We start from the raw sequence: 69,857 nt of genomic DNA, 5'->3' as shown, positions 1-69,857 counted from the left end.
CTGAAGCTGAAGCTAAACGTAAACGGGATCTTGAGAGGGAGAAGGCTCGTCAGGCCCTGCAGGAGGCAAGTGAAAATTGCATTTACTAGCAGTAGCGATTTCCCATTTTGTCATGCTGCTAAAAAATAAAACCTATATGCAGATGGAGAGAACCGTAGAAATCAATGATAACCTCCATCTCAAGGATTTGGAAATGCTTGGAACAGCCACAGCAGAACATATTGTGAGCTCTGTTGATGAGACTAGTCCAGAGCGCTCCCAGGATGGTATGCCGAGTTTTCTTCCTGGATTTGTCAATCCTTTGGAACAACTTGGACTATTCATGAAAACAGACGATGAAGAAGATGAAGAACCGAGCAGTGTTCCCAGCGATAAAGATGCAGAGGAAGGAGAGATCAACTAGTGGTGTGGTGTTGGTTGCCGTACCCTAAGGGTTTGAGGCTGGTGCCAACCTACTGATCCAACAGATCAATCGCCTCTTGCAACCAGTGTTTGTGGGGCGATAGCAGGACAGTTGCACGTGGTAGACACTCATTTATTGCCAAACTGATGCATGAAAAGCCTTCAATTTTGATGCTGCTGGAGGTGTTAAATTATGCGCCTGGAGGATGGAGATTACCTTGAACAGCTGCGAAATGAGTGGTCATGTGCTTGGAGAAGGCTCAGGGGAGGTTAAGGTCACCATCGACAGCTTCAAATGAACATATTTATGTGCTTGGAGGATGGTGTTTACCATGCAAAATCAGGTTTATTTCCTTCATTATCCTGGACGACATCAAGCTTGGCCGGTCCTTCAATTTTATCTTGGAAGTGGCCGCGTCAAGAACTGGTGACACAAGGGTAAAATGCTGCGAGAAATGGTGATGGTAAAATGACGCCCGAGCTGGTGAAGTTCAAATGGCTCATGATTTATTGCAACACCTCCGCGTGCAATGTGATTAGCGCAAAAGCTTCAGGCGTCTAGGTGTTTGCCCAGAGGCTCATAGCTTCTGTTCTTTTCTTTTTTTTTACTTTAATGTTTTAGATTGTTAGGTGCTTCCTGCTGTAAATCCGAATTTTGATGTAGTGGAGGAAGTGCTAGTTTGTTGGGCATGGGCAAAAAGGAACTGCTCCTGCTTAGCTTCTACAGGGGAAAAAATGTTTTGCAGTGGAGGAAGTGCTAGTTTGTTGGGCATGGGCAAAAAGGAACTGCTCCTGCTTAGCTTCTACAGGGGAAAAAATGTTTTGCAGATGTATTTTTTTTGTGCAAATTTGTTGTCATCCGTGAGACATTAACTATCTGTAAGTTGCTGCTGTAAAGTGAATTGATCAGAAGTGAATATTGGACGTTCTGAATTAGATACCTCGAGCTGCGAATTCGTCAACATCATGAGTGAACACAAGCACAATTGCACAAATACATAGGATCATCACTAATTATGAAATTCACAACCAGAAATCAAGCACACGCCTCAACATACACGCGGGAGAAAACAAGCCAATCAGTTAATCACACGCACCAGTTAACCATGGAGTTCAACAGGCCGATAGACGTTGAACTGCACAACCATTCAGAGAGACACTAGGAGGGGCGGCGTCCTTCAATCAAGACACCCTGAGGCACTGCTGCTTGAACATCTTGCTCGTCTGCTGCCCGCTCACCGAGTCCTCCACGGTGAGGCCCTGCGCGCCGAAGCAGATGTTGATCAGCCTCCCGTTCCCGCACCCGTGCCTCCTGGTTGCATTCCCCACCGGACCGCTGGCGGCGCCGCCATCGTCCATCGACGAGTTGGAGCACGACGGGTCCTCCATGGTGTCGCTGTCCAGGACAATGTCCTTCAGCTTACCGGATGGCGGCGTCGCCATTGAGATCTCGTCATCCAGGCAGATGCCCTTCAGCTTCGCCAACGGTGGTGGAGTAAACGACATGGAGGACCTCGGGAGGGTGCTAGTCGGGGAACGAGACCGCCCGGACGGTGCCAGCTGTGGCATGGCCTCCATGATGCCATGGATGAGCTTCGTGTTGAGCTTCTTCTTGGTGGCTGAGCTAGGGGTGGAGCTTTTCACTGCAAGAGTTCGCTTGTTGTTGAGCGCCGTTGTCTTGGTGAATTTCTGCCTCAGCGGAGCTGGTGTCTCGACGGCGTGCTCGTTCAGTTTCTTGATGGAATCCAGCGGGCCGTTGTCCTCTGATTTCTTTGGCGTCTTGTGGCGAGGCCATCTCAGCATCATCTTGAGACGGTCCTTAGCTCGACTCGCAGAGCTCAGTCGCTTCTCTGACGATACATGGTTTTCGCCACCTGCACCGTTTGTATCTGTGTGAGTAGGGTCATCCTTGCCATTGCTGGAGCATGAGCTTGGCCTTAGAGAGTCCGCTGCTCCGATACCGGAGAACAAGAATATCTCTGCATCTGATACCTTGAAAGTAGTACCAGGAGCGCTTGCAATTCCCCCCTGCATCTTTATCTGGGAAGCAATGGCTGATCGGGTTCTCAAAATACTAGAATTCAAGACTCCTCCAGCAGAGACTATCTGCTTGATGAGCCGCTCAGATGTCGATGAGCGCAGCTGCTGTTTTAGCAATGCTAGGGGGGTCATGCCATTCGCATCTTCAGCATTAAGGTTGATCGATGGGGTGGTCATCAAGAGCTCAACGAGGTCTGGATGCGCGCAACCAACCACAGCCAGGTGAAGGACGGTAAGGCCTGCGTCGTTTCTCAAGTTGATGATCTTTTGGATATCTGCAGTTCTTTCACGTATGAGGTATCTCATCAGCTCCATTTGGCGGTCAAGCCGTCGGAATCCTGGGGTCCTAAATCCCGCAACTGCTGAATGAAGAAATGTATCACCAGCATTGTTGACTGCTGACATGGTTGATGGAGACGCAGCAACCAATGCTTCGACAACAGGCTGATGCCCTCGATAGGCTGCTACATGTAATGCAGTGTTCCCATGATTATCAGTGGTGTTGATTATGTCGAAAGAGGCCATGAGGTACTTCACAACCTGCATAAGGTAATGTTTACAGTATGAGACGCGATACAGGGGAACTCCTATTTTGCAATTTGCAGCAATAAGACCTTTACACACTTCAAATTGCAACAAATATGTGCCAAGAACCCCTGTCAAAAATAAAAATAAATAAAAATTGTGCCAGGAGAGATGGCTGCAGAGCGACATCGAGAAACAGGAATAAAGTTGTCTGCATATCAACAACAGGAAACAGAAAGAAAGTTGGCTGCATAGCAACATCAAGAAGTTAGTAGGTCTAATAAAGTTGATCTTTCTGGTGATTTTTTTCCAGCTGAACTGGAACAGAACGAAGTATATCCTCTCTGGCCTTAAATTATTGGAAAGGGTGTTCATGATTGGAAAGGAAATTAGCTTTAACTATAACTAAATTTCCTACACGTTCTGATCATAAAATGTATGAGGTAAAACCATGCTAAATATCGTGCTACGAAAGGAAATAGAGGCTTGGCCGACAAGTATACTGTTGTGCAAGATAATTCTGACCAGTGACTCAAATCATACAAGGAACATTCTCCATCTGGATTTGAAATTACTGTCACATTAAACTACAAAGCTGGTTGAAGAAAATTACCGAATGGCATAACACAGTGATCTTGGATGACACATTTTTTAGTAGAATCTTAGAAGACATTCAACATTTGTACATGAACAAGTACCCTTTCCATTATCAATATCTGTGAGAAAATATAAGTACAATGTTTATTCTGAAGCAACTCAATTGTGTTTTCTTTTTGAACTGTAAACTCAATTATGCTTTCAATGAAATGCATATTCAGTATGCAGATCCACGTAAAACTGAGCATTCGAGATGAACAACTAGAAGCAAATCAAAATTCCAAAGCATGTCAACATAGTAAAACATCCCATTAATCCACAGAAGATTCATATTTGCACAAACAACAATCGATAAGAATCGTTCATACAAAGATTCCATGTTTGCAGCACGAGCAACTAACAAAAAGCATTTGCAGAAGATGCATGTAAGCAACGGCAAAGAAGCAGATGCCTTACCTGCAGCTGCCCTCTCCCAGCAGCGGCGTGCAGCACGGTGGATCCACGGACGTCGAGATATTCCGAAACGTCGGAGCGCCGCTCGATGAGCTCCCTCAGCATCTCCACGCTGCCGCCTCTCGCCGCGGCGTGGACGGCCCGGCTCATCATCTCCAGCCAGAACACGGACCCGCGACCGGCGCCGCTCCTGCCTTCCCCGTTCCGGCAATTTGTCGAGCACCTCGGCGACATGGCGTGGTCGAGCAGCAGCCTAAACACCTCGGCGCTTCCGCCCCTCGCCGCCGCGTAGAACATGTCCGTCACGCCGTACTCGCCCTCGCCGAAGACGAGCAGCTGGTCCCTGTCCAGTAGCTCCTGCACGAACGCCATGTCCCCCGCCGACGCCGCCGTGTACAGCAACCACCCACCGTACCCAGCCCTGAGCAGCGTGTTCCCGCCGCCTCCCGGGAGCGGGTGGTTCCTGCACTCGCACTCCAGTAGCAGGCTTCGAGCGACCGACGCGCGGTGCCGCGCCACGTCGGCGAAGCGGGGGTCGTCGTCCCACAGTGCCTCGAGCCGGCGGATCCGACGGAGGGAGGTGAGCTTGATGAGCAGGTTGGGATCGAGGTGCAGCAACTGGCGGACGATGTCGTAGTGGCCGTCGGCCGCCGCCCAGTCGATCGGCGACGCGTACCACCACTGGTCACCGGTGCTCTCCCATCGCAGAGTGAAGTAGCAGGACTTCTCCATTGCCGAATCTTGGGAGATCTCGCGGTGGGTTGATGCTGGTGTGCAGCTTGACTTGGAGTGAGCTCTGCTCATCTACTCACATGGCATGTGAGGCAATGCAATGCCAAGAACTGGAGCAAGGTGGGAAAAGAAGGGAATGTGGATCAACAAGCCACCATGTGAGCTGACTAAATCAAATGAAAAAAAAAACTTCTTTATTGCTTTGTGGTTGGATTGGAATAGCAGGATGCAAGCATTTGTAAACCGAACGCAAATGGATATTAAAAGATTAAAAACAGGTGAGAAAATAACTAGTTGCGACTTAGACAAATCTGAAGACAATACCTTGGTGAAAAAGAGGTTAGCGTGTGCAGCTCAACTGCTCAGGAACAAGAATCAAACCATTGCAGTGCCTGCAAATGCAAAGCCTTGCTCAGCTCAAGGCACTGGATTATGCCACCAAAGTGGTTCATGAGGCACTAGTAGTAGTAGCGTGGAGCAAAAGGTGGCATGGTGTTATGGATGAAAGAGAGAGGAGGGTCCATATACAGTAAAAGCCTGTGATTCGGCAGCACTGCCTCCTGTGGTCGTCTTTGGAAAAGAGACAGAGACAGGTAATAATTGAAAGGGAGGTTTTTGAGTGATCAAAATGTATCAGTGGAGGTCTGGAGGAGATTGGGGAATCTTTTAAAGAGCATGGGAAGTAAAGGTGAAACCAGGTCACTGGTGGTGGTTCGGCAGTGCAGCCTTTGCGACAGAATCAATCACTAGGCCCAGAGGAGAGAGGGGGAGGTTGGTTTGGGACTTTGGGTTCGCAATGATGCAAAAGTGTGGTACTGTCTTGTGTAGTTTGGTGGTCTGGTTTCGGGCAGCTCTGGAGATTTGTGCCGGCTAGGCATGCTTGTCACCACATGCATGATAAGAGCAACCACACGGTGGTAAAAAAACAAACAGTTCATAGGGCGCAGACCCGGCCAAATGGACGGCAAGGCCTCATTAGCCAAACAGGTTGTGTTATATTGAGCTGACCTGTATGCTGAGCTTTTGATCTAAACATGACCTATTTAAAATTAAGATCGTGCTCATAAATTTAGATAGGACAAACTTCACCTCGATCTTGGCCAGCGCCGACGCTCGGCCGCTAAACAGTACTCACCCACCATTGAGTTGCCGACCAGTAGGTGGGGCGGCCACCGTAGCTCATTGGCCGATCGCTAAACAGTACTCACCCATCATTGAGTTGCTGACCAGTAGGTGGGGCGGCCACTGCAGCTTGCCTTACTGGAAGGTTCTCCGCTGTTTAAGATTGAGGCATGATGAGACGTGTTATGTCTGGATCGTGAACAGGGCTCATGCCAGCACTAATATTAAGGTGCACTAGCTACACGTTTGCCCATAAGAAACTCTCCAAAGTGGTTGTCCTTCGTGCCACGGGGGCGCACCGTGTGGAGGCTACAACACCTGGTCTGACCTCTAGATTTGGCGGAGGCCGTCGGATTCCTCGTGGACTCAGGGTTGGGAGGATGGCGCTGGAGTTGGAGAAGCATGGCCATGGCCTCGAACCAGTGCTGGTGTAAATGACATATCCACCGGCTACGACCTCGATCTAGTCGCAACGACGAGATGAGGATCCAACGGCCTCCGTCAGGAGCTACTCGAGGGTCGGGGAAGGCAGGCTGCTGTCGGGAGCTACGCCTCCTTCCGCGAGTTCGATCTGGTCACGACAAGCCCGACGGACATGCTGCCACTGTCAGATTTTGGCTGATCTGGCAATGTAGAGGGAGGAAGTGACCGGAGGGGAGGTCGATGCGGTAGGCGGGGCTCCAATTCTGGGGGAGGAGAGGCGTGGTGGGAGGAACCAGAGGCGATGACACCGCTATGACGAGGGTGATGAGAGAGAGGAGAGGGTTTCGCGTGGGGCAATGACGAGAGCGAGGACGGACGGAGGGTGTTCTGATTGTTTACGGTGATATGGGCCTCACCTTAGTAACCCACTTCTACGCTACACATTGCATTAATTGCAACAGTGCCTCTTCTGTCGGGTGATATGAGAATTTTTATGAGAGATCCACACACTCGCATGGTCGCCCTGGGCCCTCAAAATTCATACGACTCTCCCTTATTGTGTATCAATGAAGCATATACTTTAGTTTTTAGTTATAGTTAATTATGTTTAACAGTTTTGCTATTTATCTGTCGCCTAATTCTTTGGAAAACAATATGTCGAATTTGCAGCCGTGAGATGTTGCTTTGCGGTCTGTGCGTGGGTTCTCTTCCTTGCGCTTATTGGGCTTGAAATGGTGACCTGTTTGGATTCCAGACCCGTTAGCAAGTTTTGGAGAGTGTGAGCGTTAATTCATCTATTCGATTTGACGATTTCTGTGCCACTGATCTCCCTTTACTGTTTCTTACTTCCTCACTCTACTGTCCCCTCTCTTTAATTATCTCTATTTCTTTATTCCTCTCCCTCATCTCTTGTTTTTATTCTGTTGATTTTTTCTATCCTCTCTATATAACCACAATCTTTCTACTGTGACGAGGAAAGAGAGAGTCAACCCATTTCTTTCATCGATATTCAAGGTTATTCTTCGACTTTTACAATGGATTTGAGTCATATGCATGGACCTTGTCGTTTTATTTTTGTTTATTTTTCTCATATTTCAGTTTGTTTTGTACCTTTTATTTTTAGAGTTTGCTTAGGGTGTGACCATCTATTTGTGTTGTATGTGAATGATTTTTGGGGTTTTTAGTTTTGACGGGTTTGATGAGTTGCTATTGATAGTTTTGTACTTCATAATTTGTCTTTCTCTCTTTTATCTCTCTCTTTCTCTCGTTGTTTCTCTCTCTTCTATCTCTCTATTTCTCTCTTCGTCTCTCTCTGTGTCTCTCTTTATCTCCCTCCGTCTCTCTCTATTCTCTCTATGTATCTATATCTTTGTGTCTCCTTTTGTTTCTGTATTTGTCTCTCAATTTCTCTATGTCTCTGCTTTGCATCTCTTTTGTTTCTTTATTTCTATCTCCGTTGTCTCTCTATCTCTCTGTATCTTTGTATCTTTTTCTATTTTTTATTTGTTTATCAATTTATGTCTCTATTTTGTATATCTTTTTGTTTCTTTTTTGTTGTGTCTTTCTGGATGTATATATATCTCTCTATCTTTTTTTCTTATTTTTTGATTATCATATTTATAGCTGTCTATTTTTATCATATCTTTTTTTATCTCTCTATCTTTATTTCTATCCTTTTTTATTCTAAATAATTTTTTCTATCTCTATCTCTATCTTTGTTTTCTCTTTTATCTCTTTATTTCTCTTATGCTCTATCACTCTCTAATAAGTATCTTTTTTTCTCTTTTTTTCTCACTTTCTCTCTCTTTATCTATTTCTCTCTATCTTTCTCTCTCTGTGTCTTTTTCTATTTATCTCTCTATCTCTAAGATTTTCTCTCTTTTTATTTCTCTATCTATCTATGTCTCTTTATCTATCTATCTATCTATCTATCTCTCTCTCTCACTATCTATTTTTGATCATATCTTTTTTCTAGCTCTCTATCTTTTTTTATATTTCTATCTAGTTTTTGCTATGTATTTACACTTTTTATTGGTTTCTTACATGTCATGAAGATACCGCGCTCCAAATATATGTGGCAAGAGTTTGTTTGTGCTGAAATGCCTTTTCACACGTGATCGTGATGGGTTATCCTTACGTCGCAAAAGAAACCAATGTGTAAGTGTTTTTATCTGTTTATCAATTTCTATCCCTGCTTTGTATATCGTTTTGCTTCTTTTTTGTCGTGTCTCTCTGGATGTATATATGTCTCTGTTTGTTGGGCTGTGGTTGTCAAATTTTTGTTTGCCAACGTGGCAACACGTCATTGATTCGAAATTTGACAGATTTTGTGCTACAAAATGTGTTAACAGATAGATAGCGGGTCCCTTATTTTTATATGCTAAGAAGGTTTTTAAAATTAATTACTTTTTGATTATGGTAATCAATTCATTGAAAAATAGATTTAAAACACTTCAAGCATTCAAAAGTATATTTGAGTTTTTACCAAGCTTGGCAACTTTGAAATCATCATATGATATTGAACTGAAAGATTGTTGCGCTAAATTTGTAAATATGTTCTCTCTAGCTGGTTTGTATGATGTTGAGTTAAATGATCTAATGTCCGAGTTAAGGGTTATGCAAATGATTTTGTCAGATATGTTATTATCTTCTATGGAGATTTTTTAGTATGCCAAATAAACAAATTGTTATCCAAATATTTATATTGCTTATCGAATCTTATTTTTTTCGTCTGTGATTGTAGCGTCAATTAAAAGAAACTGCCTAAAATTAAAATTATTGAAAAACTATTTGATGTCCACAATATCTCAAGAAAGATTAAATAGTTTGGTAACTTTATGTATTGAGAAAAAATTACTGGATGAGATTGATGTTGATACCATCAGCAAAAGCTTTGCATCTTGAAATGTTAGAAGAAATTATTTAAGATAATCTCTAAAAAGTGTTTGAGTTGAGTGTTGTTTTTGGATATCCTTTAAGTGTTTATTAGAAACATTTTTTAATACACCAAATATTATCTTTATAATTTATATATTAATTATTTTTTTGATATTTCAATTCAACGGGACCCTTTTTAGTTTCGCCCTAGGCTACTAAAAACTCAGATCCGACCTTAACCACCACGGAGCTTAGAAATTAACAAAGTTACCATAAACGTCTCGCTATCGATGAGAATATAATCTACCACTGAAAATTCCATCTTAGATGAGACACATAAGAAGAAAACCCAATATTTGATCTCTAGTGGGTAGGGAGTAAATCACCTTCACTAACCACCTAAATTTAGACTTGCAGTGGTATGAGAACTTGTCAATTGCTTCTCCCAATTCTGTCCAGCTTTCTGTGGTTTTTATACAGGTGCATGGGTGAGCTGGCCGACTTTCGTTGACAGATTAAAAGCTGTAACAAACTCAAAAATGGAATTGCCAGGATTCAGAGCTAGCGATTATTGTACACCTGTGGGTCAGTGTAGAACGCAGCACCAAATGTTTTTCAACTGGTGAATTCTCTCTAAGAACAAAAATTGTGTAGTACGTAGAACACCTTATGTGCATTGCCTATGATTTGCTCTTTCACGACACCATGTTCTGTCACCCAAAATGCAAGGTATACTTCAAATATTCAGTGTTCACTTGTCTGTTCAGCAAGGCCAGACAATCGGCTGGACGGGAGATGTAGGGGGTGCAAAATGATGAAAGTAAGGTATCCACTGACCCTCATTAGTTTAATTAATTATACTAGTTTTTTAAATATTTAGTTTTAAAAAATATTTACTTTTAGATATACCAATTTGCACTCCTGTGGAGATGACAGTTTTATCGCTGCCAGATTTTACATGGCGCTTGCAGTGAGGTTTGCCGATGCTATTGTGCAACCACTTGTGGTTCCCTAGTTGAATCAACCAACCCCTTCAAACTATTTAGCATACAATTTGGTCGGACAACGGAGAAATAAACTAAAATGTTCGTACGAATCAAATCGTACAGGAATTAATTTTTAGCCATTAACCAATCGCGACCGAATACAGCGACCACATGTAAAATTACCTTTCAAATGAAATGACATGAAATTTTAGCCATTCGATCGTTGCGTTTAAAGAGAATACCCTGTCGGCGCAGCTGCTTCAATCCAAAGCCATCTCTCCAATCTACCCGATCGATGTCCCGGGCTGAATGAATGATAGATGGATTGATTGAGTTCATTCATGGACGCCACAGGCGTTGCTGATCTCTCTCACTCGGACGATGTCGATGTTCCAACGAGACTGAGTAAAGTGTGCTCGCGACCAAACTCTTATTTTGCTCCCGATCCATGCCCACATGTATGCATATGCTCACCTCACAGATGTATCCAATTGGCCACCATCCACCAATATGGACCATGCAGGGCATACCGATTGATGCAAAGATCACGTACTCGTCTGAAGGCAACAACAATGGGATTTTCTTATTTTAACTCTTTTTAAAACTAATATTTTAAAAACAGTACATGAGATATAATTTTTTAAACTAACTCATTTTGTCACTCCAAAGTTTATCACGTGACTCAACACGTGGTCACACTAATAAATATGACATGATCAAGGTGTGAATCACGCTATATACTTTACTAAGATAAAAAGAACACGTGGCAAAACATCGAGGTGGGACATCAGCGTGGTCATTATCACATGCATTGGTGTGATCAAATTGTGAGTCACGTCATTTACTTTACATGATAAAAGAGGCTAGTTTTTAGAAATTTAGTGTCATATATACTATTTTTAAAATATTAGTTTAAAAAAAACTAAAATAAAAAAATCTCACAACAATGCTAAATGTTTAAGAAAAGAGAGTGTTAGACACATATATAAAAATTATAATTTTCATTGCAAATAAAAACTATATGTGTTAAATATAATTAACTATCTTATTAGCACTAATATAAATAACAGTATTTAAATAAGCATTTTGTCCTTAGTCTAAACACCTATGACATTGCAGTTGAGAAAAAAAATCCATAAGCATATCTTATAAGTATCTACATGCTTCGACACGCACATACGGTGAGACGGTATGCATGATCTGCGAATGATTTTCACTGTTCTTTCACGCCGTTATAATGCAACGCGATGATGGTCAGTTGCTCGGGTTAGTTTGGGTGCTGCGAAGTGGACAGCGAACGCCTTTGCTCCGAATGATTGCTTGGAGCATTACGGTGTCAGAGAGTGGTGATCCTATCTCACCAGCCTTCTCCTGGCCCGGCCGGATCGCCTCTCTGCGACAGCTGATCGGCGAGGGCCACGGGCACATGTTCCTGCCGGAGCACAGCAGTGACAGGACGACGCCCGCTACCCGGAGCGACCGAGCGAGACGTATCCCCATTTTTTTCCCCGAGGCCGGCGCAGCGTAGCGCGGACGACACCGGCTGCCCGGCAGACAGGCAGGCGGCACGTGCCCCGTCCTCTCGATTCCGATCGCCTCCGTGCGGCTCGGCGTCCGGCACGGCATGGTGGCGGGCGCCCTCGTGCCCGTTCCCGACCGACCCCCGGCTGGCGACGAGGATGGAGAAGCAATGAATATTCATAGCTACTTAGTTTAACTTAATTAATTAACTAAATAGTTTTTTATTTTATATTATAAAATTAATTACCTAATTTGATTTGAGTGAATCTATGAATCGCTTCCTGCGCATCCATATCTGTGGTTATACCTGTTCATTTCTCAGGCCGGGTTAGGCTTTGGATCAGGCTTTAAAAACCCGACCTCAAACCCGTAAGCCTGAGCCTGCTCGAAGCTTGACACAAAACACACTTTTCAAGCTTGAGCCCACCTGATGTAAAAAAGTCAAAGCCCAAAGCCCAACCCGAAGCTCGACAAATGCAACATTTTCAGGCCAAATCGGATAGGTCATTGGAATTATGAACTAATATATTCAATCCGTGAACAGAGATAGTACAACTTAACACAACACATAATAAAGTCAAACACATTTAGATACTCTCAAGACCAAATATCTTCTAAGTCTATGAGCATACTTATGTTTTATTTGAAACTTAGAAGTTTCAGAAGATGATATAATTCTGGCACAAATCAAATAAAATTCCACTGGAATTTGGGTGAAAGAACAACAACACGACGCTCAATTCAAATTTCAAGTGACACTAGAATTGAACCATAACTCAAAAAATGTGAATTAAGAAATGTAACAAAGATCTATCACATGACAAGGTAAAGAAAACAAATCAGCCAGACTGAGGGAACCCAAGCTCCACAACAAGTGCAAACTGCTTATATATTGTAATAGTAGTGCATAGTAACACTTTTTCAAAGGCTTAGGCTGTAGATGTAGTTATAACTGACAATCAATGCTCAGAGACACAAAGTTCACTAGGCCTAAAACCAACAACACATCACAAGGCATGGATGGATGATGGATCTGTCCAGTAGCATTAGCTTCCAACCTCCAGCAGCATCAACTTCCAACCTCTTCTTTAGATTCTGTCAAGACTCCAGAACTACAATTTAGCCTTCCTGCAACATGTTAAATTGAAACCAAAGAAGTGATGTACAAGGCTAAAGAGAAACAAATTGCAAGTAATGTAATTGGTGCTTACATTTAGATTCAGATGAATCTTCAGCATTTGTAGTAGTACTTTCAGCAACTTGTGTGCTAGCAAATCCTGCAAACATACAGATATATTCGGGCACTAGGCAAAATTAGTATCAAATAGGCCTGCAGGGTTAAAAGGGTTAAGATCGGTGCTTTGTAGAGGTTCACTCATCCTGTGAGTCCTACTGGCGAAGCCAAAGGTGATGAAGACCTCGAAGGTCCTGATGCCATCGTAGAAACACCCCTTCGGGAAGCACCTCCGAAGGACTCCACGGAGCTAGTAATTGATTTGGGTCAGTTACCTTGCCTCCTCTCTTTGCTCTGAGCGACGGCGACGAAGACGTCGACACCTTGTCAGAAACGCGTGTTGCCACCGAAGCTGTCACACACGAAGCCTTTAGGCGTGATAAGGGGGGGGGGGGGGAAGAGTCTAGCTCTGATGATACCGACTTTGATGCAGCAACTCTAGCTTTGACTCCTCCTCAAACCACTCTGCAAAAAGCGAGAACAAAGGCAACGATTCGGCACATATGCGCCTGGGTGGCCGCAAAGAGTTAATGTCACTTGGCACCTTACGCGACGCCAAAGTTATTAGCACTGAAACATTTTGACTGTATTTGTTTGAACCGAGCGTTGAGGAGGTGAAGGACGCAAAGATATTTATGGCAGTTTTGTCCTCCCCAAGCTCGAAATTCCACTTGCGCGGAAAAGTACCACTGAACTTATCGACGCCTTCGATGTGGCAACTGCATAGGTATTATTTGTTTTTACCAGATTTTGCTTTGCATCACTGTCCTCATACGGTTTTATGGTTCTCTCATGCACTGTTCGACAAAACACCGAACAATCGGCTCACGCCAAAGGAGCGGAGGGACTGAGGGCCCTACTACAGTAGAGAGCAGAAAAGGCTGAAGCCAGGTAGAGAGAACTGCTCTGGCGGTGAAGGATGTCGAGCAAAAATCTCATGATTTAGAGAAATAGGTCGAATCTCTTCGCTCGAGCACTAACAACTTAGAGCAAGAAGCAACTATTCTTTGCTCGGACACTGAAAAACTGGAATTAGAAGTGGCCACCCTTCATCGTTGTGCTGAGGCATTTGAAGCTAATGTGCTGGAACTCCAAACGGTGAACCGACGCCTAACCAAAGTGTTGCATGAAGCTAAACAACTTTCTTATAATGTTGTTAATGAACGAGTGAACACTCTGGAGATGAAGGTTGTTATGGCCAGTGAAGTTGTCAGGCAAACTCTTGAAGAGCTGGGTGCTTCGACTATACCTTCAATGCTTAACCAAGTGATTTGAATGGACCTCTTGGTTAGATTGCGAAGTCTTCCGGAGCCCTTCACCAAGCAATGCATCTGTATGGTGACTTCTGTGCCATGATCTCGAGTCGAAGCGTTATCAATTGCTGCAGATGACATGCTGTGACCACCATAAAGCGCTTCAAAGCCCTTCGTTCCGCTACCCACCGAACTTGTCTATCGACGCGGTGACAAAGGCGTCAAAAGTCTCTGCGAGGGCCTTCACTAGTAACTTCTTGTGTCAGCATGGGCACACCCTCGCCCTTCGAGAGGCGGAAGTTAACTAGCAAAAAGTAAGTGACGCTTCGCTTCTCATGAGCATTATTTTATCTTACCGTTTAATTCTTATACGTTTTTATTGTAGGCCGCCATGAAGACTAGGGTTGCTTCACTCACGATCGGGACCACAACCCAACCTACTTCGATGCCTGTCTCTTTGCCTACAGCTGAAGGAGCACAGCATGTAGGTCTTAAGTAGTTGTGAGCAAAGGGTCACTTAGTTTCACCTAACACACTTCGATGTTGCTCGAAAGGTTTGTAATATTACTTTTCTTCGAGATATTTTGACATTCTTCGCTTCCCGCGCAGGTCCTTCCCTCGGATTCTGTGCAGGTTGTCGAAGATGTCGCTCCCTTGACTATGATGCGGGATAACTTTTATATGTCCTGGGCTTGCTTGGAATTGTTTCATCAACGTCGTCCTAACATTCCATTATATCGGTATTGGCAAGCAAAGGTCTGAGCTTAGGACGTCAGCAATGCTAACTCAAAAGCATTTTGGGAAATGTTTTGCCCTTCGAACTCACAAGTCCAAAGGGTCGAGAGGACGGTGGGTAGGATAGATCACGAAGATTTTGATCCTCTAACGGAGCTCATAGAGCCAAAAGCTGAGCTAGTTGACGGAGAGTATGACCTCGCTTCGCATCAGCAGTTTTGTTACCGGTTGCAGCTGCATTCATCACAAATAATTACATCTGCCAAAGGTAACAATGATCAACCGTTGTCTTCGGCCGAAACTTCTTTGGATAGTCATGTCGGGTCTTTGTTGGACTCGATGAAGCCTTTTCCCTCCAGGAGGGGCATAGCTTTTCAACTTGGCCATAGTCACGTGTATAAAGACTTTGTAGATCCTAACATTGATGAATTTGACAAATAAACTTGTTATCCTTTGCTATATTCTCGATACATCCTTGGCCCTAGAATGTCATGGCGTAAGGACCTTCGGCAGCAATTTGTGCAAAGCGTCGATCGAAAACAACGTCCCCCCTGACTTTCAAGCCACAAGGTCCTTCGGCAGCAGCGTGCACGAAGCATCGATTGAAAAACGCCATCCCCCTGACTTACAAGCTGCAAGGACCTTCAGCAGCAGCATGCGTGAAGCGTCGTTCCAAGTTCTATCCGAGCATTGCTTCGGTGTTCATAGCACATTTGCTTATATACTTTTATTTAGGTGCCACACATTCATTGACGAAATTGTTTTTTTTTTTTTTTGCATTTCTATGCAACTTGAACATTTTTTTTTTGCATTTCTATGTAAGTTGAACATTACTTTAACTTCATTGGTATCAGAGTGTGTGAAAGTGCCTAGAGGGGGGGGGTGAATAGGCTTTTCTGAAATTTAAAACTAAAAACAGCGGATTAAACTGCCGGATATTCCGGTGAAGTCCGGATACTCCGGTATGGTCCGGAGTATCCGGTCTAGTCCGGAGTCTCCGGCCTGACAGGAAATTTTAGAATAAATTTGGACTGAGGATCACAGCTAGATTCTATGAGATGCACCAGGTCAAGTAGATGTTACTAAGCTAGAACAACAATTAAAACTAGCAAGATTGATACTATAGCAATTTAAATGACAAATGATCAAATGCACACGATCAAGTGAGTTTCACAAGAAAGAACACGAGAATATATCCCGGAGTTCGGCCACCTCACAAAGAAGTGCCTACGTCTCCGTTGAGGAGCTCACAAAGAGCCGGGTCTTCTCCAACCCTATCCTCTTCTAGCGACCACAAAGATCAAGCTAGAAATTCTTACTCAATATGAAGGTGCTTACAAACTTCCCGAGGCACACCACAAGTTTTGGGTGCTCTTCGGGCAACTCCTTTCCTTTTAGAAACCCAAAGCTTCAAAGGAAATGATCGCAGTAAATGCTCGATGAAGAACTCAATGCTCAAGTGGCTTGAACTCTCTCCAAACCCACACTCTCAAATTTGTGCAAATTTGGCTCTAGAGATGATTGGAGAGGCTTTGAATGCTCTTAAAGTGCTCAAGAGGTCTCAAGGAAACCAGCCACAGCAAGCTCTAAATGCTATGGAGAGAGGGGGCATTTATAGCACTCTCTCACAGACTAGCCGTTACTGTTTTTATCAGAGCTTACCGGAGTATCCGGTGTACACCGGAGTCTCCGGTCCTAAATCCAAAAACGGCGTCAGAACGGTCACCGAACGTGTCAGAACTAGCCGTTACAGTTCTGTTTAATTACCGGAGTCTCCGGTGAACACCGGAGTCTCCGGTCCTGACAGTCTTTCCAAAAAGATTAAGTCCGGAGAGTAGCCGGACCCTCCGGCATCTTCAGGTACCGGAGTATCCGGTGAACACCGGAGACTCTGGTCTTTCCTATTAATTATCAAAAAGATTAAAAGCTAACCGAGGGCCTCTGCCGGAGTCTACCTCGGAGACTCCGACTGCACACAAAACATTTTACCGGAGTATCCGGTGAACACCGGAGACTCCGGTCTTTTTCTTGAAAAGATTAACCCGAAGCCGAGACTCTCTGCCGGAGGCTAGCACGGAGACTCCGGCTGAGCGCTGAGTACCGGAGTATCCGGTGAACACCGGAGACTCCGGACTCAGAAGATTTTCAGAAAGAGTTTCGTGTCCGTGAGTGAATGTGTCTCTCAATTGGGTGATTCTAAAGGATCTCTTGAGCATTGAGACACTAATCAAGCAAATAAATTCATCCATCTAAGAAAAAATCTATCCTAGACTCAATTGCAAAAGTAAAAAGAATTTAAGCCCTATCTTATATCCTTCGTTGATTCTTCAATTGTTTCGACGGGCGTCAAACGTCATTTACCTTCACAACTAATGCTCATACCTGTTCAATACTCACAAAGCATGTTAGTTCTTTAATCGTTTTGTCATCAATAAGCCAAAACCCACTTAGGGGGCCTAGATGCACTTTCAATCTCCCCCTTTTTGGTGATTGATGACAACCCGATTAAAGGATACACAAGGATATATGAAAAGGTTTTAAATTCTAGAAGATATGGTAAGCTCCCCCTAAATGTATGCATTGTTCTAAGCAAAGTTAAGCAACAATGCATTTATTTAGGAAGTGGAACACAAGAGCTCCCCCTATATCCTAGAATCCGTGGGATGCAAAAGGTTATGAAAAGACATAGAGCACACAAAACTAATGAAAGAACATCAATCATCATACTAACATAAATGTCTTATGAAATTAAATAGCACAAGGTTCATCACAATCCAGAATCCAATTGTCCAACAACGAAAGAGATTTAAAGGAGACCAAAACTAAGGAAACTAAGATAAAGGATAACTATCTCTCCCCCTTTGGCATCAAGCACCAAAAAGAGAGAGAGAGAGCCTACTCGCTGCTACCATCTTCCTCATCATCTTCTTCCTCGTCTTCACTTCCTTCGTTGCCGTCAGAGGAATCGTCTTGAGCTTGTTGTTGAGAACTTTCGGCTGCTGCTTGCGCTTCATCATACCATGCCCAAGGGTTCTCAACCTCAAAAGGTGCACTCTCCGCTTCATCTGACTCAATAGGAGAGCAAGGGGGTTGGAGATTCATGGAGGTGTACATTTGTTTCTGACGATTCTCCATTTTCTTTAAGCGAGCACCTTGATTCTTGATTTGAGTGGCATTGTGAGTGCAAATCTTGAAAATTGCTTTGAGAGCACTCTTGATGAAAGAAGACCCTCGAGGTGGAGCACGTCTCGAGGCAAACGGTCTTGAGCTAGGAGGAGCATGAGGAGGTGATGGAGAAGGAGATGGAGCTTGAATGTTCAAAGGCCTCATTCTGTATGGTTCATGCTTAATCTCCTTGACAAAGGTCTTTTTGGATATCCTTTCAATGATAAACATGAGATAATGGGCATATCCACAACTTTTTATAGGCGACTTGGATGTAAAAACAATTTCCTCCCACAGAAAGTAAGCCACGCTGAAAGGAGCATGATCATTTGACATGGCTGCAAGTAGATTTCTGGAGATACTTTGAACTGTAGTTGCATCCCCACTCTTGGGTGCCAAGGTGAGCCAGAATAGGGAGTTCAAACATCGATAGAAAGGCCTCATCCCTGTAAGTTTCCCGAACTCAACTCGTCCATGATTTAGATACATGAACCCAATTTCTTCCAATGTCAGTTGATTCTCATTGTGAATCTGATCCTTGGAAGTATCTCTGGCATCTAGATGGAAGTAGTGAGCGAAGCCTCTGAAACTGATCCTGTATTTGACTCCTTCTGTCATCCAGTGCATAATGGGATTTTCACATCCCTCAAACCACACTGTGGCATAGAATTGTGCGATAACCTCCTCGCACCAATCATATCTGAAAGCCATAATATCTTTCACCCTTTTGCTCTCACAGGCTGCAATCACTTCAGTGAACACTAGGTTGTTCTTCCTGGCCATATAATCCCAATCAATCCATTGCATGGGAGTAATGGGCTTCTTCTTGGCCAAAATTACTGTCTCATAGAAGTCTGCCTGAAAGTCATTCCAGAAACGATAATCGGCAACATTCTTCTCAAAATCATATGGGTTGTTTAACCTTTCACTAACAACCCTTGATACATTCTTCATGTAGTTTACTGTCTTTTTTGGAGCATCAACAACAGAAGTAGTTCTCCGAGGTCTGTGAAGCTTTAAGGGTCCAATGACTTCATCAGCTTGTTCTTCTTCATTATCCTCGGATTCAGATGAGCTATCTTGTGCAACACCTTTGCCTCTTTCTTCAGTAGAAGGCATCCTTCCTCGACCTCTTCCTGCAGTTACTTTGGCTGGCCCCTTTCCCCTTACAGACTCTCGGCCTCGCATAGCTTGAGATTTGGTTCGGCAGATGGTCACAAGGTCCCTGTCACCACTTCCAGCAACTCTGCCTTCCTCGATGTGAATACCACCACTTGCGGCTATTTTGCGGACTCTTTCACCACTAGCATGGCCGCTTCCACTATCTTCTGATTGGGCAGGAGCACTTGATTCTTGAGCGCGGGGGTCACTTCTTTGTTTCTTCTTCCTCTCAAAAGTGCGACCCTTCTCAAAACGGTCTCCAGCCATTGCAAGAGCACCTAGAAGCAATGGAATGAACAAAGAATTTGAGGAATAAAAGATTGGACAGGAAAAGCTGAAATTTCAGGCTGATACCGGAGTATCCGGTGTACACCGGAGACTCCGGTCTGCCCCGACAGAAAACCTAACAAGCTAGGGTTTTGAAGATATGGCCAACTAGAGATGAAATAAGTTTGGGAATGGGTTCTAGAGGGTACTAGAAACTATTCTACCAAAGGAAAACAACTCTAGACAAGAGCATTGAGAGATCGGGAAGATTGATGAAAACGGTACCTTTGAGCTCAAATCCTCCGTGGATTTTTGAGAAATAGAGATTTCTGGAGATTCCGGCCTTTAATCCAAGAGAGAATCGTAGCAAGACTTGAAGATCCTTGGGTTCCTCTCAAAATCGCCGGAGAGAAGGTCGTTTGGAGAGAGGACAAGAGAATAGATGGGAAGAGGTAACTGTTCGGGCTGGGGAAATATATAGAATTCTGGAGACACCGGAAACTCCGATGTAGACCGGAGACTCCGGTCCTGATACTTTTACCGGAGACTCCGGTGGAGACCGGAGACTCCGGTCCTGACACTTGTACCGGAGACTCCGGTGAATACCGGACTGTCCGGTAACTGGAAACAGAACGAAATAACGCTGAGTCTGTGAACAGTGTCAGGTCCGGATACTCCGGTGAACACCGGACATTCCGGGACCTGGAACTGTCACAGCAGGATTTAGAGCTAAAGAAAATTGAAAAGGATTTACTGGAAGGAAGAAGTTGGACAAGAGGATTAATTTGTCAAATGTGATCAGCCAATCAAGCATCATTACATAACTATGATCACAAGTTACAAATTATGATCGGGAGATCAAAAAAATCCAAATAATTTTGAGAAAAACACTCAAAATGCAGTTTTCGCAAACTCTTAACTAGAAAAGCTATAGATCTACAACAAGCAAGTGTATGCAATGGTTCAAGCCACGTTCCGAGAATCTAGGATATTTAATTCACTTCTCAACTCACAAAACCTTTGCTCATCTAGTGGTTTAGTGAGGATATCGGCTAATTGTTTTTCGGTTCTCACATGGCGAATGTCAATATCCCCTTTTGTTGCATGATCTCTCAAGAAATGATGTCTAATATCTATGTGCTTGGTTCTTGAGTGTTGTACGGGATTGTTGGCTATTTTGATGGCACTCTCATTATCACATAAAAGTGGAATTTTGGGAGTTTTGTGGCCATAGTCTCTTAGAGTTTGCTTCATCCATAGGAGTTGAGCACAACATGCTCCCGCGGCAACATATTCAGCTTCGGCAGTGGATAGAGCTACGGAGTTTTGTTTCTTGGATGACCATGACACTAAGGACCTACCCAAGAATTGGCAAGTACCCGAAGTACTCTTCCTATCCACCTTACAACCGGCATAATCGGAGTCCGAATAGCCGATAAGGTCAAAGGATGACCCTTTTGGATACCAAAGCCCAAGGTATGGAGTATGAACTAAATATCGAAGAATCCTCTTAACGGCCATCAAATGGCACTCTTTGGGAGCGGCTTGAAATCTTGCACACATGCACACACTAAGCATAATATCGGGCCTAGATGCACATAAATAAAGCAAAGATCCAATCATGGAACGATATACATTTTGATCCACACTTTTGCCTTCTCCATTGAGGTCAAGATGTCCATTAGCTTGCATGGGCGTTTTGATTGGTTTGGCATTCTTCATGTCAAATTTCTTGAGCATATCTTTGATGTACTTGGTTTGGCAAATGAAGGTTCCTTCCTTGAGTTGCTTGATTTGAAATCCGAGAAAGAACTTCAATTCTCCCATCATGGACATCTCAAACCTTCTTGTCATGATCCTACTAAAATCTTCACAAAATTGTTGATTAGTAGAACCAAATATAATGTCATCGACATATATTTGGCAAACAAATAAATCATTATCAATATTCTTAGTAAAGAGAGTAGAGTCGGCTTTGCCTATTTCAAAGCCCTTTTTGACAAGAAAATCCCTAAAGCATTCATACCATGCTCTAGGAGCTTGTTTTAGCCCATAGAGCGCCTTATGGAGTTTAAAGACATACTCGGGATGTTTGGGATCTTCAAAGCCGGGCGGTTGCTCCACATACACCAATTCGGAGATTGGTCCATTTAGAAATGCGCTCTTCACGTCCATTTGATATAACTTGAAATCATGGTGAGTAGCATAGGCTAATAAAATACGAATTGACTCTAGCCTAGCTACGGGAGCGTATGTCTCACCAAAATCCAAACCTTCGATTTGAGTGAATCCTTGAGCAACCAAACGAGCTTTGTTCCTTATTACTATCCCATTTTCATCTTGTTTGTTGCGGAAGACCCATTTTGTCCCAATCACATTTTATTTTGCCCTTTCCACCAAAGACCAAACTTCATTTCTTTTAAAGTTGTTCAATTCTTCTTGCATAGCCATTATCCAATCCGGATCATCAAGCGCTTCTTCTACCTTCAAAGGTTCCAAAGAGGAAACAAAAGAGTAAAATTCACAAAAATTTGCAATTCTTGAACGAGTAGTTACCCCCTTTTGTATATCACCAAGGATGTTGTCCACGGGGTGATCTCTTTGGATACTTTGATGAACACGTGGATGTGGCACTTGAGATTGATGTTGGATGTCTTCCACTTCATTATTCAAGAAATTGTTCGGATCTTCATGGTCTTGATGTTGATCTTGTGATCTCTTGTCGTCTTGATCTTGGGTTGACATTGATGGTTCAACTTGCATTGAAGAAGATGGTTGATCCCTATCTATTTGAGCTTCTTGAGTCTTTTCTTGTTCTAGGGGCTTGATTTCGCCAATTGCCATCTTCTTGATTGCTTCGCTTGGTATTTCTTCATCACCTAAAACATTTGTATCGACTTGCTCCACTTGGGAGCCATTAGATTCATCGAATGTTACGTCTCTCGCAATTTCAACACATCCGGTGGTTTTGTTGAAAATGCGGTAGGCGTAAGCATTTGAACCATAACCAAGCATAAACCCTTCATCTACCTTTGGAGCAAATTTAGAACTTCTAGATTTCTTATTTAAAATAAAGTATTTGCTACCAAAGACTTTAAAATAGGAAACATTTGGCTTGTTACCGGTTAGAAGCTCGTATGAGGTTTTGTTCAACAACTTGTGTAAATATAACCGGTTGATAGCATGGCATGCGGTGTTGATTGCTTCCGCCCAAAATTGATCCGATACTTTGTATTCATCAAGCATTGTTCTTGCGGATTCAATTAGAGTCCTATTCTTTCTTTCGACCACTCCATTTTGTTGAGGGGAGTATGGAGCCGAGAACTCATGCTTGATTCCTTCTTCATCAAGAAACTCTTCAACTTGTATGTTCTTGAATTCGCTTCCATTGTCGCTTCTAACTCTCTTGATCTTTACTTCGAATTCATTTTGTGCTCTTCTCACAAACTTCTTGAGAATGGCTTGAGTTTCGCTTTTATCATGCAAGAAGAATACCCAAGTGAAACGTGAAAAATCATCAACAATAACTAAACCATATTTGTTACCTCCGATACTTATATAAGTGATTGGCCCAAATAAGTCCATGTGAAGAAGTTCCAATGGTCTTGAAGTGGTCATCACATTTTTCAAGGGATGAGATGCTCCAACTTGCTTTCCCGCTTGGCATGCACTACAAACTCTATTTTTCTCAAAGGTCACATTCGTTAGTCCTAGAATGTGTTCGCCCCTTTGAAGTTTGGACAAATTCCTCATGCCAACATGAGCAAGTCGGCGATGCCAAAGCCAACCCATGCTAGACTTAGCCATCAAGCAAGTTTTAGGCATCACTCCATCCGTTGAAAAATCAACAAGATAGAGTTTACCCTTCAACTTGCCCGTGAAGACTATAGAGGCGTCCTCCCTTCTAGAGACGACCACACCCTCATTTGTAAAAAGACAATTATAACCAATTTCACATAATTGAGATACGGATAATAAGTTGTAATTGAGTGATTTTACTAACAAGACATTTGAAATGGAAGTATCATTTGAGATGGTAATTTTACCTAGTCCCATTACCTCTCCTTTTCCATTATCGCCAAAAATGATGTTTTCATGATGTCCTCCATTTTCTTCAAAGGAGGAGAACATACTCTTTTCTCCGGTCATATGATTGGTACAACCGCTATCAATGACTCAACTTGATCCACCGGAGGAGTATGCCTACAAAACAAAGTTATGCTTTTATTTTAGGTACCCAAATTTGTTTGGGTCCTTTAGCGTTAGTCACAAGCACTTTTGGCACCCACACATTCCTTTTTACAATTCTATCTCTTGTGCGGGGACCAACATAGAGAGCAACCACTTTACCATGGTGGTCTCTCTTTAGCATGTATGAAGCATAAAAAGAACATTGGGGGGCATAAGCCTTCGGTTGCCTTGTTTGAGTAGGGTGATCAACTTGTTTGCCTCCTTTAACAAACTTGAGGCATTCCACTCCATTTAATACCACACGATCATTTGGCTTGCTTGTATATTGGTCAAAGCCAAGACCTCTCTTTTGTTTATTGTCTTTGGCTTGGATAGTCTTGTAAAGTGCATCCTTTGACTTATAAGTTTTGATGCACCCATATTTGACCAAAGCATTTAGCCTCTCATTTTCCTTTTGTAATGCTTGCAAGGATTCAATATTAGTTGTACAAGCATTTATTTTAAGGTTAGAACAACGAGAACATCCATTGCTAGTAGATGCATTAGATAGTAAATTTGCTTCACTAGAGTTAGAAGAGCCTTTCTTAAGAATATCAATTTGTGTTTCAAGAGTTCTATAATTTTCATCTAAACAAGATAATTTCTTTAGAAGCACGAAATTGTTACTCTTAAGATCGGCAATTGAGGAATTGGCTAAATCACAATCTTTAGACAATTTCTCAACTTTTTCTTTCTCTTTAGCAAAGAGCTCCTCGAGTTCAAAGTTTCTCTCCTTTTCAAGGATGAGCAAGTCTTCTTGCCTCTCAAGGGTCTCTTCATAACTATCTATTGTATCCATTAGCTCCTTTATTTTAGCCATGACATTTTTATTCAAACCTTTGAACAAATTATCACAATCACTATCATACTCACTATCACTATCTAGGAGCTTGGATTGAGATTTTTCCTTGCGGTTCTTGGCCATGAAGCATTTTGGAGAGTCTCCATCATCATCATCATCATCACTCATTAAGAATGATTTTCTTGGTGTAAGCTCATGAATAGCAATGGTGGCGACTCCTTCATCATCGGAGTCCGAGTCGGAGTTGGAATCCCACTCTTCTCCAATATGTGCTTGACCCGAATATTTCTTCTTGTACATCTTGTTCTTGTCTTTCTTGTATGACTTGACTTTATTGTCTTCTTTGTCCTTTCCCTTCTTCTTGTTTGGACAATCGGCTATAAAGTGACCAATTTCGCCACATTCATAGCATGCCCTTCTTGATGTTCTTTTCTTGGGCATGTCTCTCTTATACTTTGAATAGCCTCCTTTTCTCATGAATTTCTTGAACCTTTTCACAAAGAACGCCATTTCTTCATCTTCGGAGCTTTCATCATCACTTGTGCTTGATTCTTGAACTTGCTTGCTCTTGCTTGCCTTGAGTGCAATTTCTTTATGCCTTGAGGTTGAGCTTTGTTTAGCATGAATCTTCACTTCATTTGCTTCTTCTTCCATGAGCTCATGAGCAAGAATCCTTCCAAGCACATCACTTGGTGTGAGTCTCTTGTAATCTCTTCTCTCACGGAGGAGCGTCACCAAAGTGGGATTTCTAGGAGCGAATGCCCTAAGAAGTCTCTTGACCACTTTGTGATCATCAATGTCCTCGCTTCCAAGTCCTCTTAGCTTGTTCACAAGCACCATCATCCGATCATACATTGCTTGAGGAGTTTCATGATCCTCCATCACAAATCTTCCTAGCTTTCCATCAAGCAATTCTATTTTGGATTCTCTCACACTTGTAGTCCCTTCATGAGCAACTTGAAGTGTGTCCCAAATTTGCTTAGCTTCCTCAAGTCCATCTACTTTGTTGAATTCCTCCGGACTCAAGGCACTAAGCAACACACTTGTAGCTTGAGCATTGCGATGCATATTTTGTTCTTCACTTGAGGTGAGCTCTTGGTCTTCCTCCGGCAGCTCAAAACCTGTGCAAACAATCTTCCAAATACTTGGATGAAGAGAAATTAAGTGCATTTTCATTTTGTGCCTCCAAGCGGCATAATGTGTACCATCGAAGAATGGTGCACGTCCGGAAGGCACGGAAATGTAATTGCTAGAAGAATTCAAACGATCATAATTGAAAGGAATCTCACTTCCCTTTCCTTTACCATTACCATCATCACTTCTTGATGGATCATCTTTCGGACCCCTCGGACTTCCGGATGTCGACATAATAATTCCCTCCAAGCGGTGAAGCCTTGTAGGAGGTTAGGCTCTGATACCAATTGAAAGTGCCTAGAGGGGGGGTGAATAGGCTTTTCTGAAATTTAAAACTAAAAACAGCGGATTAAACTGCCGGATATTCCGATGAAGTCCGGATACTCCGGTATGGTCCGGAGTATCCGGTCTAGTCCGGAGTCTCCGGCCTGATAGGAAATTTTAGAATAAATTTGGACTGAGGATCACAGCTAGATTCTATGAGATGCACCAGGTCAAGTAGATGTTACTAAGCTAGAACAACAATTAAAACTAGCAAGATTGATACTATAGCAATTTAAATGACAAATGATCAAATGCACACGATCAAGTGAGTTTCACAAGAAAGAACACGAGAATATATCCCGGAGTTCGGCCACCTCACAAAGAAGTGCCTACGTCTCCGTTGAGGAGCTCACAAAGAGCCGGGTCTTCTCCAACCCTATCATCTTCTAGCGACCACAAAGATCAAGCTAGAAATTCTTACTCAATATGAAGGTGCTTACAAACTTCCCGAGGCACACCACAAGTTTTGGGTGCTCTTCGGGCAACTCCTTTCCTTTTAGAAACCCAAAGCTTCAAAGGAAATGATCGCAGTAAATGCTCGATGAAGAACTCAATGCTCAAGTGGCTTGAACTCTCTCCAAACCCACACTCTCAAATTTGTGCAAATTTGGCTCTAGAGATGATTGGAGAGGCTTTGAATGCTCTTAAAGTGCTCAAGAGGTCTCAAGGAAACCAGCCACAGCAAGCTCTAAATGCTATGGAGAGAGGGGGCATTTATAGCACTCTCTCACAGACTAGCCGTTACTGTTTTTATCAGAGCTTACCGGAGTATCCGGTGTACACCGGAGTCTCCGGTCCTAAATCCAAAAACGGCGTCAGAACGGTCACCGAACGTGTCAGAACTAGCCGTTACAGTTCTGTTTAATTACCGGAGTCTCCGGTGAACACCGGAGTCTCCGGTCCTGACAGTCTTTCCAAAAAGATTAAGTCCGGAGAGTAGCCGGACCCTCCGGCATCTTCAGGTACCGGAGTATCCGGTGAACACCGGAGACTCTGGTCTTTCCTATTAATTATCAAAAAGATTAAAAGCTAACCGAGGGCCTCTGCCGGAGTCTACCTCGGAGACTCCGACTGCACACAAAACATTTTACCGGAGTATCCGGTGAACACCGGAGACTCCGGTCTTTTTCTTGAAAAGATTAACCCGAAGCCGAGACTCTCTGCCGGAGGCTAGCACGGAGACTCCGGCTGAGCGCTGAGTACCGGAGTATCCGGTGAACACCGGAGACTCCGGACTCAGAAGATTTTCAGAAAGAGTTTCGTGTCCGTGAGTGAATGTGTCTCTCAATTGGGTGATTCTAAAGGATCTCTTGAGCATTGAGACACTAATCAAGCAAATAAATTCATCCATCTAAGAAAAAATCTATCCTAGACTCAATTGCAAAAGTAAAAAGAATTTAAGCCCTATCTTATATCCTTCGTTGATTCTTCAATTGTTTCGACGGGCGTCAAACGTCATTTACCTTCACAACTAATGCTCATACCTGTTCAATACTCACAAAGCATGTTAGTTCTTTAATCGTTTTGTCATCAATAAGCCAAAACCCACTTAGGGGGCCTAGATGCACTTTCAGTGTGTAGCCCCCACTTAGGTTTGTTAGGCAACATATCTGTTTCGCGTAGCCTTAAATCCTAGACTAAGCCATACGTTGGTGGTACACACTACAACTCCCTTTTCTCTTTTCTATCTTTGAAATCAATGTTTTTTTATTTTTGCTTTGCTTTAAAGCAACAGTTTGACAATTCCCTTTTAATTGTCTTCTTTGACTTCAGTGTGAAGCTAGTATGCTTATCCCCTAGATTTTTATTATCCAAAGAGTTGGTTAATCTCTGGAGCATGGGCGGGCACTCAACGCTCGTCTCTTGTTCCGAGTCAAGAGGTGTGCTAGCTTTTCTCTTAAGGTGTAGTGACACCTTAACTTTTACTTGCGAAGGTATCTGGCCTACGATTGGTTTAGGAACACTTCGCCTTTATATCTCTAAAAGTTTGTTTTGACTTCGGTGTGAGGCTAGCACCCTCAACCCTGTCTTTCTTTATGATTTGAAGGCATGTTTTAGCCTTCGGTGCGAGGATAAGCTCTCTTAGACCTTGGCATTTGTTTCGAGAGGTGTGCTGCCTTTGTTCTTAAGGTCTAGCGACACCTTAACTTTTACTTGTGAAGGTACCTAGCTTGTGATTGGTTTAGGAACACTTCGTCTTTATATCTCTGAAAGTTTGTTTTAACTTCGGTGTGGGGCTATCACTCTTAGCCCCATCATTCTTTATGATCTGAAGCCATGTTTTAACCTTCGGTGTGAGGACAAGCACTCTTAGCCCTCAGCTTTTGTTTCGAGATGTGCTACCTTTGTTTAAGGTCAAGAAACACTTCGGCCTTTTCTAGAGGGTTCGTACTGAAGGATCAAGATACGACCTAGAGGGGGTGAATAGGTTTTTTTTTTTAAATAACAAAACAGAACAACACAGCGGAAACAAATATCGGATATTCCAATCCAGATGATCAGATGTTCTGACCTATACTGTTCCGATATTCACGATCGAAACTTTCAGTTTGCTTGGATTTCAAACGAAGCTAAATCTACGAGCAACGATGAGTTAAACTATGAAATCCAAGATGAACAGGATAAGATGCTATTCAATTTGAAGTAAAACTACCAAGCACAAAGTCTAACTCAATATATTAAATGAATTGCTCAAAATCACATAAGAGGAGAGAAATAACCAAAGTGGGGAGACGCCACGAATTTGTTCCCGAAGTTTGGATCCTTGAGGGAATCCTACGTCTCCGTTGAGGGGCTCGATCACACTTGAGCCGGATCACTTTCAACCATTTTCCTTGTGAGGTCGCACAAGCACTCCTCAGTTCCACTTGGTATTACTTCCCTTTTGGAGACGGAATCCAGCCTTTACAAACTTCTCATGGCGCACCACAAGTGCATCGGTGGTTCATGAGTGACTCCTAGCTATCTAGGAGACCTAAATCTCTAAGAGTAACAAATGTGCATGAAGAAGGCTTGGAGATAAATCCTAATGCTCAAAGATGAAAATAATTCACTTTCACTAGATCTCTCACTCAAATCCCTTTCTCAAGATGTAGCACAAAACAAAGGAGATGAGAGGTGAACTTTGGGGCTCTAGAGAGGTTCTTTTCTGTCAAAGCATCAGCAGCCCGAAGAGAAGAGAGAAGGGGAGTATTTATAGGGTACCCCCAAAAAAACTAGCAGTTATGCACTTTTCGCCCCACATCGGAACTTCCGATTTTATGGTCAAAACTTCCGATCAGTGCAAAGTAACAGCATTAACTTGCTCTACTCAAACCAAATTTGGAGATATACACATATTAGAACTTCCAATCTAACACATCAGAACTTTCGATTTGCGAAAGGTAAAACCAAGCTGAGAACTTAAGGTTTGATAAAACTCTGGACATTCCAACTCACATCGAAACTTCTGACCTAAAGCATCGGAACTTCTGATTCAAACAAAAACTTCCTAAGTGCTAGAAATTAAAACACGCCAGACATTCTGGCTCACATCGGAACTTCCAAGCTAAAGCATCAGAACTTCCAATTCAAACGAAAACTTCCTGAGCACTAGAAATTTAAACACACCAGACATTCTGGCTCACATCGGAACTTCCAACCTAAAGCATCAGAATTTCGATTCAAACGAAAACTTCCCGAGCATTAGAAATTTAAATACACCGGACATTCCGAGCGAGATCGGAACTTCTGATATAATGTTGCATCCCTCTTAATAGTATGGTACTCAATTCAAAGATAAAATGCTATAACAATAGGAGTAACCAAGTGCCGCCTTCTTTCTTCATTTTTTGGGAATCGCCAGCGTTGTTTAGCTTTCATCATTGGGACTTTTACCTATTCGAATACTCATTGAACATATTAGTCCCTTAATCGTTTGTCGTCAACCATCAAAACCTACTTAGGGAGCCTAGATGCACTTTCAATCTCCCCTTTTTGGGTGATTGATGATAACACGATTAAAGCTTACAAGAGATATTAAATAAATTGGTTTTGAATGTTGAGATATATAGTGAGCTCCCCCCTAAAGGTGTGCATTGTATGAAATGTTTTTGAATAACAAATGCACATTTTTAAAGATATTTCATGAGAGCTCCACCTATATCTTTGCATTCGTGGGGTGCAAGTGTGAAAATGTGCGATATTGTGGCATAAAAGGATATGAATACATAAATCATGTCATCTCACATATATCAAAAGAAAATGCATATGACATGATAGCTCACACAAGTATGAAGCAAAAAATAAACACATAACATAGCATCCATAAGACATAGTATCCACAAATCATAAGAGTAGCACATTACATCACACTAGCACATTAAAGTTCTTACAAGAAGCTAATGTAAAGAATTACTCATCACTATCCTCCTCGTCTCCCACCTCATCTTCGTCGAACTCAGAACCATGAGTAGGAGCAACATCATCATGGAAAGGATCCTCTATCACGTCCTCCTCGTTGTCCTCAACCTTAGAGCCATTTGGAGAACAAGGTGGCTGGATGTCAAGGTGCTTGTAGATCTCCTTAACTTTCCTGGTGAGCTTCTTCCTAGCAGCTCTCTCCTTCTGAACTGAAGAGTGGACTTTAGGATTCTGAGCTTCTCACAGAAGTACTTTTGCACAAGCAAAAGATAGACTTTAGGATTCGAAGAGTGGAACAAGAAGAAGCCTCAACTGGTGGTGACTCTGCTCTTAGTTAACCTTACTTGTAGCCTTACTTGCTTCACTTCCTTGTGAAAGGTGAGGTTAGTGAATCTCTTAATCATGAATATGATATAGAGAGCATAACCACAACCTCTTTTAGGATCAAGAGAGGTAAAGTGAATCTCCTCCCAAATGAAGTTAAACACATCAAACTTTGTGTTCTCCTTCATTCTAGCAAGCAAGTTTCTTGAATAAGAAAGAATATTGTTGGCATCTCCATCCTTAAGTGCAATGGTCTTCCTGAACATCCTGTTAAGATAAGCAAGAAAGGACGAATACCAATTGTTTTGCCAAGTTTGTATTCTCTATCCATATAGTACATGAACTCCATATTTTCTATTTTCATGACATTTTCACTATGGATTTTGTTTGTGTTGCGACAATCATCTGGAGTGAAACCCAAAAGTCTAGCAAATGTTGAATATTTTATCTTGTACCATGTACCATTGGTCATCCAATGGATTGTCTTTGTAGCATCTTTTTCAACATAATAGGTAGCATAAAACTAGGCAATCACTTCTTCACACCAAGGATATTCAAATGCGATGATATTTTTCAGATTATGAAAGTCACAAGCTGCTATCACCTCATTAAAGATGTCATCATCTTGGATCTCCATATAGCTCCAATCAATCCATTGCATGCTAGAGGTAGGATACTTCATAGGAAGAATCACAAACTCATAGTAATCCTACTAAAAGAAGTTCCAAAAGTGATTGTCAGTGGAGAACCTGTCATACTCCAAGGGATCTGATTCCCTATGCTTCTTGACAACTGCAGATCTTCCCTTGTAGTTGTTTCAATGTCTTGGATAATTATAGGCTCTGTCAGGCACATGCATCCTTAAGGGACCAATGTCTTCTTGTTCCTTCATTGGAACATCTTCCTCATTATCCGCCTAAGCACTAGAGTTGCTTCCTCTTCAAGGTGGTAAAGAACCACCTCTACTAAATTAGCTGTTTGAGCACTTTCCTGAAGAATGGGCATATCTGGATTTGGATTTCTGCCCCTGCCAGTTGCCTACTTTCTATTGTGTCTTCCTTGTCTTGAGCTTTCTAGCAAAGAAGAATCGGTCTGGGCTTTGGTCCTCCTATCATAGACATGTCCACCTTCCATCACTGAACCTGATATAGATAATACATGTGTAAAAACTTGGAATCAAGATGGAAGAGGATCTTATTGAAACTTAGACTTAAGTGCTGAAATCTATGAAGATCAAAAGTTCCGACTGATTTGACTGGACGTTTTGATATGGTCAGAACTTTCGGTCATCCCAATCGGATGTTCTGATTTTCACAGTCGGGCGCCAAAATCAAGATTTCTATGATTTTTTCTGATAACTATGAGAGACGATGATAGATGCGACATCTAGGAACCACAAGCTACTCTTCCACCGAAAGGATTAACAAGATTTCTAAGATTTGGAAGGAAACCTAGAAGGAGATGGAGTTACCTCGGAGGAGAGCAAACACGATGATGAACTTCAATCCCGTGAGGAATTGGAGTCTTCGGCCAAGGGGAAACCAAATCGGAGGAGGCACCGGAGGTTCCAGTAGATCGAGGGTCCGGTCGCCAGTGGAGTCGCACGAGAGGGTGAGAGGTCGACGGTGAAAAGATAGAACGAGAAGGAAAAATGTTTCACCGTGTTTAAAAGAGCTGTCAACATTCACACATCGGAAGTTTCGGTCAAAGGATCGGAAGTTCCGATATGTAGAAATTTCCATAAAAGTTGAGGATCGGAAATTTCGATATACAAATCGGAAGTTCCAATATGCTGATTTTTTGAGGATAGAATCTGGGAATTTTAACTGATCGGATGTTCTGGTCTGAAACATTGGATATTCTGATATGAGCAAATTTTCACTAGAACAGAAGCTTTTGAAGGTTTTCGAAGCTTGAGATTCGGATGGATTTTTAGAGATGTTGATCAGTCGAACTCTTTAGATGTTTTCACTTGTGATCAGTGAACAATCAATCAATCAAAGCTATGATCATAGGCGAATCAACATGATCCAAAGATCAAAATGGATAAATTGGTATGATAAAAGACCAATAAATCCGACAATCGGTAAAAAATGCAAATGGAATTAAGAATCATGAATTACCAAAAAAACATTGACTTGTATGAATCCAATCATAGTACTAGGTCCAAATTTCATTTAGAATGAGATCTCTTAGCACTTGAATTCACATTTTGCGCATATGTCACAAAAAGGTCACTTAATAGGAAAAATATCATTTAATTCACATCATGTGGTTTGTGTATGCTCATTGAGAGAATAACACATTGTCAAGACATGTTTGCCATGTTAGTTCAAATACATAGGCAAATATGCAAGCATTGTATGTAAGGAGTCAAGCCACATTTCGAGAATCTAGTATATTAAGTTCATTTCTCACCTCACAAAACATATGCTCATCTAGAGGCTTGGTTAAGATATCCGCTAATTATTTTTCTATCCTTATGTGTTGTATATCTATGTCTCCCATTGTGGACTGATCATGAAGGAAGTGGTGTCAGATATCTATGTGCTTGGTTCGTGAGTGTTGGACTGGATATGGCTATTTTGATAGCGCTCTCATTATCACATAAAAGAGGCACTTTGTTCATATGAATTCCATAATCTTTCAAAGTTTGCCTCATCCAAAGTAATTGTGCACAACAACTACCCGCGAAAACATATTCCGCTTCAGCGATGGATAGAGCTATAGAGTTTTGTTACTTGGAAGACCATGACACAAGAGATCTACCAAAGAATTGACATGTACCTGAGGTGCTCTTCTTGTCCACTTTACAACCCGCATGATCAGCATAGGAATATCCAATGCGATTAAAACTCGAACCTTTGGGATACCAAAGCCCTAGGTTAGGTGTATGTACTAGATATTGAAGAATTCTCTTAATGACCACTAAGTGACACTCCTTTGGAGAAGCTTAAAATCTTACGCACATGCATACACTAAGTATAATATCGGGTCTATATGCACAAAGATAAATCAATGAGCCTATCATAGATTGGTATACCTTTTGATCAATGGATTTACCATCACTATTAAGGTTGAGATGGTCATTTGCTTGCATGGTAGTCTGAATGGGCTTGGCGTTCTCTATGTCAAACCTCTTGAGCATGTCCTTGATGTACTTGGTTTGACATATGAAAGTTTCTTCCTTAAGTTGCTTGATTTAAAATCCTAGAAAGAACTTCAACTCTCCCATCATCGACATCTTGAACCTTTTGGTCATCGTTTTACTAAACTCATCACTAAAAGATTTATTAGTAAAACCAAATATAATATTATTGATATATATTTGGCACACAAATAAATCATTATCAAAAAATTTAGTAAAGAGAGTGGTATCAACTTTCCCAATTTCAAAATCATTCTTGACTAGAAAATTCTTAAGACACTCATACCATACTCTAGGAGCCTGTTTAAGCTCATAGAGTGTCTTACGAAGTTTATAGACATGAGATGAGAATTTAGAATATTCGACACCCAGGGGTTGTTCAACATATACCACTTGCGTGATGGGTCCATTAAGGAATGAGCTCTTCACGTCCATTTGATAAAGCTTAAAATCATGGTGAGTAGCAAAAGCGAGTAACATGCAAATTGACTCTAATCTAGCAACGAGGGCATAAGTGCCACCAAAGTCTAAACCTTCAATTTATGTGAAGCGTTGTGCAACTAGTTTTGCCTTGTTCCTTGTCACCATCCCGTTTTTATCTTGTTTGTTGCGGAATACCCATTTGGTCTCGATCACATTTTGATTGTGCCTTTCTGCCAATGACCACACCTTGTTTCGAGTGAAGTTGTTAAACTTTTCTTGCATTGTCTTCACCCAATCCGGATCTTCAAGTACTTCTTCTACCTTTAAAGGTTCTAAAGAAGATACAAAGGAGTAATATTCACAAAAATTAGCAACTAGATATCTAGTAAAGACTCCCTTATTTATGTCACCAAGAATGTTGTTAGTGGGGTGATCTCTTTGAACACTTTGACGAATTCTTAGGTGTGACACTTGTGATTGAGGTTCAACTTCATCTTCTTTATCTTGATCAAGGAGTGTGTTAGAATCTTCTTGATCTTGATTGAGGTTGGAGGCTCTACTTGAATTGATGAAGATGGTTGATTTGAATCTTCTTTAGGTTCTTGTGTTCTTATCTCACTAATCGTCATCCTATGGATTGCTTCGCTTGGAATTTCTTCTTCATCTAGTATGTTTGCATCAACTTGCTCTACTTGAGAGTTGTTAGTTTCATTAAATGTCACATCACATGTGATCTCAACATCACCAGTGGTTTTGTTGAAAATGCAGTATGCATAAGCATTTGATCTATAACCAAGCAAGAAACCTTTATCTAATTTAGAAGAAAATTTAGATGATTTTTGCTTCTTGTTGAGAATAAAACACTTACTTCTGAAAACGTGAAAATATGAGATATTTGGTTTGTTACCGATAAGAAGCTCATATGAAATTTTCTTCAAGAGCCAGTGAAGATACAACCGATTCGTTGCGTGACAAGCGGTGTTATGGCCTCCACCCAAAAATGATCGGAGATCTTGTATTCATCAAGCATGGTTCTTGTCGTCTCAATAAGCGTGCGGTTCTTCCTTTCGACAACCACATTTTATTGAGGGGAGTAGGGTGCCGAAAACTCATATTTGATTCCTTCCTCATCAAGAAATTCTTCAATTTGGGTGTTCTTGAATTCACTCACATTGTCACTTCTAATTCTCTTGATCTTCACATTGAACTCATTTTGTGCTCTTCTTTCAAACTTCTTGAGTGTTCGTTGAGTTTCACTTTCACTCTTATCATGCAAAAAGAATACCCAAGTGAAACGAGAATAGTCATAAACTAAACCATATTTGTTACCGCCAATGCTTATATCAGCAATAGGACCACAAAGATTTGTGAAGTAATTCCCATGGTCTTGATGTTGTCATGATACTCTTGGTGGGATGTGGTGCTCCAATTTGCTTTCTGGCTTAGCATGCACTACAAATCCTAACTTTGTCAAAAGAAACATTTGTTAGTCCCAAAATATGCTCACCCTTTACAAGTTTGCTAAGATTCCTTATTCTAGCATGAGCTAGTCTACTATGCCACAACCAACTTATGCTAGATTTAGCCATCAAAAAAGTCTTAAGGCTCGCTTTATCAGATGAAAAATCCACAAGATAAAGTTTGCCTTTCATATGACATTTGAAGATTATTGAGGAGTCATTTCTTGTAAAGACCGTCACATCAACATCGGTAAATAAACAATCGAAGCCTATTTCACATAATTGAGACACGGATAGCAAAGTATAATTTAAAGATTTAACAAGCAAGACATTTGATATGGAAAGATCATTTGAGATAATCACTTTACCTAATCCCATTACCTTTCCTTTGCTATTGTCTCCAAAAACAATGTTCCCATGTGATGATCCAATTGTATCGAATGATGAGAACATGGATTTCTCTCCGGTCATATGATTTGTGCAACCGCTATCGATTACCCAACTTCTTCCACCGGAGGTATAGTTCTACAAAATAGATCAATTTCTATTTTTAGGTACCCACACTTGCTTGAGTCCTTTTCAAGTTAGTCACAAGCATTTTTGGTACCCAAATAGATCTCTTAATAGAAACATGCTTATTTCTAACACCAACATATTTAGTAACAATTCTACCATGACTATTTTTCTTAAGCATGTATAATGCATCGAAAGTAGCTTGAGATGCATGATCATGGTTTTGTATACTCATGGCTTTGACAAAATTGATTAATCCTTGCTTTTGTATCAAGGTTTCAACCTTGTTTCCCTTGGAAGAATAGTATTCAAGTCCTTCATAGTTAAAGTTGCCTTTTTGATAACCGAGGTACTCCTTGAGGGCCTTACTACCCATATGATACTTTAGAAGACCATTATGACGGAGTCCTATAAGCTTCTCATTTTGACTTGCTAATGCTTGCATAGATTTAGAGTTAGTAGCACAAGCATCAATATCAATATCTTTGCATCTAGAACAATCAATATTATTTGAGACATTAGTAGAGCAAGATACATCATTAGAGATGGATGTGCTATTCTTGACAATTTCAAATTCAACCTTAAGAGCTTTATAAACTCTATCTAAGTAATCAAATTTCTCTTGAGATATTTCATTTGAATGCTCAAGACTAGCATTTGAAGCTATGGCTAACTCAAGCATTTTAGCCAAATTTTTATTTTTCTCCCTCTCTTTAGCAAGATCCTTCTTGAGTTTAAGGTTTATCTCTTTTTCAAAGATAAGCAATTCTTCTTGCTTCTCGAGAGTTTCATATTGACCTTCTATTGTCTCAAGGAGCTCACACATGCTAGGTAAAGATATTTTGCTTAAATCATCTAGCAAGTCATCATCGCTATCACTACTACTACCACCATGCTCACTAGTAACATCAATATTATGCGATTTGATAGTAGATGATACATTGTGCCCTTTTACCCTAAGACAAACGGGTGCCTCATCGTCGCTTGAATGATCAAAGAGCGACTTGGTCGAGTGGTTGCAAAAGCAATAGTGGTAACACCTTCATCCTCATTGGAGTCGGTGTTAGAGTCGTCAGAATCCCACTCTTGACCAATGTGAACTTGGCCTTTGTAGTTCTTCTTGTGATATTTGCTCTTGTCTTTCTTGTGGTGCTTCTCTTTCTTCTCATTGTCTTTTTTGTCCTTCTTGTTTGGACAATCGGCTATGAAGTGACCCAAATCACCACATTCATAGCATCTTTTCAATGAATGCCTTCCCTTTGACTTTCCAAAGGTTTTCCTTCCACCACTTTTGTTGTAGCCACTCTTCTTGAGAAACTTGTTAAATATCTTGACAAAAAGTGACATATCATCCTTGTCTTGCTGGTCTTCACTTATGCTTGATTTCACTTGTTTTCTTGCTTTCAAAGCTAGGTCTTGTTTCTTTGAGCTTGAGCTTTAGTTGTTGAGATCATAGACTTTCTTGGACTCTTTGCCTCATCGATTGGTGTGCATCCTTTAATTGAAGGCTTTTGCTACTTCAATGATTAATTATACATCAATTCAATATTGTCATATATTTTCTAGGGGGTTACTTTTTATAATCATAAGAGTTTACAAAGGTATCTGCCTTGTTAACAACCTCACCCCCTAACGAAGGGTTCCCCCTGTGAGGAAAAGAGTACAACACCTAAAGACGCCCAAATGGGTCGTGCTTACTAGGTTGACCCGTGGCCTGGCACTGTAGGCACAGCCCAGGTACGGCCCAGCTTGAGGCGAGCCAGGCCGAGCCGGTATGGCATAAGGCCACGGGTCGTGCCTAGACTGAGCATGCGGCACGGCCCGACTGAGATGGGTTAGCATGGGCACGGCGTAGCCCGGGCATGGCACGGCTAGGCACGGCACGACACACCTCGGCCAGGCTAGGCACGACCTGGCCATGCTAGGCATGGCACGCCTCAGCCTGGCTAGGCATGACCAACCTAGCTAGGCACGACCGGCCTATCCAGGCATGGCACGGCCCGCCCAGGCCGGTTGGGAGCCGTTGTGCGTGGGGTCGGCCTGGCTAGGCACGGGCGGCACGGGTGACACGAGAGGGCACACGGGGGCACACCTGGGTTAACGGGTTAAACGGGTCATGCCCGACCCATTTAACCCATTAACCCGCTATTTTTGAATTTTCTAGCCATTTTGTTACTGTTTGGGCTCCAAAAATGTTGATTTTCTTTGATTGACTTCTAGACTACTGCTCTTTCCTTGTGGCTGGGATAAGAAGTTCTTGTTTATGACTTCGTCATGAACTTCACGAAGCTGCAACACATTAATCAGTTCAGAATACTTCTTGTATTTTGATTAACGGTGATTACATGTGTATTCTGCCACATTCGGGTGGAAAGTAGATAGAGTCTTCTCAATTTTCTTCTCTTCTGTGATCTCTTTCCCACAGAGATACGGGAGTGTGCAAATATGGTGCAGTGCAGAGTTGTACTCTCTAACATGCTTGAAGTCACATAAATAGAGCCGAACCCATTCTTGCTCTGCAAGAGGCTTGATGGTGTACTTAAGGCGCTCAAAATGCTCATGCAATGCGCCCCATAATGCCTTAGCACTAGTCATTGCCATGTACTCATCCTTCAAAGTGGGGGAGAGATGATGGCAGAGAAAACGAAGTGTCTGATCATTCTTATCCTCTGTGAGAACTATTGCACTACTTGTTCCTAAGCAAATGACACGCGGAGCCTTTTCGCTCCAAATACAATCCGAACATACAAAGCCTAAGTGAGATAGTTGCGGCCATCTGCACTAAGCTCAGCGCACTCCTTGTTCCTGATGCCAATCATGTATATATTTAATAATGCAAATATTACTACTAGTAAAGTTGTATCTGTTGCTAAATAGGATTACTGCAATTTTTTGACATTTTCTATTCTATTATATGAATTTACTGAATTAAAACGCATAACAGTCGATTTAAACAGTAAAAATAATAATTAACAGCATAGAAACAATAATAACATAATTAAGTATTGCATAATTGCTAAAATAGATACAAAATTCAAATTCTAAAGGTACTTCTATGCAAAACAGAGCCTCTGGATAAATTTCAAAACAACCAGAGGTTTAAACACAAAAATTCAGGATTACACTCAAATAATGGAAAACCCCAGGAGGCTAAATGCAAAAATTGGAACTTTCCTTTTCTTTTCTTTTCTTTTCTTTCACCTGATTTTCCTTCTATCAGATCGGCCTGCTTACATCTTGGGTCGGCCCGGCCCATTCGGCCGTGTGCCCTACTTATATGGGGCAGCTAGGGTTTGGAAACCCTAGCTGCCTCCCGATTGTATTTGCGGTGCACGGTGCTAGGTGGCGTCGACCGTGCTCTGTGCCCGTGCGGGGCAACGTTGGCATGGCTCACAGGGGCTGCAGCAGTGCACGGTCCGGGCAGTGGAGGGTGACAGTACGTGGCAGCATCGCTTCGGGTGGGCACGCGTGCGAGCGGTGCGGTTGGTGACATGCTGTAGGTGACCGGTATGGCGCGTGGTGGGGGCCGCTTCAGGCGACAGGGTGGTCCCCCAAAGGTTGCAGCGGCGCGATGGCCTGGCGACGCTACTTCTAGCGGCACATGCACCTAGGTGGTGTGCGACGGCTTCAAGGTAGTGGCGCGCGGTGGTTAGGGTGCACAGCGGCGAGTGCTCAGGGCAGCACCGACGGTCCTCCAAGGGTGCAACAACGCAGCGAAGCAAGAAAGCCACCAGCTTCCATGCCGGCGGTGTGACCCTAACTGCATACTTTGCTTTCGGGTGGGACCCTAATCCCCTTCTTTTTTTTCGATCAGTAGCGGTGGCCTTCGAGCCACCGCATACTTTGCTTGAGGGTGGCTGCCGGATTTGGCTGGCGACTTGTTCCTTTGTTCTCTGATCTGTGCAAAGGCGGTGGCTACCGGTAGTGACCAGCGGCGAGGTGGTGGTTGTGGGCCTCACCAGATCGGATTCGTGGAATTCATGCAATTTTACTACAGTTCATCCTTAAGTCCTACTGTTCATGCGAGATGTGATACTGCAATGATATTCATGCGAACTTGCTACTGTTCATATGGACTCTCTACTGTTCATGCGACTCAAATCTATTTTTTGACGCAAAATAAACAGTAGTAGTGAGTACACGTACTGAATTGATCGTACCTTTCTATACTCGCTAGCGAGATAATCCGATTCTCTAGCTTGTCTCCGGCAGAGCTTCGTGCTGATAACGTATTGAGAAACCACTGCTACCGGGTGTAGTTCAGAGATCTCTCGAGATAGCAATTGCAAAGGAGACACAATATAGTGAAAAAATTATTTATTATTTATTCATCTGTGTTTACAATAAGAGGTTCTGTCCTATATATAGTGTCAAAAACGCTTAAAAGATATAATCGAATCTTTCAAGAGATCAGAACAAACTCGCGTTCAGTTGCAAACTGCAAGTTTCCTAACACTGTGCATGTATGCACAAAGTTGCCGGTGTCCCTTGGTTCCGATCTGACCGGCTTAAATTGTCGGCAGAGGTCCCCGAGCCATATAAGGTTGCAACTTCAGGTTTCCTAACACTGTGCATTTATACACAAAGTTACCGGTGTCCCTCAATTCCGATCTGATCGGCTTAAATTGTTGGCAGAGGTCCCGAGTCACATAAGGCTGGGCATACGAACAAGTAGAGAGTCGATTTGGAACAGGAATAGTCCTCACGGTTTTTTTTTTTCAAAAACGCATAAGTGGGGAAGGTGGGTTCGGTCTCCTGAATCTGGCGCGCTCGTTTTGGATCTGATGGCCGACGTGAATTTTGTGCGTATGTTCACATATTTGCTCTTGTGTTGTGCACCTGATATACCCAGCCGGAGATAACTTAATTGGCCGTTTTCTGTAGGCGAGGCAGCATGATCAGCTAACATTTTCTGGCATTCCGCTAGAAACTGGAACCAACGGTGCATGCCATTGCAGCTCTAGTTACCAACAGACACTACCATCAAAGGAGCAAGAGAGGGGCCTCTAGCAAAATACGAGTCTATCCATAACTTATACGCTGAGAACCACACTACATAAAATTCACTAAAAACAGCAGTTCACCTATCTGACAGGTGATCAAAGTCACCATGTTGTTCCAAGAAATACAACTGTAAGAACAAAGTATATATTTTAAACATGAAGTACTCGCGTTTCAGTTTGTTTGGCACCATCTACTGCACAAGCATATAAATTTTCATGATGAACAACGGGACTTCCAATGGAGGTTACATGTTTAAACATGAAGTGCTAGCGGCTCAGTTTGTTTGGCAGCATAAGCTATATGTGATCACAGATTTACTCCTAATAAATCAGAAGATAAATGAACTACTATACCTACTAAATGCAGCAGGCACGGAAGTCCCAAACACTACTGATGACAGGAGACAGGTCTAATGAATTGATAAAAAAGGAGGCATCCAACCGACTGCAACTATGTAAGATTATTGGGATTATCTCCACCCAATCCAAGTGCTCCAATCTAAACTTATAGCATGGAACCTCCATTGGATCCATAACAAAAGTAAAGGTAAAACAACATTGCAGAAAAGTAATAAACCATATTGGATAATAGAAAAAACTGTAGTCAAATGTAACATTTCACTTAAATTCTTCCACAACAATCATTATATGGAGAGAACAGAGATGAACCAACATTTGTGACGCTACAAGCTGCCGAGTTCGCTAAGCTCCTATTTGATTCTAGTGCTTGTGAAGGCTACAAACACAAACCAGATTGTTTTCTTCAACACATGATAAGTAAATGAACATGTTTAACATAGAAAATTCTCTCTTTTACATTTGTGCAGTTTAAGATTACATTGACATGTAAAACATTAATATCATATTGCATAATATGATAATACAACATAATGAATGGTGCTCCTGTTAGAATCCAATGCTCCCCAATATTCACAAAATAGCATACATGAAAATGTAATCACAGCATGTGCTGCCTTGTGAATTTACAAGGATGATAAATGAGCTGTTCAATTCTAGCTGTAAATATGCCGATAAATGCAAAAGGATAATAAAACGTAAGATAAAATTGCATCTTATTTCTTGCTACAACCCACCAGATAGGCAATCTTTTGTTATGGTCTGAAGATGCTTCCTCAATTCTAGTCAATGGTAAGTTGCACATTGTGCAGTAATATCTTGAAACATTGTTTCAAGTTCTAAAGTCACACAAAACAACGCTATGATGTTGTCACTAACGAACTAATCATATGGGAGAATATAACCCACTTGAGTTAAGGAGAAAGGCCAAAGCAAATCATGTCATTTCGGACTCTTTCCACACATGCTTCCATGTTTTTCCTTTGTGCTTCGCTCAAAAGCAACTCACATGTTTTATGCCTGGGCATAATTTCACTACCTACCATCTCATCATACAGTCGATAAGCCCAGTCAATTTCACCAACCCTACAAAGACCATGGATCAAAAGAGTGTATGTATCAAGATCTAAACCTAGACCACTCTTATTAATAAGCTCACTCAACACACGGTGAACATCATCACCGCGTCCTCTTCTACTCAAAAATAATCTAAGAAGCGGTTGATATGTTTGAAGATCAGGTTTACAAGATTGCGCCTCCATTTCCTTCAACACACTGAGAGCATCATCGTCTCGCCCATAATGGCAGAGAATTGATATCATGGTGTTATATGTCACCAGGTTACGGGGCACATCATTCCTTGGCATCTCCACACGAAATACTTGGGAAGCTTCAAACAAATGGCCCGCCTTACCGAGAAGGTTAATCAAGGAGTTGTAGAACAGAGTATCGGGATTACAACCGGAGGACTTCATTCTATGGGAAACACTCAAAGCTTCTTCAAACCTTTCGCATTTTGCTAACGAGGTCATGATCATGGTGTAAGTGATCACATTTGGATGGCAGCCCTGAGAACACATCGAATCAAGGACTTCATAGACCCTCCTAAAGTTGCGCTGCTTACAGTAAGCCTCAAGAACAGCTGTGTATGTGATGACAGTAGGCGGAAACCCCCGGCTTTTCATCTCCTCGATCGTCCACATCGCCTCATCGATCTTGTGCATGCTGCACCACCCGTGGACGAAAATGTTGAAAGTGTAAGCGTCTGCTGCAATATGCGGGCTGAGCACGGCAAAGACCTCGCGCGCCAATTCGATTTTCTTCTCCTTGCAGAGCGCGTCGAGCAGTACATTCATCGTCTCCGTGTTCCTCTCCAGCCCCATGTCTTCCAATTTATCGAACAGCACGATGGCATCCTTCCATCGCCTCGCACCGGCAAGCCTCCTGATGCTCTTGGCCACCGTCTCCACCGTGACCATCCCTCTGCAATGCATGTCAGACAGCAGATCCCACATCCGGTCGATCTGCCTCATCTTCCCGAGCAGGTCGACCATTCGGTTGCAGGCGTACGGGGTGTGCGCGTAGCCGCCGCCCCTCGACTGCGCCCACTGGAAGAAGCCCAGCGCGGATTTCCAGTCGTCCCCGAACCTGCACAGTAGGCTGTCGGCGATGCTGCTCGTGAGCCGGATTTCAGAGCACTCCGCCCCAAGGGATCGGACCAGATCCTCGACGCTCCCCTTGCGCGCCTTGAAGAGCGAGCTCTTGATCCGCGCCGACGACGCCTCTTCCTCCGCCGTGAGGGCGATGCTGCTGAGGTCTCGATTCGATCGCGTAAAAGACGACGACGACGACAATCTGCAGAGGGGGAGCAGCCGAAGCGTCCACGCAGCATCGCGGCACCGGCGCTGGAGACCATGCAGAGGCATCAGGAGATGATTCTTGGTTTCCGGCCGCTAGTGCTTCTGCTCGCGCGAGAGCGAGCGAGGCATGAAATGAGTGTTGCCGGCTGGCGGCGGCGGCGGAGGAGGAGGAAGGAGGAAGTGTTGGGGAGGTGATGTGCTTGGGCGAGGGTCAAATGGAACACGCGATCAAGGCCCATATGCCCATAGTGCATATGGGCCCAACTGCGGATTGCCTCTTAACCATTTTCGGCTTGAGGAGGGCGGACCACGGAATATTTTTTTTTTTTACATTTCGAAAACAAAAAATTACAATAATATACATCTGTTTAAAATAATTACAAAACTAGACTATTTTCATCCGTCAAAAGGGAACAGGCACCAGATGACATGTTTAAAACATGTCACATGTTGAAAAAATAAAATAAAAAATACAATATTCTAATGCTTATAAAATTTAAAACACTATCGAAATAGTTTGGTCCTGTAATTTTTTAAATATTTATCTATTTTTTAAGTTATTTAATTTTTGAAATATAAAAAATTCACTGGATTGCAAATGCCTGGGAGAGATATGGTGATCGACGGGGATATTTTCTGAATCTTAACCCATCGCTCTACCAATCCTTGGCTCGCATGACCAGCACAAGCCTTGCGCGATCAGCCTTCTTGCGATATAATATGGTCTCACGATTAGTTCTTGCTGGTCGCGGGATACCCATACATAACCTATCTAATCCCATTTATTAATATCTATTCAAGTATTTTCCTTCCCAAAGCATCTCTTTCAGCGAACAAAGTCGTGGCCGATGCAGATGGATAGTGTCTCGTCCCGTAGCATTAATTGCTATGAAGTGGGGTATTGCAGACCGACTTGCGCCATGCAACGGATGGGACAAGATCTACAGAACAACCAAATAAGTGGATGATTTTGCTGGTAGACTCGTGAAGCGCAGGGACGGGACGGCTTGGCAGACGAACTTGCAGCGCACGACGATGGGACAGGCCAAGGGAGGCAGGTGAGGTGGCATTCCACGAATGAGATGTGCATACAGAGCTCTCAAGGCAAGTTGGATTCACCCAAATCTTCATGATGATGATTCAAGAGTAGAATATCTGGCCAGATATAGGTCTTTTAAGTAGGATCCTGTCGGTGACACAGGAACCAGGGGTCCCCGAGTCCCGAGGCTAGAACAGCGGAGTGCCACGTGGCGCCCTCCCGCGGGTGTTATCTCCCCGAGGTATGAGAAGATCAAGTCCCGGGAGAGAGTGCTCGGGGCTATGAACAGTGATCCCCGAGTACCCGAGATGACCCGAGAAGACCAAGTACTGGGAAGAGAGTGCTCGGAGCTGCTAACAGTGGCCCCCGAGCACCCAAATCCCCCGACGACAAGATAAGCAAAGTACCGGGAAGAGGGTGCTCGGGGCTGCGAGCAGTGGCTCCCGAGCATCCGAGTCCCCCGAGGACCCAAGGCAAGTCAGTTCCGGGAGAGAGTGCTCGGGGCCGTGAACAGTGGCCTCCGAGCACTCGGTTCCCCGAGGATCCAAAACAATCAGTTCCGGGAGAGAGTGCTCGGGGCCGTGAACAGTGGTCCCCGAGCACTCGGTTCCCCGAGGACTAAGAAAGGGCATATCCGGGAGAGAGTGCTCGGGGCTGTGAACAGTGGCCCCCGAGCACTCGGTTCCCCGAGGGCCTGAGAAGTCCTTCGCCGGTGGCCCCCACAAAGGCCTAGCGGTGAGGTGTTAGCTGGTGAGAGGAACGATGCTGCATTTAAGAGGGCGCGTGGCATGTCACTTCCAACTGCTCCCTCCATACTTTCTGTCAGTTCCTGCCACGGCCTGGCAGGGAGGCGTGGGGATATTTAATGCACAGGTCCCATCGTGCGACATCCGGCGCGCCTCAGGATAACATCGCGAGGCCCAAGGCGCCCCACCTGCCGCCCTACTGTGTCAGGCCAGCTCTGACCGGGCGGGCACGCCGGGCTACTCAGTGGCTGCCCGGTGGGTCCTCCCCGCGGCGCCCGTTGAAAAAACGGCATGATGACGAACAAGACCGGACGGGGGCGCGTTTTCAACCCTCTCCGTCACCTCGCGCAGCTACCCATGATGGTTGCTTTCCATTTATGGTGCCTTGGAACCCGCGCCATCCTTTCTAAGCACGCTACCGTCCCGGCGAGTATAAAGGCGGGGCGGGCTCCCCGGAGAAGGAGGACAGGTTCAGAGCAGCTCAAACTCTCGACAACCGATGACCACCGAAGAACAAGGAGCACGAAGCTCTAGACTAGACAAATATTCTTGTAACCCAGCAAACACTCAGAGAGACATTCTCATAGCGTTTATAGCATACACACAGGAGTAGGGTGCTACGCTCAGTGCGGCCCGAATATGTCTAAAAATCCCCTGAGCATTTACTACTCCCTGCATCCGATCATTCCATTCCACCTGCATCTCATTTACGCCCATTTATTTCACCCGTAAAACGGATTCAGAATCATCCCCCCGGCCGAATCTCAAAGGGGGTCTCTCAGGATCCCCGCTTGAGGAGTTCACCCTCCGACAGATCCACTTATAAGTTCTCTTTCTCTCTAGTATATAAAGAGAGGAGGACCCGGTCTGTAAAGGGACAGAGAATGAGGAATCGTAAAAACTCATTTGTAACTAGTTTACAAACTCTGATAATAAAATACACATGACGTATGGCTTTTATCCTTGGGGAGACTTGAACCTGGATAACCCCTGTGTTCTTTAGTTCATCATAAGCACATGCACACTGCAAGCGTTGTTCACGTGTCCACTAATCATTGTCAAGGATTAACCCAGTTGGCGCGCCAGGTAGGGAGCGCGTGTTTCTACATTTTGGTAAGTATTGAAGATTAGATTGTGCTATCTATAGCCAGATCCACGGTAACCGCTGAGTCTCGTTCTGAGGACCCTAGTCACCACGAGGTGTTCATCATGAGATAAGACTCAAATGAGCCTAATGTGCTCCAAGAATGGGATATCGAATCAGAGTCCGAGGGCTCCGAGGCTCAATGGAAAGTTTGCATGATAGTTCATGCAACGGGGGACAGCGGAGGCTCCCGTATTCTGGGTGCCAATGATGATCCCCAAGCTATACGCTCAGAGGGGAACCAGACCGGCGTCGAACACGGGGATGCCCTGGCACAGCCCCAACCACCACAGTGTCGCCCGGAGAAGCTACCGCACAGGACTCGGTCTTTGGTGGCGACGTCACCAAGGCGTCACACCACACGAATGTCAGGGATCCCCCCTCGTGATATGTCACCACATCACACTTGGTGTCTCTACTGTGAGGCCATGATGCCTACAAAGATTCTGTAGACTGTGCAAATGCCTCTTAGCCACTCGTCGGTAGCAATACCAGAGGGTTTGCCAGTTGCGTGACCTCGCCCTTCTGGTTGAGACCGCCTGATGCCAAACTACAGCGGCAAACACCACGTCGGTCGCTAGGACTGGTGGAGATCACAATCGCCAAGAATCGCGGTAGGCCCCACAATAGGAAAGATCACGCTCTCCCTCGGTAACAGGGAGCACTCGAAGATCCCTCTGACCTACGCGACTCTCTGTGCCAACACGACCTCCGCGGCGTGATCCAAAGCCAAGTGGTCACACGAGAGCAGGAGGACCACACCCAATGAGAGCAGGAGAAAGGCAAGCAGCCCTACCACTCGCCTCCCTTACGTAGGGAGGCATCAGATTCCTCCATCCCATCTCGAGGACCGTATGACCATCGTCTCTCTCCCAGAGCATGCGCTATCGCCCATCAACGGATGACTTCATGTTACATAATAGGGTGCAACACCCTATGAGCCCAATTGCGAGATGTGCGCTGGCCGGACAAGTTTCTGCCGGTCCTAGCCAAAAATTATGATGGCTCAACAAACCCTGAGGAGTTCCTGTAGATCTACACCACCATGGTGCAGGCTGTGGGAGGCCACGAAAAGGTCATGGACAACTATGTCTCGACTGCCTTGACCGGTTTAGCCTAGTCCTGGCTTAAGAACCCCCCTCGCGAATCAGTTCGCTCCTAGGAGGATCTATGCGACCAGTTCGTCGCTAACTTCCAGGGGACCAATGCCTAACCTGGGGTCGAGGACGACCTATACAAAGTCAGGCAGCGACAAGGTGAGTTATTGTGAGACTTCATCCAACGCTTCACCGAGTGTCGAAACACCATTCTAAGGATCACGGGTGAATTCATAGTTATAGTATTCAAGAGAGGGGTCAGAGATCAAAAGATAGCCAGGAAGTTGGCCACCATGAAAATCCGAAGCATTACGAGCTCTTCAAGCTCGCAGACAAGTGCACACAGGTTGCTGAGGCCCAAGAGCGTTAGATTAACGTCAGGTCACGGCCGACCTCTGACCAGCCCGCCTCCTCCAAAGAGGTTGGCCAGAATGAGAAAAAGAAGAACAAACGCAAGGAGGGACCGTCCGACGTCATGGCGGTCGAGCAGACCGGCTAACCACGCCGATGCTTCGAGAAGAGGGAGGGGAAGAAGGGTTGTGGCTACTGCCTAATCCACCACACGGATACCCACAACCTGACCAAGTGTAAGGTTGTATGGGGCATCATCGACAAGGAGCTTGGAGAGCCTAAATCCAGGCACGACAAGGATGGTGAGGATGGGGGCGACCCCAACCCATCGACACAGGGGTACTAATAGGCTGATCACATGGTCTACCACATCTTCGGGGGCACCACGATATATTCCTCGAACAGGAAATACAAGTAGATAGTCTGAGAAGTGTGGATGACCACGTCGGGCCCAAGCTCGCGTCTTAAGAAGCCTCGGTAATCAGATAGAATACGATGAGCTATTTTCTTGATATAGTTGTATCTTCATATTTAATAAATATGATGTCTATTGTTGGAGTTATAGGTCAAGGTTATTTAGTGCAATACATCAATATCTAGCCTTTTCTTGACTTAAATCACATATCATGTTTTCTCTTTACTTGCGGAATACATTATGTACTCACACCTGTTGCTCCCCTTTCTTGCATTCTACTGTTGATCAGAAACCGTCAATAAAGCTACATTCTTTGATGGAGATGACTTTGACGCGAAGCTCCTTTTCTAAGTTGGTGTGCCTCTGGTTGACATCTGTGAAAGATGAAAAACCATCTGGTGTTAGAGTTTTCTTTTTTGCTGTGTTTTTCTTCTAAGCTATGTTATTATTGTAATAATGACACCACAAACTCTAAAAACAAAATATGCAGGACGTATGACTGTTATCTTTAGGAAGGCTTAAACCTGGATAACTCTGTGTTTTTTAGTTCATCACAAGCACACGTATACCGCAAGCGTGATTCACACGCCCACTAACCGGTATATCCGAAATTATTGTCAGAGATTAAATCTTGATAGACCCTTCTTTCATTAGAATACGAGAGACCTCTTATATCATTGGCAAGCATATGGACATCCTCACAGGTGGCTGAGTATGAGTTTCATTTCTTTTCATAATGGACGTGAGTCTTATTTTTACCCATAAATAATAGATGCCAACATGAGTTTAAAAATTAGCTTACCGGTATCCGTTTGTGCGGTGGATACATAAACCAAATCTTCTCTATCTCGGTGATACAAGGCTAACTGGCTAAGACATCCAAGGCTCTATGCACCATTGACCACAAAGGCCATTTGCCATGGCTAACCTGGAATGTCTTCGAGCCAATTTAGCCTATGCTAAGACATAAATTCTAAGATGCATTTCAATCTCATTCAGGCCAAGGCCATAGCCACGCTAAGATCACTGGAATATATTTGTGCTTAATCATGTCGTGAAGCGCATAATCATTTCTTATCTATCCAGCACCGATCTCACCATCATTTTGGTCATTTTCAAACAGATCAGGACGGCATATCAGGGGCAGCAACCAGCTGCAACTGAGAACAAGAACAGCTCAGAAGGGGCAGCAACCAGCTGCAACTGAGAACAAGAATAGCTCATAATTCTTACTCCATACACCTGGATTTGCAATATTACTGCCCATACGGGGGCAAAGCCAGCAAGCAGATTATGCTGAAAAACAACCAAAGTAGAGCAAATGCTAAGGTGTGAAACAAAGTTGATTTAAAGTTTAATCAAATACATAGACCTGACACGACACAAAATATGAGCCATAACATGCTCAACGAACCACCAGGATACAACCAATATAGTTTCAACTGACGTAAATCGATACAAAAGTTTTATTCTCAGAAGAGGTCCTCTACACTCTTCTATGGGGCAAAACATCTCCCCTTGTATCATCAGTCCTTAGCTCGTCTAGTTGGTGCTGTGCATGTGGCGGATAAGGTCGATCACGCGGGAGCTGAAAATGGGAGGAAGAAAATGATTGATTAACTGTAGTCCACAGATAGGCAAATCGAAGTTAACTGTCATTGCAATACTAGGCAGCATGTACTAACCTGTATCCCCACTCGTTGTCATACCAGGATACAAGCTTCACGAACTTGTCGTTCAAAGCAATTCCAGCCTTTGCATCGAAGATGCTGGACCTGTTATTGAGAAAGACGAAATAATTGTAAGGAGTGGGCACCAAGTCAGGGCATAATATTTACCAGGATCTGATAATGAACGTGCTAGGTAAACAGTAATCTTGATATTGGTATGGGTAGTACCTGCTGTCACCCTGGAAGTCAGTGGAAACAAGGTCCTCTTCAACATAACCCAAAATGCCCTTGAGGTTTCCCTCAGACTCGGCCCTGTAAGGATGTGAGTAAAACAGTGACCATCAATGCATTTCAACAAAATTTCTAAGTACAAAACAATAAAGTTGATCAAGCACAAAAGTCGTTGGGTATAATATGCAAAGCAACTTAGCGTTATTGCATTAGCTAGTAAAGACCAAGTGTACAGACGCTAACAAGCATTACTCACTTGATTGCCGCCTTGATCTCATCATAGGTAGCTGACTTCTCAAGCCTGACAGTCAGATCAACAACAGAAACATCAACAGTGGGAACACGGAAGGCCATCCCAGTCAACTTCCCATTAAGGGCGGGAAGCACTTTGCCAACAGCCTGCAGAGAAATGCTAATTTAAGACATAGAAAACATGAATAACAAAATAAATCAAGAAAACACGTGAAATTTATAAAATCTCTGATGATTAAATGACCAATATGCTTTGCAAAATATAAACAGTTCCACGCTTAATGGCATAAAGCTGGTTACTCCAAAGGAAAAAGGACTGACCATGAGATAAATTGAAACATGTTCAAATTTAAGTTTGAACTAAAAAAAGTGAAACAGACTGAAATATTTTCACATGTAAAGACCAAACTCTTAGACGGTTAAATTAAAAATATACAGTGATACGCAAAAACAAAAGAAAAAGAGTTCAATTTGTAACCTTAGCAGCTCCGGTGCTGCTAGGAATGATGTTGAAGCTAGCAGCCCTTCCACCCCTCCAGTCCTTGGATGAGGGCCCATCAACAGTCTTTTGGGTAGCTGCAAGGATTCACATTTGACACATTAAATTCAAAACAAGAAACAGATTATACCAAACTAATAGTCCACTGAATCTCCAGTAATGCTTACCAGTGATGGCATGGACGGTGGTCATCAGACCCTCAACAATGCCAAACTTGTCATTGATGACCTGCAGCAAAACAAACGATCAGTGTAAGATAATAGGATCCAGGTGTAGTTTTAGGGCAGCAAAACATAATGAAAAGCACCTTAGCAAGAGGAGCAAGGCAGTTCGTGGTGCAGCTAGCATTAGAGACAATGTTAATGTCAGACTTGTATTGCTTCTCGTTGACACCAACAACGAACATGGGAGCGTCCTTGCTGGGAGCAGAAATGACAACCTTCTTAGCACCACCCTGCAAAATTAAGGGTTGGAAACCATTAGACGCGTTCAACACTTGGTACAATGTAGCTTTGAATAATAAACATTAGGCAGATAATGTACCTTCAAGTGAGCTGCAGCCTTGTCCTTGTCAGTGAAAACACCTGTAGACTCAACAACGTACTCAGCACCAGCCTCACCCCACGGGATCTCCTCAGGGTTCCTACATGTGAATATCAGATCATCGGCCTGCAATGGTTGAAATTATTATGAAGGGAGTCACTACAAAAAGGATAGTAACAAACCTGCTGCCAAAAACGGTAACCTCCTTCTCACCAAACAAAAGGGTCTTGGAATCCTTGACCTTGACATCATGGTGCTTCCACTGTCCGTGGACAGTGTCATACTTGAACATGTATGTCTGCAGGCAACAAAACCACACTTAACTCACTTTGTGTATCTACATTGGTCAACTCAGCAAAGAATGAAAACGTGTTCTAAGGTATGAAATGACACTCGGACCACTATTGTAATCTTACTCTTTTTAAGGCTAGCGACATTAAACAATCCACCGTAAACATAAACAATTTAGCATTCCACTAGAATCTAACAGCACCAGATCCTACTCACAGTGAAGTCAGTGTGCTTACAACTGGCAGCACAGCTCACCAGTACACAGCGAAAATGGCATGTATAACAGATCACAAGTCCAAGAACATTTAGAACACATCCCACATCTTAGATATGAAATCCCGTATAGTAAGATCAGTCCACAGCCCAAAAGGGCCGAATCGTATAAAAACCGGAGAGATCTGCTCCCACCGAACGAGCACACAGACTCAACCACTCCTACACTCTCTTAAGTAACAGATCGAGCGATTCGCGCGAGATGAGAAGACGATACCATGTAGTCGGTCGTGATGAAGGGGTCGTTGACGGCGACGAGCTCGACATCGTCGCTCTGCAGAGCCACCCTGGCCACCAGCCTGCCGATCCTGCCGAACCCTGCAACCACCAACCAAAACTCCGTTAAAATCCACACGATTCACCGAACCCTCGCCGCACAAACCAAACCAGAACTCAGATCGGAGGCCGCGAGCTCACCATTGATCCCGATCTTGATCTTCGCTGCACAGACCACGCAAATCCAGCAAAAAAAATCAGTACGACCGCCACAGTTAGATCCAAAAAAGAAAAATACATCCACGAAACGAAGGATGGAATTACCCATGGAGATGCGACGGAGGAAACGAGGACGGATGGATTGCTGTCAAAGGGATGTCAAAGGGATCGAGGGCTGTGCTCGGCAAGTGGATCGGAAGGAGGGGCGTATATAACGGGAGCTAGGGTTTCGCCGCGGCTGGTTTTTTAGACGGATGGGCCCACCCGGCGCCGCGGTATGCGGATCGCGACCTTGTTTTGGGCTACCGGTAAAGATGGCGGAAAGGTTACGGGTGGATGACAGGTGGGGCTACGGGGAGAAGGGTGAGCGGGCGGGCGATGGTTTCGAGAAGGCACCCGGGTGGGAACGGGACCTTGGAAACCCTGGACTGTTGCGGGTTTGGGCCCACCGGAAGTGGGAGATAGGTGTGGTGGCGGGGGCTGGTTTCTTTCTTGAACAGCAAGAAGAAACCACCGGCTGCCTGGTTTGCTGCGGCCGTCGGATGGCAAACGATTCTGTGGACGTCCGGGTGCCTGATGTGGCTGATGATGATGTCTGACACGACTTGATTGGAAATAAAAGGTTTTATGTTGGTTGACTAAGTTATATTTTTTATATCTGTTTTACATCTTCATATAGTGAAGTAAATTATCTATAGAGTTTAAGTTGTCATGTAGATATAGGTTGACGTTAGATCAATGAATAAAGATATTTAGGATGATTTTTTATGCTACCATTTGCGTTTTCACTCATGCGTTATTGTGTTTGTGTGTGCTTGATTCTATTTTCACAAGCAAGAGCAATAGCAGTGATTATCTTATCACAAAATGTACCAATAAACAATATACTTGATTGCAAAGTGAACTTATTAGATGCTATTTAAGAAATAACATATCTTTTATATCTTTTTGAAATGAAATGGTAGAACATATTTTGGATCTCAAAGTCCAAATACTATTTTCATACTCACGTATTGATACGCGTTTGCCCGATCTTACGAAAGATAATATGATAAGACGTGGCTCATCGGTTGCATCGCGTTGTTCGTGCCGTCGCTCCGATATCGTCACTGTTTAGAGGTTGGGGTCCGAAATCAAAGTACGCAGCGGCAAACTTCCCAGTAAAGTAAGATAGTGCGACCGCTCTACCTATCGATCGATAATTCAGTAGTGGACAAGTACTATTCAGCGGATAGTTCACTCACCTAAAATCTGATTTTAGCACATGACCGTACGTTTAGTACCATAGCGTCTGCATTTATCCGGTCAACAAAGCATCAATAGAAAGCCAACCATTTTGGTTGCCTCTGGGTCGTATCCCCACGTCGTCCACATCCCGTAAAAAAGTTATATTAGAAAAAATACTTATCTCGTATCATGGCCTCTGTCAGTTACCACATTTTCTTTTTCTTTTTCCTTTTTGTTTGTTTGGGTGAAAGATGAACTATGTATAGTGACCAAGGGTCCTTATTAATTATCACTAGTACTGTACAAGTCATAGTGTCGATTTGGTTACGCAGTTTGCAGTTTATTTTTATCATCGGAGTCTGAATTGTATCGAATAAAAAGGAAATTTCTCTTGGTTAACACTGGTCTTACGAGTGATCAGATGATACTCTCAGTCTCAGCTCTACTTTTACTTACCACTCAAAGAAATTGCAGCTCGTTTATACACAAGAAACGTTGGATTGGATCTGCACCGTCAAAATAGAAACTGCCGTGTAATTCTTCCAACTGCGACGTGCTGTGGAGGACGTTGCCTAATTTGTTTGGTGTGGGAAAGTCAACTCTCAAAACATATATATATAAAAAAAGAGAGAGAGAAGGAGAACGGCGGAAGCAACAACGCAAAGATGCAAAATTGCAATCGACCATCCCGTCGATTCTGCGGCCACCGCAACACCAGTACGGAATCCTTCCAGCCGTCCGATCACAATGAAACATCCGGTATCCTGATCGGGTTAGACCATCTCCAACCGCTACCTCAAATTTTTATTCTCAAAATATTATTACAGCATCTCCTATCAATAACACTGTAGCAGTATTGTATCACTGGATAGAAGATCTGGAGATGAATTTTCAGTGCTACAGTAGACCGCAAAGTATCGTAGCATTGGAATTTGTAGATTTGGGGACTCTGTTGGAGATGGCCTTAGAGCATATATGGCAAAGGTCGACTGTTTTAGTTAGAATTAGAAGAGCTCTATCAAATAACAGTTTTTAATTTTTAATTCTCTGAGTGTAATCCGTAAGAGTGATTATCTAAAATAAACTAATAGCTGAGAAGCTAAAAAAAATAGTTTCTTCTGATTCACTTTCCACAATAATTACTTTTTCTATATATTTAATTTTAAAAAATCATTACAAAATTATTTTAAGTTACAGAATCACTACCTTTCAAAAAATCACTCATCGTAAAGAATTTGAATCAGAAAGAGCTCTACCATCCTTATAACCCAACCTTTCACCCGTCTTAAAAAAATATTTTTTCTATAATAATATATATCTATTTTTCAGTTTAATTATTAAATTATAAAATAAATAATATAGATAAAATTTTACTAAAACTGTACTTTGAGACGACAAAGGCCAATCTCCACTTCCCCAGACGAGCAAACTCAGAGAAGGGAGCGAGAGAAATGGAGAACGGCGGCGGCGGCGGCGGCGTAGGCGACGTCCCTGACGACGCCAACGAGCGTAAGGAATCACTTCCCTGTGCCCTCTGCTGGCCTCCTCGGTTAATAGTTGTTTTTCCCCTTCTCTTCTTTGGGTTTGGGGTCGATTTTTCTGCAGTCATGTTTTTCTTCTCTTGCCTAATTGCTGAAATAAAGATTGCTTGACGTGCATGAAAAATAGGGCCTTTTGCAGCTGTTATGAGTTCCGGTCGCATGGTTTTCTTAATCCAGGCTTCTTTTTGCATAAATTTATGGTTCAAGGGTATAAATATTTCTGAGTTTGCTTTGCTTGGTGTTGCGCAGATTGCCCTGGAACGCAGTCGGAGGAGGCGGGGAAGGTAGATGCCTGCGCCGGATGCCCTAACCAGCAGATTTGCGCTACCGCGCCCAAGGGCCCTGATCCCGGTAATCAGATCATCCATGCACCCGTAGCGAAAAAGTTTCATACAATTTGTGACCTGACCTGCTGCCCCTTTACTATTATCTGTCGTATCATTTGGTTTGATATAAATTTTGTTGAGAATTAGCTTAGTTTAGTTTAAGGTAGATTTTTTTATTACAGTATATGCAGACTTAGTATGCGGTGAGTACCAAATTCCCCTGGAACTTAGTAGATTTAGGAGTCGTGTTTCTTACATGCTGGACCAAAGAGGAAAAAGATTTAAAATGTAAAGATTCATGCATGAAGTATTAGTCGTTATAGAGCTGAAGTGCTAGCACGTACTGAACTACATCCTCACGGGATCTCAAGAAATGGTCAAGTGCTAGGACGAACTAACCTGTAGTTGTGATCAGCCAAAATATTCCAAAGGGAGTTGAATCTGACATTTTCATGTGCCAAAAAAGAAGTTTGGATTTTCACCAGACATGTGCCATTCAATCTAATTACATAATTGTTGTCTAGAAGTAATCAATTTTATGAATTCTTCAAAAGTTCGATAATATTGTCATGCAACAACCCATTGATCCAAAAGAGAACAATTTGTGGGGTTTGCTTTGTTCTATTTTTTCAGACCTGTGTTGTCCTTTTTCCCCACAGGGAGAGGGGGTGACAGATCACATCGCTGCGAACAGAAGCTGCTGTGAAAAAAAAAAAGAACAATTATTTTTGCTACTTCTAAGAGCAAACATCTTAGCTAGCTTGGGGATCTTCATGATCTATTACATCTTTTACCATGGAAAACAAATACGCTATATATTACAATTTGATATGTGCCACTTGATGTATTTACTAAAGCTGCTCTGATGAATTGCCTCAATTTTTAAGAACTAGCGGCTTCTTAAAAATATAGTGGGCACAGTCCATCTGTTTGTAGGTGATGTTGAGGGTTGGAGAATTTCAGGCTGACGAGGAAAGGCACTCATGATATCATCTTCTGTTCATGTTTCATAATTAATGGACGTTAAGCATATGCTACCATTCACCTATGGATAACAGTACAATCTTAAATGTGATACCAATGAATTGCAGGGTGACTCTCCAGTCAGTGCTATAACTAGATGTTTGACCTGAATGCAACCATCAACAAGAAGACATGATCTTAATCGTGATATAACCATTGAATTTATTTTGATACATTTCATTGGAGCAAAGCATCATGGTTAAAATGTTAAATGTGTGATTGCCTTATCGATTGTAGTTGGTAACCTTTTGCTAGTGAGCTAGGGTTTTTGGCATGCTCTTTAGTGTGATCATACTGTTAGCCATAGGTGCATGATATGTGCACAGACACTATTTAGTTGCTACTTTTATTTCTTTTATGCTAAGTGAACTAATTATTGACTGATTGTATTTTGCAGATGTGGTTGCTATTGTTGAGCGGATGGCTACTGTGAAACACAAGATATTAGTTTTGTCCGGAAAGGGAGGTGTTGGAAAGAGCACATTCTCGGCCCAGCTCTCGTTTGCCCTAGCTGAAATGGACCATCAGGTTGGCCTTCTTGACATAGATATCTGTGGCCCTAGCATCCCAAAAATGTTAGGCCTGGAGGGTCAGGACATTCATCAAAGCAACCTTGGCTGGTCTCCGATCTATGTCGAGTCCAACCTTGGTGTGATGTCGATTGGTTTCATGCTGCCTAACCCAGATGATGCTGTCATATGGAGGGGTCCTCGCAAGAATGGACTGATCAAGCAATTCTTGAAGGATGTCGATTGGGGGGAGATAGACTATCTTGTTGTGGATGCACCTCCAGGAACATCTGATGAACACATCTCAATTGTGCAGTATCTGCAAGCCACAGGAATCGACGGTGCGATAATTGTCACGACTCCGCAGCAGGTCTCTCTAATCGATGTGAGGAAGGAAATAAACTTCTGCAAGAAGGTTGGTGTCCCGGTCTTAGGTGTTGTGGAGAACATGAGTGGCCTGAGGCAGTCACTCTCAGATCTCAGGTTCGTGAAGCCAGGTGAGGCAGGCGAGACAGATGCTACAGAATGGGCGCTGAACTACATCAAGGAGAAAGCCCCCGAGCTTCTGTCTGTTGTGACGTGCACCGAGGTGTTCGACAGCAGCAAAGGCGGCGCGGAGAAAATGTGCAATGAAATGGGGGTCCCTTTCCTCGGTAAGGTGCCCATGGATCCGCAGCTGTGCAAGGCGGCCGATGAAGGGCGGTCATGCTTCGTCGATCAAAAGTGCAGCGCCAGTGCGCTGGCTCTTAAGATCATTGTCAAGAAGCTGATCAAGACCGAGTGAGACAATAGTGTTGGCCTGCTGGGAACCAGTTACTGAACAACGAGTGATACGACTATGTCAGGCTTCTCAGTGTACGTCGTGCGTTACATGCGTAGGTTGTCTTAGCGCTAAGTCTTGGTCCCGTCTGAGATTTTGTTCCTTAATAATCACTCTTGTGATGACACATCAGCACAGGTCAGAGGGATGCGAAAGGCAATACGACTAATTCTGAGCTGCAACCTGACGCTTGCATTTGTTACCTGCATTGTACCTGAACCGAGTTGCTGATGTCAGCAAGAGCCGAGCATGGCCGGCACAGCCGCCTTTGTGTTATTTGCTCGTGGTTCAAGTACCGTGTCCTGCTACCGTCCATCTTGCAGAGCTCGTGTGCATTCACACCGGCTCGATCTGGTGGGACAATCTAAGGTGCACCTCCACCGTGCCCGTCTCCCAGGGCCATGGCGTACGGTTCCTCGGTCGGTCCAGCGACGCCACCGTGCGGTGCCGTCCGTGATTTCGAGAGGAGAACCACGGGATCGGGAGAGTGAATTGAGGAACAGTAAAATCATGGCTAAGGGTTTCCTTCACGGTCCAGATTCCCGTCGTGAAGCGATTTTCGTTCCTTTCAGCGCTTCAACGGTTTTTCTTCACGGTTCCCGTCACGAAGGAATTCCAAATTCATTCTCTTTAAGACAAGATTATCTCTCCTTTTGCTTCGCGGTTTTTCTCGAAAAAAATTTGTTGAAGATGAGAGAAAATAAAGGAAACATGAACAGGAAAATGAATCAAGAAGAGAATAAAATGAAGTGAAAATAATTAGAGATGGTCTAAGAGCGGTGCGGGCGAGGATGCATGATAGAATGGAAATTCGCGTTTTATATGCAAGAGATTCAGCGTCAATATCATGTGATTCGATATCCCAGGCAGCACACATTTCTAATAGGAATGTCGTTTTAACGCACAAAATAAATATGGTACATTTGGAGAAAGGATATTATACATTAATGAATTAGATCAGATGAGTTGTAATATACTAACGTATATGAAATTACTGTTCCACACGAGAGCGCTCCCGGCCAACTCGCGCATGACAGCCCAAGTTCCATCCCAAGTCGCCCGAAACTTTTTCTCAAAAAATTGAGCTAAACTGTTCCTTAAAAGTTTTTTAAAAAAAGTACGAGCTAAACTTTTTCTCAAAATTTTAACAGTTTTTTAAAAATTAGAAAGATGCAAAGGAAAAAAATATATCAAAAAAGGAAAGAACCTCACTTTCGCAGGTGCCCATGTTTTCCAGAGCATTTGAGCACCGTTTAACCTGATAGACCCTTGAACATGACTTGATAGGTGGATTTCGCCAGGTATTGTCCAGAAGAATTCCATCTCTATATCGCATGATCAAACTCATCGACCAGGATGATGGAGTTCAACTGCGACCAAAGATGAAGGAACTGGGTGATCGCGACAATGGATAGGGCCCTCAAGATGTCTGCACCCAAGTACTGTTGCGCAAAGCATCCTTTACCATTCTGGTCTTGAGACGTGGATGAGCTATGCAGGCGAAGAGGTCCGGTGCAGATGAACGGATAGAGCTACTCTCCAACCAAGCATCAGTCTAGAAAAATATTGATTCCCCGTTGCAAATTTGAAACCTGGTAGACGCATCAAAAGGGGCATTGACCTCGCGCTTATGATCGAGAGGGAGGCTTGACCACGGCCTGGAGGGGTTAGAGCGCTGCCACCAAAGCCACATGAGTCGCAAAGCAATGCTGACCAATCGCAGGTCTTGAATACCAAGGCCACTGAACAGCAACGGCCGGCACATTCTCTGCCATGCAAGAGCACAACAACCCCTGGAGGTCTCCTTATCTCCTGCCCAAAGAAAGGCCTTCCAGAGCTTGTCGATTTGTATGATTATCCACGGAGAAACAACAATAGACATGATCGTGTGCAAAGGAGTGGAGGAGAACACCGCTTTCACCAAGATGGTGCGGCCTGGTATGGAGATGATCTTGGCCTATCAGGTTGGTAGTTTAGCAGCCACCCGATCCACGAGAGGCTGCAAATGGTGTTAGCGAAGCTGGCTGGTCATGAGAGGCACCCTGAGATATTGAATGGGGAAGGAAGACAACCCGCAAGGTAGGTTGTCACTAATTACGCAGAGGTCCTCATTGGAGCAGCATATAGGAACTGTCGCGCACTTATTAAGTTCATTCGGAGGCCAGAAACTTCTCCGAAGAAATGTCCAGTGTGCCCAAATATCTTGCGAAGTTGGTGAAACGAAGATCACCAAGTCATTGGCGTGCAGAGAAACATCGATGCATAATCTGTTTCTCTGCATAATCGAGTCATGACCAGTGGGCTGAAGAACGTGTGCTTACCTGGCCTTGGTCGGCAGATGATTGAGGATGTCCATCACCAACACGAACAAGAACTGGGAGAGTGAGTCCCCCTGTCGCAGCCCACGCATGTGGTAGATATATGGTCCTGAGATTGAGTTGAGAAGGATCTGAGTAGACGAGTAGCCAAGTAAGACCTCAATCCATGAACACTATCAGGGGCCAAAGTCCTAAGCCCTCAAGACCTCCAAAAGGAAAGCCCAATTGATGATATCGAAAGCCTTTGAAATATCCAACTTGAACAAAATCTTCGGCCTCTTAGATTTCTCGAGCAACCTTGCAGCTGAGTGGACCAGATTGAAATTGTCATGAATTGAACGGCTAGTGATGAACATACTTTGGCTGCTAGTGATTAAGGAACACAGCCGAGGCGCGAGGCGAAGAGACATAGATTTGGAGATCAGCTTGTTGATGCTATGGATTAGGCTTATAGGTCGGTAATCAGAAGCCAAGGCTGCCCCTTCCATCTTCGGTAAAAGAGTGATGAGAGCTGTGTTGAGCTAGTTGAAACCTTGGTGGTCGCCAATGTCGAAAGCACAAATAGCGAGGGTTACATCATTCTTGATGACAAGCCATGTGGCGCGGTAGAATTCTATGGTGAAACCATCGGGCCCCGAAGCCTTGTTGAGAGGCAAACTCTTGATAACCCCGAGAATTTTATCCTCATAGAAAGGAGAATCAAGGTGCTGGAGGTCGATGGGGAGATGTCAAGACCCGGTAGGTCCATCAAGTGAGCCTTGGACGAGATGACACCTAGGATTGCTTTGAAATGGCCAAACAACGACTGCTCCATAGCGGAATGGGAGGAGACTGGCCCATTCAGCGTGGCTCGAGAGGTGATTGCATTCTTGTGTGCCCGGAAATTAGTGAAGGAGTGAAATATCCTGGAATTGGCGTCGCCTTCATGGAGCCAAGCCAAACTGGAGCGACTACGAGCGATCATGCGCTTGAGGGAAGCTAGGCCAAGGTAGATAATCTTGAGATGCTTACGCAGCACTGCCTCTGCGGTCATGAGCCTTATGCCACCCTGTGCGGTGTCAAACCGAGCGACAACCTCCCGTGCCATGAGCAGCTAATCTCTGATATTGCCAACATACTTGCTGCGCCGGTGGAGAACCTGGAGGGGTAGACTAAAATGCCTCAGAACCTGAGGGGGTGGAGTCAGCCCGAGAGGAAGGTAACTTATACTTAGCAGAGAAAGATGGTGTAGCGCCTACAGCCGCTGAGGCAACCGAGGTGGAGGCGGTGGGTGAAGTCCGAATAAATTGACGATGATAGCCGGAACCGTCCGATCTTGAGTAGGCACGCCGCGGACGGTTGCACTCTCTGACATGATGCCGGAAACCTCTGTATCTGAAGCACCTTGGTGGAAGATGACAGTCCACGTGATGATGCGTCGTGGACAAGCAGTTGATGCAGCGGCTGCCAAGAGAGGCAGACATGCTTCACTTACGAGGGGGAGGTTGCTGGTGGGGAGCACCACCCCTCGACGCCCGGGAGCAACGGCGCGGAGCGACCAAGGTCCAGCCAGCATCGTTGGATGGAGACACAGCTGGTAGACGAGGAGAGAGAACCGGCAGGGCCCTCTTCGCAGCCACCATGAAGCTAGAGGGAACAGCCTGATGGGGAAGGGGGCAAGCCTCCGCGTCACGAAGGACAGACTTCCCTTTAACCTCAGTGGACAACCTCGAGGCCTCAGGAGAAGGTGACCACTCTATCGAAGACACAGAGAAGGGGGTGTCATGGAGCCAGCATTGTGCTTTGGATTTGCTCGCGGAATAGGCATCTTGGCAGGGGAGGAAGGAGGGGAACTAGCCAACGGGTGAGAAGGGGATGGCGACGGGTGGGGAGTGGATGCCGAGGTCAGGGTGATTGTCGGCGGAGAAGGAGGAGGGGAAGCCATCTCTTCCTTCGTAGCTACAGATATCTGCCTGTGCGCCTTCGTTACAAGACGCCGGCCCAGACTTGTCGGACTCCACCATTTCACCATGTGCTGGATTTACTCACATAGACCAGTATCTACAGAGCTGAAGATGCAAGAACTGCAACATTGTCTAATTGTCCAGAAACTAGAACACCAACTATTTTTCTCTACTTAACACTTCAACACTGACGGTCGAACACGAACTGGGAGCCTGGCACACGATAGGAAGCTGAAAAACGGTGCTACCATGAACATCCTGCCATCCACGACACTACGACAGTATCACTAGGGTAGCCTTGCGTGGAGCGGGCAAGCTATTGTCATAATAAAAGGAGCAATTATTTGCAGCTGCTAAATAAAAAAGTTGAATAACATTATAAAATCTAAAAGAGCCTGACACTCAGGCAATTTAGAAGGATAATCGTAGATGGTACGCTCCTTCGACGAGCAGAAGTTTATTATTACAGGACCCGCATGTTAGAAAGCCCCAAATCATTTCGTTTCTTTTACCCCAAACGCTTCTTGTTGTTGGCGAACCAGAACAGCCTCCTCTGGTGGTAAACCGCACTCGATCGCAGCTAAAATCTTGCGAGGGTAGGTGGTATCCATATGTAACCATGAGTCCGCACATACCCCAGCCTCGTGCTCATTTCATCGGCTTCCGGAGGTCCTCGGGTCCCCGGTTTGTATGGAATGGACTTCAGCTTGCCAGCATCAATGTCGTGCAGCAAAGGAGTGAAGATCTCCCAAGCAGCCTGAGTTCAACATACACAATGTCAGGATCAGAAGGAGACCACTGGAAAGAAGAGTGCTTATCAACAGTACCACAAACCTTCAGCTCGTCGCGGCGAACGAAGTGCTGCTGGTCTCCTCTTATCCTGTCAAAACATACATTGGTGTCGATAAGCAGGCCATGACTGAAGAAGGATTGTTTTTTCCCCCTGAAACTTGCAGAGAACTGAATGTGCTGGAAACAAATTTAGCACTAGGATGGAGCATCACATACGTGTCCAAGATGAGACGCTCATAGGCTTCTGGGATTTTTACATCTTGGTACCGTAGCCTGTAAGATAAATCCAGTTCGCTTTGTTCAGTGGCCATTTCTAGCCCAGGTTTCTTGACCTACAAAAGTTCATGGAGTTTATTTGGATAATGGCAATTGATAGTTCTGCTGCATCTTTTATCTTTGACCAAGGTCAAAAAATTGAAGTGCTACAGTTTACAGAAGCAGATGTACATACAGTTAATTTCATATACATAGCCTCTGATGGCTGCAGGCGTATAACAAACTCATTCCTTCCTTGTTTCTTGCCTATGCCAGGGCAAAAATAGAGCACACAGCTTAGATATCATCAATAGAAACAGACAATAATGAATGGAAGTCTAGTGGTTCGAACTAAATCGATCAAGGTAGCAATAATAAAGGGAAATCAAGTTCTCAGGGGAGAATAAATCTTTTAGGATCAATGGATTTGTGACTTTGTGGAATTTAACTTCATCAATATATTGTGGAGACTTAAGTACCATAGTATATTCTGGATAGGTTGTCTTTCTTAGGGCTAGTCTCCACTAACTTTTTTGTAACAACAGACTTAAATGACAATAGATTTGAAAATGAGAAAAGCATTTAGTCCGTACATCTAAAAATGTCACCAGGAGCATCCTTGAACTGCACACGTATCTCTGCTTTCCTAGAGCTTAGTGCCTTACCAGCCTTGAGAATGAAAGGAACTCCTGCAGCATACAGTTACTTGGATGTTAGTATTGAAATCAGAAACAGAAGCTTTTATGCACGTTTTATCATTTTCACATATTTCATTAAAGTGATAATTGACAGAACTCTTGTACCGAAGAAAATGGGTTCGGATGTAACACCAATGTGGAAATTGGATTAAATAAGTCTACAGAACTCAAATTTTGGGAATTTTGAATTAATAATTCGTCTAGTAACATTTACCGTCCCATCTTTCATTGTGCACCCTCAGTACAACAGATGCAAAAGTTGGGGTGTTGGAGTCATCTGGCACAGTAGGATCATCCTTGTAGCCATCATATTGTCCAATGACTACCTCGTCATATTTTATAGGGTTCACTGATTGCAGAACCTGGCATGGTGATGCAAAAAGGGCAAAGTTAATGAATTTTGTAACTTGTAAACAACAACAAATGATAAATAATACAAGATTTGGTATCACATAAGAAAAATGTAGAGACAGGTTTTCTGTCAATTAGAACTGTAAAATGTAGAATAAGTTGATAAAATAAAGAGATGTAAAAACCTTGACTTTTTCATCTCTTATGTGCTCAGGCTTAAGAGAAACAGGTTTTTCCATTGCGACCAAACAGAAGACCTGCAGATTAGAGTGATAGTCATACCAGAGCTCTCAATTCCTGAATATAACATTGCTCTCTTTTTGAGGGATCATAAAGGCAGCTATCTGCCCTGCCGTCTCAGAATATTTATTATAAGAAAGGTGAGCCCACAGTAAATAATTGATACTATAGATTCAAAACCAGTATATAAATGCTAGAAATTTGTTTGCAAAATTATGCTACAAACGAAAAGGCTATCGTTACCTGCAACAAATGATTCTGAATGATATCACGAATGATACTGCATCAACAAAAGTGGAGTCAGATACTCGAACTGCTAGAAGAGAAATAACAAAACAACACATGACCCCTTCTAAGTGATAAATAAGAATGACTGCTCTTATGCTCTCTCAGAACTACACTACACAAGTCTTGAAGCAACAACGTTAATAGTGGAGTAGTGGTTGGATGCAAATGGCATGGACTTTGAATTCAGAAAAGAAAATGAACACAATAAAGTAAAAAGGACTTAAAAATGTGCCCTCCAAATTAAAAACAACAAAAAACGTGAAATCCGTGTATTTTCAAATGTATAGCTGTACATGATCAGAGGAATTTTTACGACCAGTGGTGTGTTGTTTACAGATGGATATTCTACACTAGGGTTTCACAGTCAGCATCATATGCGCTTAAAACAACTAGTTTTGGTAAAGAACTCAGGCAAAATGTAGTTACGTCCAACATACCCATATTGATCAAAATATCCTCCACGTCCTTCAGTCCCAAAGTCCTCCCTAAATACGATCTGCAGCAAAGAACATAGATTTGGCATGAATATAACCATAAACTTTTTCCAGCTTTCTAACATTAATTTTATTCAATTTTTCAAACAAAACTGACAACGATGTGGTATTAACTTAGAATATTAGCTATGATTTACAAAGAAATATCAAATAAAAACGCTAACCACCTAGGAAAGGATCTTACTTGTACGTTATCAATATTATCACGATTCCAGAGAGGCAGAAAGAGGCGGTTTGCAAAGCGAAGCACAAGCTGCAAATACCACAATATAAGAAACAGTTGCATGTAAGAAGTAAATATAGCTCACAAAAGTCACTGATATTACCAAGTTTTGGACCAACTCTTTTCCTAAATAGTGGTCGATTCTATATAGTTGGTCTTCTTCAAACAGCTCTCCAAGTTGGGCACTCAGTTCCTCTGCAGAGTCCAAATCCTTTCCAAAGGGCTTTTCAACAATAACCCTTGTCCAACCAGTACGTGAAGCTGAGAGTACAACATGAATAGATACCACCATTGAGCGCAAGAAGAATTTGGGGGGAGAAGGTACAAGATGGCACAGCAAATATTCAGTATTATCTGAACTTCAGAAATTTAAAAAATCAATCTTGGTTATCTTTTCTTTTATTATGTGTGGAAATTTGCTTCTGCGCCCTTAGTGCTTCCAGAAAACATAAAAATTCGACAGACTAGATTGACATGAACTGTATATATATATATATATATATTTTTCACTTCTCATCAGCCTCAGTGAAAGAGCAAGTAGAGAAAGAAGGGTGGACAAGTGGTAAAGAACTGGTCTGCTCCAAAGTTGAACTATGCCTGTGGTAACAAACATGGAACGTTGCATGTTCCAACCCACTAGATAAACAAAAAAAATAAAGAAAAGAAAAAAGGATTGGTTCTTTATTTCCTAACGAAGCCAAATGTTTTTTCTTACATTTGAAGCTTTGTTATCGGGTAGATTCATTGATTCCAAGAAAGTCCACTAGGTTACAATGGTTAGAGAGAGTTTGGGGGAAAACTTCGTAAGAGTAACTTACATGGATTCATGCAATACAATCCTATCATTTTGGATACTGACGGGTAGACTGACGGAGGCAATGCCAAATAAAATAGTCTGCGGGAGCTTCCTGATTCGTTGGTCGTTGATGTTTCATACTCTGAGATTGCCTTATTTAATAATTCAAATCCTTCCCCACTATCATAGGAACCACTAACATATTTAATCTGTAAGAAAACTTAATGAGGTTACAAAAGGTGAACATATAAGGATTCAGGAGCAATACACAATTTTAGAAACTTACTAACTGCAAAAATTGTGAAAGATGTTCATTTGAAGCTCCTTTGAGGTATCTACAGCAATAGAACATGATATTCAGAATGAGAAAGAATGATGGAATTAATATCTCCATTGTGCTAAAAATGGAGACAGAATAGGAAACACTCCATCAAACAAAGGTAATGATTTTGTATATTAAATACTTATATTAATTCAAGGGAAATGTATCTTACCCACGAATGCGTTCTCTTAATCCATCATCAGAAAGATTTGATCTTGCATACCCAAATATATGGACCTCTCCAGATTGCAGAAATCCCTGTAGATATCAAAGAGTAAGATTCACAAATATATATGTGTGCCAACCTAAGAAACTTATATATAATATAGTAGTATATGAAATGCAAACACATTATACAATGATGTTTTATAATTTCTATCCTACTAGGCACCTAAGCTGATAACTCAACACAGATGGATCAACTTGTGCACTTGTTTGCTACTCTTGCATCAAAAGTTCACAACTCTTTTTCTTGAAGATTTTATAGATAATATGTAAGAAACTGCTGGTGATCAAATTACCTGCTGAAAAAGGTGAAAGAGTGCTGGGAAAGTTTTCTTCTTAGCAAGGTCTCCAGAAGCACCTAATACAACAATGGACAAGCAGCCAGACTCTGATGATAGTTCTAGGTCCTTGAAATCTGACAAAGGACTAAAACTATCGTGTGCTGATAATGGGGAAGATCCAGATGATCCTCCTGACATGATAAACTGTACGGTTTCCACTTTCTTCAGATATAAACCTAAGAATGTTGCCAAGTTACAGTTAATAACAAAATGAATAAGAAGTTGAAGTAAATAATTTAGTATCCATCCAATAAATTGATCTATGCTATGCTAACCCAAAAAAAAATTCATTGCAGAAGGCACAATAACAGAAAATTTGCTACAACGAATCGAACAGAAGGCAAGGAAACAAAGAATTAGTACATTTTTGCTTACTAACGTTGCTGAACTAGATTAGGGATGGCAACAGGGCCAATCCCCGTCCCATTTAGCTATCGGGGGAAGTTTCTCCCATCCCCATCCCAACAGGGAATTTTGCGAGGATCGGATCCCTAATGGAGATGTAAAATTGAATCATAGTTGATTATTTCTATATATTAATAATATGTCCGTAGTATAAATAAGTAATTATTGATGCATACGATGATAATTAATACAAGATGAGTTAAATATCATAGGTTAGATAAAAATATATGAGTAATTTATTATTTTCCCTACATAATGTAATGTTTGTACATTTATATACTAAGAAAAATATGTACATATGTGATATTGGGGATATAGCAGGGAGCAGGAACGAAAGCGCATTCCCGTCCTTGTCCATATATCAGTTCGTAGGGATCAAATTTTCTCATACTCATCCCTAATAGGGGAATTCCCGCGGGTTATGGGGGGATAACCCGGGGAACGGAGCCCCATTGCCATCCCTAAACTAGATCATCAAGCTCTTGTAATTCACAGACAAGTTATAATGAAAATACAGACTTTATGAAACAAAGGTGCGAAATTTTACAGAAGTTTATCCTCTAATATATAGAGATTAGTTAACCATGAATGAGCTATTAATATGATACTACGAGGATATACGCTAGTTAAAAAAATGATCGATATAAAAGAAATCCATCGAACTGGGCTCCCTCATATTCTCCCAACTACTCCCTAGGAACAGAGAGCAGCCCAAAGAACCAGCAAACACACAGAATCCCCGAAAATTAACTGAATTATTCCAATCAGAAGCAGTTATTTCCAGGAAAGGACTTCCAATTATGAAACCGCATTAAATTTCTTAACCTGCGACCAAGTAGGCGTCAAGAAATCAAGAGCAAACTCTGCAGCGAACAGATCGACAGAAACATAAACACGCAAGAAACAATTCGCTACCAGCGACGATGTTCCCAGCCGCAACAACGCGCCCCTTCAGAATCGAAATGGACGGCGCGGAATCTGCAGCAAGAACCCCGGCGATCAGCCAAGAACGCAGGGCAGAAGAATTTCATTGGTCACTAACCTGCGAAGAGGAGCGGACTGCCAACCACCGGTGAGATTTGACTTTGCGCAGGGGGCGGCGAGAGAGATTTGTAGTGGATCGCACTGGTTTCCTTTTCTCTCCACCGCTTTTGTACCCGCAGACTCGTCCCGTCCCTGCGGCCTCCGTCCCGTCAATCTCAATCTATCTTGTGAAATTAAAGAATTTACAAGGGCTTATATGCCAAAAAGGTGCCATTCAAATAGAAATAAGCAAAGAGTAGGGCTACCCCCGTCAAGATTCTTTATCCATAGTGTGTATGGCAAGGATGGTTAAATGGGTTATTTGAGTCGGTTCGGTACGGGTTCGGTTTGGTATAGTCTGAATAGCTCATCTACTGTAACGGGTCGTGTCGTACTGGCCTACGTGCCTCCCCTCGGTCCACGGTACGGCCTGTCGGTCACCGTGCCGTGCCGGATAGGTTCGGGTACGATTTCTGCTCAGCGGCACAGTCGGTTCGGTGGGCATGGTGCCACGGGCGACCTGTTGGCACAATCAGCCCGAAAATATAAAAAAATAGCTACAAAATTAAAAAAAAAATATATAATAGATAAAAATAGCTACAAAATTAAAAAAAAATATTAAAAAATATAAAATAACCGGGCATATACGTGCCGGGTCGGATCGTGTCGGGCCTGTGCCGGCCTGGGTTGGGTCATGCCCGTGCCGGCCTGCCTCAGCCGGGCCGTGCCGTGCTGGCCC

General features: G+C 43.2%; 6 protein-coding genes across 8 annotated transcripts in view; 2 read left to right on the top strand and 4 right to left on the bottom strand.

Moving 5' to 3' along the window:
- LOC133919231 (transcription factor GTE9-like) overlaps window positions 1–1,342 on the top strand; it is a 5,680-nt gene extending 4,338 nt beyond the window's left edge. Inside the window, exons 9-10 of the mRNA XM_062363564.1 lie at window positions 1–65; window positions 143–1,342. The exon at window positions 1–65 is cut by the window's left edge and continues 57 nt beyond it. Of these exons, the coding sequence (XP_062219548.1) occupies window positions 1–65; window positions 143–403 (326 nt within the window). The 3' untranslated portion in view covers window positions 404–1,342. The remainder of the gene's footprint in view (window positions 66–142) is intronic.
- A 59-nt stretch (window positions 1,343–1,401) lies between these two features.
- On the bottom strand, window positions 1,402–5,209 carry LOC133919232 (uncharacterized). Its single transcript, XM_062363565.1, has 3 exons — window positions 5,074–5,209; window positions 4,021–4,859; window positions 1,402–2,982 (listed from the first exon to the last, which is right to left on the bottom strand). The coding sequence occupies exons 2-3, from the start codon at window positions 4,819–4,821 to the stop codon at window positions 1,585–1,587; spliced, it is 2,199 nt and encodes a 732-aa protein (XP_062219549.1). The 5' UTR covers window positions 4,822–4,859; window positions 5,074–5,209; the 3' UTR covers window positions 1,402–1,584.
- A 36,783-nt stretch (window positions 5,210–41,992) lies between these two features.
- On the bottom strand, window positions 41,993–44,175 carry LOC133919230 (pentatricopeptide repeat-containing protein At3g04130, mitochondrial). Its single transcript, XM_062363562.1, has one exon. It carries the CDS (start codon window positions 44,036–44,038, stop codon window positions 42,527–42,529), a length of 1,512 nt encoding a protein of 503 aa, XP_062219546.1. The 5' UTR covers window positions 44,039–44,175; the 3' UTR covers window positions 41,993–42,526.
- A 5,914-nt stretch (window positions 44,176–50,089) lies between these two features.
- On the bottom strand, window positions 50,090–53,241 carry LOC133919229 (glyceraldehyde-3-phosphate dehydrogenase 3, cytosolic-like). Its single transcript, XM_062363561.1, has 12 exons — window positions 53,064–53,241; window positions 52,941–52,964; window positions 52,741–52,841; window positions 52,142–52,257; window positions 51,960–52,059; window positions 51,724–51,870; window positions 51,584–51,644; window positions 51,396–51,493; window positions 50,922–51,064; window positions 50,663–50,746; window positions 50,450–50,539; window positions 50,090–50,352 (listed from the first exon to the last, which is right to left on the bottom strand). The coding sequence occupies exons 1-12, from the start codon at window positions 53,065–53,067 to the stop codon at window positions 50,307–50,309; spliced, it is 1,014 nt and encodes a 337-aa protein (XP_062219545.1). The 5' UTR covers window positions 53,068–53,241; the 3' UTR covers window positions 50,090–50,306.
- Window positions 53,242–55,553: 2,312 nt separating this feature from the next.
- Window positions 55,554–58,606, top strand: LOC133919228 (cytosolic Fe-S cluster assembly factor NBP35-like). Its single transcript, XM_062363560.1, has 3 exons — window positions 55,554–55,694; window positions 55,976–56,077; window positions 57,473–58,606. Exons 1-3 carry the CDS (start codon window positions 55,637–55,639, stop codon window positions 58,366–58,368), a joined length of 1,056 nt encoding a protein of 351 aa, XP_062219544.1. The 5' UTR covers window positions 55,554–55,636; the 3' UTR covers window positions 58,369–58,606.
- A 4,364-nt stretch (window positions 58,607–62,970) lies between these two features.
- On the bottom strand, window positions 62,971–69,301 carry LOC133919226 (glucose-6-phosphate 1-dehydrogenase, cytoplasmic isoform-like). Of its 3 annotated transcripts, XM_062363557.1 has the most exons (17): window positions 69,138–69,300; window positions 69,011–69,073; window positions 67,646–67,866; window positions 67,297–67,382; window positions 67,089–67,137; window positions 66,825–67,011; window positions 66,110–66,267; window positions 65,968–66,036; window positions 65,727–65,785; window positions 65,245–65,281; window positions 64,947–65,018; window positions 64,625–64,772; window positions 64,306–64,401; window positions 63,909–63,979; window positions 63,674–63,789; window positions 63,500–63,545; window positions 62,971–63,422 (listed from the first exon to the last, which is right to left on the bottom strand). In XM_062363557.1, exons 3-17 carry the CDS (start codon window positions 67,826–67,828, stop codon window positions 63,246–63,248), a joined length of 1,554 nt encoding a protein of 517 aa, XP_062219541.1. In that variant the 5' UTR covers window positions 67,829–67,866; window positions 69,011–69,073; window positions 69,138–69,300; the 3' UTR covers window positions 62,971–63,245. The 3 variants fall into 3 exon arrangements, with proteins under 3 accessions (XP_062219541.1, XP_062219543.1, XP_062219542.1); XM_062363559.1 differs by lacking the exon at window positions 69,011–69,073 and having other exon boundaries at window positions 69,138–69,301; XM_062363558.1 differs by lacking the exon at window positions 69,138–69,300 and having other exon boundaries at window positions 68,921–69,059.
- Window positions 69,302–69,857: the final 556 nt, after the last annotated feature.

This window comes from Phragmites australis, chromosome 5, assembly GCF_958298935.1.
Source record: "Phragmites australis chromosome 5, lpPhrAust1.1, whole genome shotgun sequence".
Taxonomy (NCBI): Eukaryota; Viridiplantae; Streptophyta; class Magnoliopsida; order Poales; family Poaceae; genus Phragmites; species Phragmites australis.
Note: the sequence above shows the minus strand (reverse complement) of the source record. Positions and strands in the feature narration are given on the sequence as shown.

What these genes read in the sequence shown, in the direction of transcription:
- LOC133919226 (XM_062363559.1), bottom strand. Translation starts at nt 67,828, where the DNA reads ATGTCAGGAGGATCATCTGGATCTTCCCCATTATCAGCACACGATAGT. An exon ending in TTCAGAATCATTTGTTGCAG is followed by an intron (nt 65,019 to 65,244) that starts GTAACGATAGCC and finishes TCTAATCTGCAG; the next exon opens with GTCTTCTGTTTGGTCGCAAT. An exon ending in GCACAATGAAAGATGGGACG is followed by an intron (nt 64,402 to 64,624) that starts GTAAATGTTACT and finishes TGTATGCTGCAG; the next exon opens with GAGTTCCTTTCATTCTCAAG.
- LOC133919228 (XM_062363560.1), top strand. Translation starts at nt 55,637, where the DNA reads ATGGAGAACGGCGGCGGCGGCGGCGGCGTAGGCGACGTCCCTGACGAC. An exon ending in CCCTGACGACGCCAACGAGC is followed by an intron (nt 55,695 to 55,975) that starts GTAAGGAATCAC and finishes GGTGTTGCGCAG; the next exon opens with ATTGCCCTGGAACGCAGTCG. An exon ending in GCCCAAGGGCCCTGATCCCG is followed by an intron (nt 56,078 to 57,472) that starts GTAATCAGATCA and finishes TGTATTTTGCAG; the next exon opens with ATGTGGTTGCTATTGTTGAG.
- LOC133919230 (XM_062363562.1), bottom strand. Translation starts at nt 44,038, where the DNA reads ATGCCTCTGCATGGTCTCCAGCGCCGGTGCCGCGATGCTGCGTGGACG.
- LOC133919232 (XM_062363565.1), bottom strand. Translation starts at nt 4,821, where the DNA reads ATGAGCAGAGCTCACTCCAAGTCAAGCTGCACACCAGCATCAACCCAC. An exon ending in CTGGGAGAGGGCAGCTGCAG is followed by an intron (nt 2,983 to 4,020) that starts GTAAGGCATCTG and finishes TACCTTATGCAG; the next exon opens with GTTGTGAAGTACCTCATGGC.
- LOC133919229 (XM_062363561.1), bottom strand. An exon ending in GATCAAGATCGGGATCAATG is followed by an intron (nt 52,842 to 52,940) that starts GTGAGCTCGCGG and finishes TGGTGGTTGCAG; the next exon opens with GGTTCGGCAGGATCGGCAGG. An exon ending in TCATCACGACCGACTACATG is followed by an intron (nt 52,258 to 52,740) that starts GTATCGTCTTCT and finishes TGTTGCCTGCAG; the next exon opens with ACATACATGTTCAAGTATGA.